Source organism: Lipophrys pholis (genome assembly GCF_963383615.2).
Source record: "Lipophrys pholis genome assembly, chromosome: 16".
NCBI classification, from domain to species: domain Eukaryota; kingdom Metazoa; phylum Chordata; class Actinopteri; order Blenniiformes; family Blenniidae; genus Lipophrys; species Lipophrys pholis.
Genome location: NC_137634.1, coordinates 3,103,427 through 3,175,515, shown reverse-complemented (window position 1 = coordinate 3,175,515; position 72,089 = coordinate 3,103,427). Strand labels below are relative to the sequence as shown.

General features: G+C 41.6%; 3 protein-coding genes across 4 annotated transcripts in view; 2 read left to right on the top strand and 1 right to left on the bottom strand.

Moving 5' to 3' along the window:
* Nucleotides 1-691: 691 nt before the first annotated feature.
* Nucleotides 692-12,817, top strand: igsf5a (immunoglobulin superfamily, member 5a). The gene is made up of 9 exons (XM_080482549.1): nt 692-750; nt 1,234-1,315; nt 4,582-4,899; nt 7,451-7,741; nt 9,042-9,152; nt 9,254-9,278; nt 9,365-9,459; nt 10,637-10,686; nt 12,046-12,817. Exons 2-9 carry the CDS (start codon nt 1,252-1,254, stop codon nt 12,139-12,141), a joined length of 1,050 nt encoding a protein of 349 aa, XP_080338675.1. The 5' UTR covers nt 692-750; nt 1,234-1,251; the 3' UTR covers nt 12,142-12,817.
* Nucleotides 12,818-23,872: 11,055 nt separating this feature from the next.
* On the top strand, nt 23,873-49,549 carry pcp4a (Purkinje cell protein 4a). Its single transcript, XM_080484021.1, has 3 exons — nt 23,873-23,959; nt 41,076-41,127; nt 48,867-49,549. The coding sequence occupies exons 1-3, from the start codon at nt 23,951-23,953 to the stop codon at nt 48,995-48,997; spliced, it is 192 nt and encodes a 63-aa protein (XP_080340147.1). The 5' UTR covers nt 23,873-23,950; the 3' UTR covers nt 48,998-49,549.
* Nucleotides 49,550-55,853: 6,304 nt separating this feature from the next.
* dscama (Down syndrome cell adhesion molecule a) overlaps nt 55,854-72,089 on the bottom strand; it is a gene marked incomplete at its 5' end in the record, with an annotated part of 118,122 nt that continues 101,886 nt past the window's right edge. The window contains 17 exons of one of the 2 annotated variants that reach the window (XM_080483986.1): nt 55,854-56,901; nt 57,356-57,658; nt 57,771-57,968; nt 58,704-58,862; nt 58,965-59,080; nt 59,192-59,222; nt 59,305-59,481; nt 61,659-61,949; nt 62,962-63,150; nt 63,243-63,341; nt 64,342-64,505; nt 64,588-64,705; nt 65,336-65,489; nt 66,247-66,380; nt 66,732-66,887; nt 69,102-69,248; nt 70,568-70,811. In XM_080483986.1, coding sequence (XP_080340112.1) covers nt 56,519-56,901; nt 57,356-57,658; nt 57,771-57,968; nt 58,704-58,862; nt 58,965-59,080; nt 59,192-59,222; nt 59,305-59,481; nt 61,659-61,949; nt 62,962-63,150; nt 63,243-63,341; nt 64,342-64,505; nt 64,588-64,705; nt 65,336-65,489; nt 66,247-66,380; nt 66,732-66,887; nt 69,102-69,248; nt 70,568-70,811 — 3,063 coding nt within the window. In that variant the 3' untranslated portion in view covers nt 55,854-56,518. The remainder of the gene's footprint in view (nt 56,902-57,355; nt 57,659-57,770; nt 57,969-58,703; nt 58,863-58,964; nt 59,081-59,191; nt 59,223-59,304; nt 59,482-61,658; nt 61,950-62,961; nt 63,151-63,242; nt 63,342-64,341; nt 64,506-64,587; nt 64,706-65,335; nt 65,490-66,246; nt 66,381-66,731; nt 66,888-69,101; nt 69,249-70,567; nt 70,812-72,089) is intronic. The other variant, XM_080483987.1, reaches the window with a different exon arrangement.

The following is a 72,089-nucleotide window of genomic DNA, read 5'->3' as shown; positions in this document are numbered from 1 at the left end:
GACATTTTTTCACAGTTTTTTGGGGATTTATTCCAAAGCAGTTCACTCTTAACATCCCAAAATCTCATTAATTGGTCCTTGGATGATGACAAATCATCCCTGAAGATTTCATACAATTCAGGTTAATACTTTTTGTGAAAGTCACTTCCAGATGCTGCTCTCCTCCATGAGGTGCCTCTCCCATCCACTTTGTGTGGGACTTTTTTTTGCGTTTTTTTGTGAAACTGTTCGCCGTTAACATCCCAAAATCTAATCTGTTGGCGCTTTGATGATGATAAATCATCCCTGGAGATTTCATGCAATTTGGGTGTATAGTTTTTTGGGGAAAAGCTGGTGATATACATACAAACTAATAAATAGATATACACGGCCAAATACATAACCTTCGCCCCGAACGTTTATTGGCGAAGGTGATTATACTAAAAGTCCTGGACTATGAGAGAATGCGACTGCTATTTCGCTTCTATATGAATCCTGTGATAAGACACCTCAGCCTCACCTGTGTGTGTGTGTGTGTGTGTGTGTGTGTGTGTGTGTGTGTGTGTGTGTGTGTGTGCAGGTGTGTGAGGAGTTATGACTCATCGCAGGCATGCTGAGCAGATAAGGGGGCTGTGTTTGTCTGAACGGTCTGAACCTTTGCTCCCTGTCGCAGTTTCGCAGCCACAGGTGGAGTCCTGGCGGCTCACCTGCTGTTTCAGGAAATGAAGCTTCAGTCCGGGTTTCACTGTCCTCAGCCGGAGCCTCCAAACGGTGAGTCCGCCGCCACTAAGATGCTGTTTGGTCGAAACAAACACACAGCCAGGAGATCAAAGATCATCTAAAATGAGTTTTAACTCTAGACACGGATAAAAGCACCGTATTGAAACTGTTTGGCGACGATGCAACAGTGTCATGCTTCAGAATAATCTTAATAATTAAAAATTTGCCAGGATTAATGTAATATATAATAATGTTGTGCCAAAAATGATATGTTACTTCCTTTTGTGTCCTTATGTTTTGAAGCATTTCTGTTGAAATTCCCTCAAAATGTGTAAACAAATTGAGCTTTAGTATCAAATTATATTTGTTTTATAACCAACAGGACATTAAAACTCTTCTTGTGAACTTGGAATAAAACACCTGCTTCTGTTTAACAGTTTCTAGGGACAAAAACAGTTTTTAAAACCATTATAACTCCAGCTGTGCTCAACAAAACCAGCTTAAATCTTCAATTGAAATCACCTGGTGTTTCAGATTCACAACCCATCCAGCATGACTGTTTCCTGGAAACTGTGGATGAGCCTCTGTCACGTCTACTCTGCACTGCTGACCGGAGGTAAATGTTCCGTTTCTGGTTATTCGACAGTTTTCTTCTGGGCTCCCGACGAGAGTGACAAGAAGCAACAAGAAGATCCACGAGATAGAAATACTGTGAGACCAGGGAGATTTACCTGGAGGTCAGATTTATCTACATTTGACCTTCCCGAGGGGATGAAGAGAGTAAGATTACATTAGTGAAGAAACACAGTCAAACGAAGAGGCTGATTCAGGGTCGTTGCCACATTTGTAAATGAAAACGAAAAACTTTTGCAAACACCCCAACTCCGTCTCCATGGAAACGGAGAAAAAGTTTTTTTCGAGATGCCGCTACTGTGCCTGCGCGTCGCGGCTGTAGTAAATAGTTCTGCACATGCTCAGTAGATGGACTCCATATTCTCCTGGGACTTGGGAGTTTTATTTTGACAGTCACCGTAATAACAATCTAAGTTGGTGGTCTGTCCCTAGAAAATGTCCGTTAGTACCATTGTTAATGTTTATAGCTGTTTATTATGTGTGTGGTTTTATTACTAAAACAAACAAAAGCTCCCTCTAGTGGCCTGGCATGCTAACTACGCCCTTTTTTTTTTACATTTCTGTCATCCTGTGTAAACCGACATTGTTTTCAAAACGTTGATGTGTAAAAAAAAAAGAAATTATGTATTTTTTTTGTGTATAAATAAGGTCTAAAAGAGGTAAATGTGAAGAAAGTCTTGTCGGCTCTTTGGTGCTTACACATCCAGGAAGAAGAAGAAAGGACTCAGGAGAGTTTTTCAACATTTGCACTGTCGAAGGATCATGTTGGATTTGCAGTTCTTTGGTTGAACTCACCATTTTAAAGGTGCTGCAGATGTTTCTTTAAGCAGGTTTGATCAACATGGATTTGAGGGAGACACTGAACTCCTCACGACTCCAGATGGTCCAGCATGTTGTCCAGTTTATATCTAATAGGCCGATCGCATCCCGGCCAGAAATGATTCGTTTGTCAGTTTTATTATTTCCAAAGAAATCGTCTGTTTCACAACAGGAGGGCTGATTGTGAAAATAAAGTAGATTTTTTTTTAGATATTTAAAAACTGCTCCATGTCACTCAAACATGGAAAAAAAAAAACATTAAAACAAAAACAAAATCTTAAAAATATTAGAAGAATTAAAGGATTTCTTTCAGAGAAACAGAGAAACAAAGTCTGGATTATTGTAACGGCGTGTTTACAGATTTTAGAGGAAAATCCTGCAGCTGATCCAGAGTCGAGGCTCGTTCTCATGCATTTCCTTTATTTCCTTGTAAAGCACTGAACGCTGCCAGGAGAAGAAATTTGCTTTACGTTGCCTAAAGAAGGTACTGAATCATTACGAATGACATGAATCAACAAGCGATACGATGACTGATTCCTCTAATGGCCTCTAATGACCGCCACGGCTTTAAGTACCTCGAGTACCTCGAGTACCTCGAGTACCTACAAGTCCGTACGTCAAACAACCTCTGTGTTTCCGGTTCGACTGGTTTTCATATGGGAAGTTATTTATTTTTAAACATTTGCTTGTCGTCAGGAGAGAAGAAAGTCTAAGTTCTTCTTACAAACAAGGGAAAATGTTGTATTTTCCTCATTCTGTGTTTTGAGTTTCAGTCTGGTTAAGACTGAACCGACGCGCTTTCTAATGTTTACGCACCTTTAGGTAAACTCGCGTGCTTCTAAAACACGCGGCGTGCTTCACCATTGTCCTTAGTGAGGTCAAAGTTCAGCCTCATCTGTTTTTTATTTTCTCCCTCCCATCATTCATTGTAATTACTTCACATCCAGTTTGACACTAACACTCAGTTTGTGCTTCCAACTGCAAACCACAATAATATCTTTATCATGTTTCAGAACTTCTGATTTAAAACTTGATTCATGACACATTTATTGAAGATTTTTTAAAGAAACTGGAACTTTTTAAGAATTCATCAGTCAGTCATGTCCTGCAGTGAACAAAACATCAGAGATCATTTAAAAGAGCAAACATCAGCTTTCTCAGTCAAATAATGTAAAATAGAAGGAGTCAGAGAGTCAGAACCAGTTCAATCCAGACTCATTGTTGAGCTTGTAAAGAACAAAAATGACCAAAATAAACAATTTTTGTTTGTCCGGCGGGGGTCATCGCATCGAACTGAAACCTCCAACTGAACACTAGAGGGCAGCACTGCAGCCTTGTTAGCATATCAGCATTAGCAACAAGTTCATGCTGTGAGGGTGAAATTGTGAATAAGTAATTTCAGGTCATTGATTAAAAAAAAAAGAAAAAGAAAACACATTTGAGAATATTTTAAGGATGAGCATGTATAACTTAATTTTAAAAAAAAAAAGCTCAAAAGAGGAAGTTTGTGTTTGGCAGTTCATTTTCTTCTCTCGCTATATTTTGGGAATGAAACAGATTTTTGTCAGGTTTCCTTTTTAAATGCTGTCGTATTTGTAAAGAAAACGCATTTGTGGGATGGACGGTAGGGTTGATTGTGTAGATCTATCCCATTAAAAATATACTAAAAGCACAACATCAGCAAACTGGAAGAAGATTCTAGCTCTATTTCAAAAAAAGGAAATCAAAAGTATTTAAGATTCCATAACATATAATGTTAATATGGTGTAAAAACAGGCTTTAAGATCAATCCAACAGCCTGGATTTTTTTATTTTCTAACTTTGTCTGTTCAGATGATTTAAATTCAAAATGTGGGAACTATACGGGCGCTATTAGATGTTTTTTTCTTTATATTTTTCAGTGTGTACCCTCTTTATAAACAGTTTCTTTTTAACTACTATCTTTTGCCTGCAATAATTCTCCTTGTTTAACATCACACAGTTTCATCTTTTTATGAGATTGATGCATTTTTAGTCTTTTGAGCCACAGTTACACACGTTTTGGTGCGTTCCTGTGTCAACACTGGAGGTAGTCTGGTCCTGTCATTTAATATTATTATACACATATATACTGTATATTAGTACCAGAGCGATAATCCTGCGTACAGGGGATCGGGGAGGTGGTGGTGGGGTAAATGCTGGGGAACTCGGTGGACCAGAACTGCTGGGATAATGTAATGAAATTAAAGAGGCTGGATTGTTATTCATCCTCCTGGTTAAAAAAACGTGAAATTTCTTGAGGACAAAACTGAACATGTGAATGTTTGTGACAGAAGTGGGTCTCAGGAATGTGAGGGGGGTCTGGATGAGGACCTTTGACCCCTGTACATTCAGTGGTATTTGAAGAAAACAGTCATATATTAATACTTAAGTCCTCTTTTTCATGTCCAGTGATGCTGCAGGAGGATTTCAACCTGGAGCCGTTGAACTCGACGGCGCTTCGAGGCTCGACCGTCCGATTCCAGGCCACCGTGCAGAGAAGCTGGGGTGCGATGTTCTGGAAGGTGGGAGATGCGACTGTCCTCACCATCGATTCTGACAACAAAACAACGTCGTTCTCGGAGCAGTATTCTGCCAGATTGTGCTCCAATGGCAGCATCGACTATGTGAAGTTCAACATCCATAACATGACCCGTGAGCAGACCGGGCCGGTCTCGTGCTCCCTGCTGGGGGTCGCCGGGGAGAAGACGGCACAGCTGGAGGTACAAGGTGGGAACATTCACACCAGCGAGGCCGTTTACCTTCCTGTAATCTGATTTGTTTCAAAAAATGCATCCAGAAAGTCATATTTTGCCATATTTTTTAAAGTGTAAACTTTCCCACTTCAAAAAGACATTTTCCATATCTAACACATAAAATGTATAATTTCATTAAATTTTCTATCAAAAAACAAATCCTATATAAATGATTTCTTTTTCAGTTTTCAAAAAGCTTTAGATTTTATACACTATCAAGCTTAAATGGACCATTTTCCAAGGATTTCCATAAGAACCCTGTGATGTAGTTACTCAAATGTACTCCAGAGGGCAGCAGTTAGCTCAATTTGCGGCTCCTGACTTTAAATCTACACAATGTCTTTGGAATATCGGCTCAAATGCCTGTTATCTTATCTAAAAGGACATCCACTTTTATTCACACACACATGTCTTGACATGAACAATAACAGTGGTAATGAGAAACACATAACTTCAAAACAAGAATGAATTATTTAAAGATTTAAACTAAAAGACAATATGAGCTGAAAGCTGAATTCAAAACGAGATTTAAAGTTGCAGTCGAGCGTAGAAAGAATAATTTCTCTACTGAAAAGCAGCAGCAAGCACAAGTATTCATCCTTCTTTCAGCCTTTCTGCTGTTTTACATCAAGCTGTTCCAAATATTATTTAATAAAAATGAAAAGCAGCTTCCAGAGGGCCATTAGGAGCTTTGCTCACCTATAATTCATAAGCAGGATGTGGCGAGAATTTTTTTAAATATACAAATCATCCTTAAAAAGGAAATAAGGAACAACTAGGAAGAAATGCATTGAAACTGCTCATAGAAAACCTTCAAAACAAACTAGAAGTAAGATGAATGAATAAATTAAATTTAAACTTATGGATTGTAGTTTAAATCAATATTATTTATGTGAATGATGAAGGAAATATTTGAGGCGCAGTGGTGCAGTGGTTCGCACCTTGAGTCTTGTCTGGATAAAGTGGGTTTTGGAAGATGGATGAATAAAGTCCCAAAATGTTCAGTGGTGGTGAGACCTCTGCTGAGTTCAAGCTTGTATCGAGGAGGGGATGATAAAACTTTTAGAGTTCGTACGGCAGAAGTACAACAGCCGCGACTTCAGTGAGAAAACAAAGGTAAAAATACAGAAATAATACAGGAAGTGTGTCAAACTTTAAAATCTTTTATTTAGACAACATGAGAGAGAGACAAAAAAAAATAAAGGAAATCATGACTTTGAAGAATTTGCTTTGCAAATCTAAAAATACTTGAGCGGTACATATTGACTCCGCCCACACTCGGCCCAGCAGGGCTTTGCTGTCAGTCAGAGGGTGAATTACAAACATGTAGAAGCACTTCAGCAAGCAAAGAGATGAGTCACGTCTAACGGTTCCCAACAGGGATAGCAGGAGCGATCTTTAATTCATGGATCTGCCTTGTAGACATTAAAGTCGTCTCACTGACGGGGTCAGCGGAAACACCAAATGTTCCATTCCTACGTTCTGATATAGTGTGTTTCCATCAGACACGGATTTTCCTCAGCCTCCTCTAGTACTGTTTAAGAGCTTTCGATTCGACTCGTTAGTCAAGCTTGTGTTTTTTTAAGGGTAATCCAGGTTCTGTCAAAGACACAAAGAGTCAATCCAACATATTAATCCGTTCATGTCTCATCTTCCTCTTCAAGCAGCACCTTCGTGTCGTCTGACGGTAATCTGGGGGTTCACCCTCTGGGCTCCAGGATATTGATTGTGGCTGTGCTGTGTTGTTTCCTGATCTGTGGATATTAAAAGAACTCGGTGGATTTCTGAATGTCAATAGACCGACTATCCCAATGAGCCACACGTTGTCTATATATATATATCTACGCAAACAGTCGTGTCAAGAACTAAGAAAACTTCTTGGAAGCTGTTGCCTCTTTTGACATATTGACTGAATGAAACTTCCTCCAGATGAAGCAATTTGACGACGCGTCAACCTTGAATATTATAAAGTATCGGCTCAGTATCGGCGAAATTGGCCTTTTATTTACTTGTTATCGGATCGATATCTAACCTTGCATTATCACACACCATTACTGTCTGTTGTTTTATATGCATGTGAAAAATAATGCTACTCAAAGTGAAGCCAATCTCCGAGAACACAACCACTTAAAACACAAAGCTTTGAGATAAACGGACAAAATTAGGATTTAAAAAAAAAATTGCAGGTATTATCAGGAGCTAGTAATGTTCTCTTTTGCAAAAATAACTTCAGTCAATAGTTTTTGTGTGTAGAAATAATAGTAAAATAATACTAATGAAGTCAAGTAGAGTTTATTTCCCCTGGACTCTTTCAACTCATGTCATTTGGGGTCAATAATAGTTTCCTTAATTTTGTTCCCGTTATCATTCAAGGTTAAAATGAAGAAACAGTAATATTAGCTTCTATCCAGAGTTCGTTTGCATTTAATAAATTAAAGTTATTTCCTAAGCAACTTGTCAATAATGTATTTAATGACTGAAAGATGTTAACCCATTAACACCATCCTTTGTCTTCCTCTTCCCAGAGAGTGGCACAGTCCTGATCGCCGGCGGGAACCGGACGGCGGTTCAGAACCAGCAGGTTGAGTTCCAGTGTCAAGCTGCTGCCTGGTTTCCTGCGCCGAGCCTCACCTGGACCCGGAACGGCCACGTGGTGGACTCCAGCCTGTTCAGCACCAACAGCACGCCGCAGGGGAACTCCATCAACTCCGTCAGCGTCCTGAAGTTCCAGGCAGACAGCAGCACCACGGTCCATTGTCTGGCTGCTCTTCCAACACTCCCAACGCCGATGTCCAGTTCTGTCTTCTTGGAAGTTGGTAAGGAAATCTATTAACCATGGATCTGCTAAGAAGAAAGAGTCGAGACATTAAACCAACTGAACACCAGGAAGTCAAGGTTTGTTCTTTGGGATCCTGATCGGAAAGAGATTGAGGCTGTTTGAAGAATTTTCAATCGGGAACGTAGAAATAAAAATCTGTAGTTTACAAAATAAATACATGGATTTTAAAACAATCAACAGGGCGGTTGTCATTAAGACCATCTAACCCAAGACCGGGTCAAGACCAAGACCAGAACATCTCAAGACCAAATGAGTCGAGACAAAGTCAAGATCAAGACCTCAATGGTCTAATACCTGGTCTAGACCAAGACCAGAACATCCAAAAACCACAGAAAACCCAGATTTTAAGGGGCCAAAAGGATGTTGACACCTTGAACACTTGACCCTGTCTGGAGTTCAACGCTGTGCAACGGCATCTTCTGAGCCCGTCTACCTCAACTACTGCTGGCCTGATCTGCTCAGATTTGACATAACATGACTGGATACGGAAAGAAAAAATAAAAGTACAGTCTATGAGATGATAGTACAACAGCTTGAGGTACAACACAGAAAATATGTTATTAAAAAAAAAAGAAGTCTGAGAACCTTTGTTTTACTATCTGCCCCCAGACATTGCTGGTGTTATTATTATTCAATCCACTAGAGGGCAGCGTTGACATTTGACCTTGCACAGTTGAGTTTCAGTTTGTCTTCAGGACTGACAAACACAATGTGATATCCGATAGTGACATGATTTGTCATCATCGCTTAAGTAAATTATATTTTTCTGCTTTGGAAATTCTTCTTCCAAATAACAGTGCTCTTTCTCTCGTCTCCAATGTCCACCAACACACTGCTTCGTCCTTTGTTGGTTGTGGAGTTACAATGCATGTGCTGTAGGAAGAAGAAACGTAATGGTTTGCTCTGATACCGCTCCGCTGCATCGCTGTTCATTTCTAATCCAATGTCTTATGAAGGACTGAGAATCTGCAAATAGACCTGCATACCTGACATGAGTGCACGGACTGAGCCATCAGACAGAGTCGGGTCATCAGGTTACAACAACAACAACAATGCTTTTAGCTGAGACGTGCACAGATATAGCACAGAAATGTTTAAGTAACTGCAGAGCGATGGGCTGCTGCTCTAATTCTAAAGAGTTTGGGTAGAAACTAGTCATTTGTCTCATAACTTTTAAATGAACATAAAGCCTCTTTTCCTCCTGTTGGGTTCATTCATACATCAGGACACTAATAGGCTTTGAGTTCCCGTCTTAACTCTGTCTTTTCTCCCTGCAGCCCCCGACTGGACGGTGCTGATCGCCGTGGTTACGTCCATCGGAGGTTTTGCTCTGCTGGTTCTGCTCATCATCATGATCATTTTCTGCCACAGATGGAGGAAAGAAAGAAGTGAGGCTCTTCTTATTACTGCTCCTCCCGGTGTTATTACAGGTTCTTTCTTTAACGAGATTAACCACAAACTCATTTCTTGTTTTTCTTTTTTACTCCAGAGCCCAACTACAATGATGAAATGATGTAAGACTCAAACAAAAATGAAAGTTAAATGTGTGATTATTAGACGGGTGTGTCTTCCAGTTTGTATTGACATGAGTGTGTGACAGGAGGGCGAGGACGCATAGCCAGCTCAGCGGCGTCGAACCTCCTGGACGGAGGCGAGGGACAGTCAACGAGGCGTATGTCTCAGACAAACACACGAGTAAGAAAACAACACACACATTTTAAATATATGAGCTTTTTAAGTTGATATGAACACATGGTTTGATTTTTTTTTTTTAAATGAATACTGGGAAGTTTTGTTGGTGTAAAATGAGACGGTGACGTTATATTACCTTGTTTAATATTTAATAGTAAATAAAAAATGAAAAAAGCTTCAACACAGGACTTTGCTTGTGCGCTGCAGCTTTTATTTAAACGTAAGTTAAAACTGTGAATTCCCCCTTGCAGCTCACTTTATGTTGCTCTGATTTCCATCTGCTCTCTATACTACTGCAACTATTTTCAAGCACACAGTCACAATTTCCACGGCAGTTTAATTTACTCCCATTCTACATAAAACAGCATTTTAGGAGAGAAAAGTCGTGTAGCAGGAGTAACACAACACCACACAAACACAGACGAGCAGGACGTTAATCTGGAGTAAATATGGAAGATAATTCTCATATCACTATTTTATATATTGTGAAATAAATTGTCAGAGAGAATCGATTGAACCTGGATTAAAAACAGGCTTCGTCTCAGGCAGGCCTCGCTGACTTTCACACTGAAGTTTTGAAAGTGCCGACTCATTTCTGGGTTTTAGGATTCAAACTACAAAAAAAGAAAAGAAAAGTGCAATATGGGAGATGATTAAACCTGACAAAGAAGAGCAACAGACCAGATTCAGAAAAGGTTAAAAGACCGAAGAAGCGACAGAGCCCATAAATATATCTTATTAAAAAGCTTGTAAATGCCTCTCACAACAATAACAGCACTGATTTGCAATTCCTATGTTGTGCAATATCACATCATATACGGCGGTTTTCAAAATGAGCAAACCTCCAATAAATCAGGACCTTTGGGTTGGACGGTGTTCGAGGCTATTCCAGCTGACTGTGGGGGAAAAGGCAGGCTACACTCTGTGCATCACACGACAAACACACACACCAAAATACAATTTAGAGTCAGTAGCTTATCTAAAATACATGATTTAGGACTGTGAGAGGGAACCAGAGTACCTGAATAAAAAAAATAAAATAAAAAGAGGTCTTACACCAAGTCGTATGGCAATATTCATTTATAAGCGGTTGTCAAATGAAGATTAAATGAATGATTATAAGACATTCTTGTAGTGTTGCAGTTGTGGTTTTCGGCTCATGTCTCTTCTTTGTCCACAGGTGAGACGCCGCCCGGTGACGTTACTTACAGCAGATATAACATTAAGGAGGTAGGGCTGCCAGGATGCCATGTAGTAATGGTGCAACATGTAATAATAGAATGAATTTTCAACTTATTATGTAACAACGCCACATTTTGTCGTAAAATTCTTAAAGCATTTTCTATTAAACTTTTCCGCATTTAGGAATAACTTCTTAAATATTGCAACATTAATTCAAAAAGCGGGTTAAATGATAAAATCAACTCACAATCTGGTTTCATTTACTCAAGAAAATAGAAATGGCTGGTGGAAATACTGTTTGAAAAACCATTGCTGTGCTGGCAGGACGTGAGCAAAATCAAAGAGTGACATGTAATTCTCGTCCAACTGAAACTTCATTTTTTTCTCATTATTAAACATAGAACCATGTATAAAAATGTATTACATAATTTATTACAAAATCCGTTCAAGAATTTTATTACAAAATGTGACGTTATTACATAATGAGGTGAAAATGTATAATATTATTACACAATGCGGCGCCACACACCTGCACTTTGTAATAACTGTTGCAATATGTAAGAAGTTATTACAAAAAGTGGCATTATTACATAATGAGGTGAAAATGTATAATATTATTACATAATGCGGCGCCACACACCTGCATTTTGTAATAACTGTTGCAATATGTAAGAAGTTATTACAAAATGTGGCGTTATTACATAATGCGGTGAAAATGTGTTACATTATTACATAATGAGGTGAAAATGTGTTACATTATTACATAATGCGGCGCCACACGATTACACAAAATGTTTGGGTGCAGTTTATGTGCTTCGTCCTCACCTTTTCCTCAGATAGAATTAATTTGTCTTTATGGTATTTAATAAGTACTCGTATCGGTACTCAGTATCAGCGAGTAGCTAAAGGTTAGTACTCGAACTAAAAAGTCTGATCTGTGCATCCCTAGTTTCCTGTCATTGGACATTATATTGCTTTTAATGCAAGTTTATTTTCTTTAAAAAAAATAAATGTACAGTCAGTCTGTAAGCGTACTGTGAGATTTATATAGCAATCAGTCGATAGTGATTCTTAAAGCTGATGCTGCTACATGCAGCCACATAGAATAATTGATCTAGATCACTTTTTTCTAACAAATCTATATTCATTATCTTTAGATATATGAACACTAATGATTCTGCGTGTAATTTACCAGCCGTGTCAGCGATGATTCAGCCTTCTGTTAATTTAAATCATGAGAGAGATACTCCATCAACTGATTTATCATTCAACTCCGCAATCACCGCCTGGTAATTTTAGACCGATTGGCTTCTCGGTGGAGAATTATTGTTTATATGCTTCCGGACAAAAAAACAAAACACTTCACCTGCAAATCGGACTTCATTTAATGTTCCGTGTGATTTTCAGATGCCTGACATAGTGAACAGCAGCCAGGTGGGAAGCAGCTGTCAGAATGTGGTCGACTTGGGCATCATCAAGCACCGACACATGACCATCGTGTGAGAAGAGCGACGCTTCAGCTCCCGGAAGGAAAAACCAACGACTGATGCTTCTCGGGGAGACCGTCCACTAATTCAGGCCCCGTTTACACCACAACGTTTTCAAGGGAAAACCCCAAAAGTTTTGTTGCATCGTAATCGGCTACCAAGGTGGAGACGCTCCAGTTCTGTCACCATGGAAACGGGAGGTAACGCAACTTTTCTGAAAAAGCTCCATCTCTGTCTCCATGGAAACGGGTTAAAAACGCATCTTTTTGAAAATGCCGCTACTGTCAAATATTCTCCGGGGACTTGGTAGTTTTATTTTGACAGTCACCGTAATAACAATCCAATGTTCGTTGACTGTCATTGTTATTGTTTATAGTGTTTTGTTCTCCGCACACTTGTATGTGGTTCATCACAACAAAACAACCAACAGCACCCACTAGTGGCCCAGCATGGAAAATACATCGTTTTCAGCATTTCCAAAACATTGCAGTGTAAATACGAAACTTTTCTGAAACTATAAAGCAAAAACTACATTTTCACTATGAAATGTCGCGTAAATGGGACCTTATACTCTCAAATGGTGAGAATTAATGTAAAAATGCATTTATATGGTTGTAAGGTGTTTTTATTGGAATTGCTTACTTTTCTTTACTGTAAATAATTTAAATAAATGCACAAAATTTAATGATCTTAAAAATCATTTTGGAATTTGAATAAGTGCATTATTAAGTACAATAACGATTGTTTCATCAGTGTTTCTAAACCATCTAAAGTGGGTTTATCAAGAATTCACAGCTCGATAGACGATAGACAGAATACACTCGTCATCAACGCCAACATCCAAGGTGAAGGAAGGATCGAAGGAGAGAAAGCAAAGAGCAAGAAGCTTGAGGAGCTTCACGAAGAGGAGACTAACAATTCAGAATTTAAAGTCTGGTCACACACGACTGGGAAACAGATTACAAATCCTGCATTTATAGGAGCTGATCTACTACCAGGAGTTACTGAGGAAAACATATGAAAGAAATAAGACTCAGAGGTGTCGGGAGAGAAAAGTGTGAGGGGATTCGAACCCTGGGTCCGGTATGAGGTAAGTAAATCTTCAAATAAAAGCCGTGGCGAGCTGAGGTCATACTGCTCACCACAAAAACTGCAGCTTCTCTTCTAAAGCCGAGACGACGGTAGTAAATCACAACAGCAATCCTCAGTCAGTCCCGTTAGCAGACCTGATTGCACAAGTATCTGTTTTTTTTTTGTTAGTTTTTTTTACATGGAAAGCTTCAGTACATCAGGCCCACCGTCTCAAACCACTCCAAACCCCAAAGTGACATGGACTCAGGAGAAGAAGAGCTGGACCGACGTCCTCTGTGCCACGAGACTGATTCTCAAATTAAAAGCTCTGAGAAAAGGACTTCGTTCCAGTTCTTGTTCTCCTGAGTCTATGTCACTTGAGTCTCCTCATCCAGACTGCTGGATTAAAATCCTCACAAAATCGATGTTTTCTTTTACATTTCTAACAATTTGCTCGATGGTTCGGAGGCTCTTGCTCTTGGTTTTGTCCCACGGGTCTTATGTTTGACACGCCTGCTCTATAGGGATTAGGAGACATACGATACATGTGAAAGAAGACGTTTTGGTCACTCTATTATATAGACCTACGAGTCTTTCTCGGGAAGTTTCTCATGATTATGTTAAACTTTCTTCATTTCCTGTTAGAAACTGAACTTTTTCTGCTCCTAAATTTCCAGATAAAGTGGAAAAGAAAAAGCAGTCAGGCCCGGTGGATTTATGCATCCCGAGCTGGAGGGCCTTGTGAGGACAAATTAAAGGGTCAGAGAATGACAGAGAGGATATCTCCCGTGAAAATGGATCCAATCCTCCACTCTTCAAAGTACCTCGGTAGTTTACATTCAGCTGGACCAGTCTGGATGTTTCTCTGCTGAACTTTAATAACCTTCGCTTGGCAAAGAAGCAGATGAAGCTGGGAGGTTTAATTTTCTTTCTTTTGTGGAGCTAAGATGGAGCGAAGCCGTCCAGGTGGAGCTTTTAGAGTCAGATTGAAGCCGGTGACGGCGTCGTGATATCATTATCAGGATATCAGGAGCTCCACTTAAATCCTAACTGGATGCTTGTTGAGAAAAGCCACAGAAAGTCCGACATGAGATTTGCAGAATTCCACGAGGGAACGTTTTCCCCCCACAGGCTTTACGTTTTGACCGATCAGCTGATTCACGACTTCTCGGTTTGTCCCGGACAAGTTTCCCCGCGTTGGAAGACCTACGTCACCCCCCGACTGCACATTTCCCCGCAGACGTATCTCCTCTCAGAGGCCGACAGTGAATCCTGAAAGCATCGATTAACTTAAAACCTGCATCAACGTTTCTTCTGGGGTCACTTGGGGACGGAGAAACAAGGTGTAACCCCCGATGCCAGCGTGTCGTTACCAGATATACTGCAGCTGAATTATTCATCCACATATAAATGATGCAATTTTAGCCTGAGAGAAAAAGCCCCTACAGCATATTGCTGTTTCTAATCACTGCATTCATTCAGTCGTAATCTTGAGGCTCGAACTGTTCTATGAAATTAATGCCGCTTTTAAACTCCTGACGGTGTTGCTGAGTCATTATGGCCGCCAGTCCACCTCTGGAAAGTTTGAGGGTTTACTGTTAGTTGTTAAGAACTTCATCTATTCACTCATTTCACGTCACACAAGGCAGATGACAGGAAGATGCTCCATAAATCTGGATGTTTGCGCAGCAGCAGCAGCCGAACGTCTGACGTGAAAACGCTGGCTCACGTTGTGCCGCTAAGGCGTCGCACAGTGTGGGCGGAGCTTCGTACCAACGCCACAAACCGCTGAACATCCATGAGCAACAACGCACCCCGTCCATCCAACTGCAGCCGAGAGAAAAAGTAACTTTTGATGGATGTTAATCTGTCCTGGTGGACAAGTTGGATTGGTATTACGGTGACTGTCAAAATAAAAGCACCAAGGAGAAAATGGATTGGGAGTCACGACACTGTTCTTATCGTCTCTGCTGAGCATGTGCAGGAGAACATGACCAGCGGCAGCGATTTGGGAGCCGTTTTCCAAAAAGTTCCATTTTCAGTGGCTCCGAGTGCCATTTCTGTGTAAACATACCCCAAAACGATCTGTAAAGAACAGAGAGCAAAACCTCTGAGAAAGAAAGGAAGTTCACCAACCTGCAGGATTAAATAGATTTACAACTTTGCCGTTCATTCTGACGAGCAGAAAAAAAAAACGTGGTTTCTCTCAAATACAGATAATTCCCAAAGCAGCAGCCTGGCAGAGGCTGAAAGGGTTAATGGGTAGAAGCACTATAATTAATGAACCAGCGATGGTAACGACTATTGATAAGCCATGCAGAGCGCGGCTTGTGGAGTCCCGCTGGCGTCCGGGGCCCTTCCATAAGCACTTTTACCATTACATAAGGAATGTTTAGCAAATTAATCTGCCCAAGCTGACTCCAATCATCAAATTGGCCGCATGCTGCGAGGCGCAGTGGCGTGCTCTCCTCCTGCTGGCGTCCAACACCGGCAGCAAGGGACAGGACCCGAGGGCGCCATGTCGGCCGGACGGGATTAGATCATGAGACGTCAGCGACTATTGAGAAGTTTCTGAAGGTTCAGAGCAACAGAACGAAAGAATCTGGTCATTTACAAAGAAAATAGTCGGTCAGGACTGGCGGAGGCTGCATGTTGGTCTCAGAGTGTTCATGTTTCAACGACGCAGCTTTACTTTACTTTAACAACACATATTTCCATCCTCTGCTTTGTAGACATTTCTCTTACTTCCCCCCCTGATTGATGCTTTTAAGGCCTGCACTCGATTAAAAAATAAACACACATAAACGGGCAAACATGCACTGCCAATACGTAGAACAGCTTTTCTCAAACGTTCCATCCTGCGTCTTCAACGACTGTGAATCTCCTCAATACGTCTGCGCATGAGGGATTCACACCGTCCAGCCGCCTCGTCTTATTTGAGATTCAAATGTGGCTGATTTCAGCTTCGACGTGATCAAAACCATCCCCGACACGTCCCACCTTTTCTTTTTCTTTTTTTCTTTTCTTTGAGAGCTGTTTTCTCCAGAGGCTAAAAATAGGAGATCTTGAGGTGGCGGTTACTTTGCTATAAAAGCCTGAGCAGCATTACAGGAGCAGGACTGCTGGGTGAGAGTCGGGGGGGGGGGGGGGGGGGGTAATGGATCACCCTGCGGACGGGGGAAGCTGGAGAGACCAGTCTGTCAGATTGTCAATACACTTCTCAGGAGCTGGAGACGGAGGCCGAGAGTGTAGAGAGAGTTTGCAGAGCAAGCTGCTACACCTGCCACAGTGTGTCGTCGATGAATATGCAGATCCACGCTTTGAAAAGTGCAGCGTTTCCTGCAGGATTTTGTCAAACGGCCTCTTTATGAGGTAATCACTGTTTCTCATATACTAACTGTGATGACGAGCGGAAGATTTACTGTATTTTATGAAAAGTGGAAAAAAGCATTTATTTTCCCATTTCAGGTGAAAGAAAAGGCATAACTTTTGTGTTTTCGTTTCAGAAAAGTTTGGTGTTTATACAGCTACATTTTGAAAACTTGTACGTTTACACAGAAACAGCAGAAACACTGACGACAACGTAGTTTGCATGTAGGCCCACGGGTTGTCGCCGAAAGTTTGGGCGGAAGGTTGTGTTTTTGTCTGGGCATATTTATTTATTTATTGGTTTATATGTATGTATTTTAACAACTTTTTTACAAAAACTATTAACGCGAATTGCATGAAATCTTCAGGGATGATTTGTCATCATCCACGGACCAATCCATTATATTTTGTGACGTGAATGGCTAACCTTTTGCAAATAAATCCCCAAAAAACTGTAAAAAAAATGTCCCATACAAAGCAGATGAGAGCAGCAGTTTTGGCGATTTTGAAGTACCCTGAACCTTTTCCATTTCCTCATGTTTCCAGAGAGGGAGCGTTTTGATTAAAGTTGCTTTTTCCCATTTCCCTGGAGATGGAGCGCTTTCAACAAGTACCGATTCCCTCCGTTTCCGCGTGTATGGACGCAGAGACGGAGATGAAGTCGGCATGTTTTTGAAAGATTACCCTACTTTTTTTTCCCACCAGTTCACACTGTCGGGTAAACGAGGCCTGGACATCAAGTCTCGTACCAGAAATAGAAGATTTCATCGCACATTTGAGATTCTTCTCAGGACGTTTCCTTCTCATCAGATCAATACGTGCATCTTTTGTTTGCATGTTTTTTTTTTAAGACAACTAAATCAGATCTTGTGTCTTCAGTTGCTGTTTCACTCCATGACTCTGACATTCATCATAAAAGTGGCGAGTAAATCTGCTTCTGCTTTATTTCTGTTGTTCTTAGTACCAGTCCCTTCGCCTAATGAGGCAGAATCAAGCTCAGTCTGTGCTTTACGTACCGACAAAGGGTTTAAATTGCCTGATGTGTTTTGAATTTTCTCCCCTGATTTGGCCTTTTGTCACTGATGTGTCAAATTTAATGCGATCATAAATCAAAAGTCAGATTGAAGAAGAAGAACTCATTAGTCTGTGGCCCTGCCGGCCTTGTCGCCGTCTTGTTTACGTTGTTATTTAATATTTTTATCTTTCAGGTTTTTTTTTTTAATGGCTGCTTTGATCGGTAAATAAAAAAGCATGCGGGCACGTCAAAGCGGTCCTGCGATTGTCTTTGATTCCAGCCGGCAGCTGTAATGACTCAACGTGTGGCTGGCCTATACTCTGTGTTTAACATAATTGTGTTCACGGGGCTGCGAAAACTGCCAACACCTCCCGGACGGCCTGATTAATTCTATAAGAGGAGGCAACATGTTGCCCTGAAACAACCTGCCGCTCAGGAAAACCTCCAGAAGAGATCGTCTTTGATCGGAGTGCAGCCGGAGAGTCAAATCACAACGTCACAACCTTTCAATGCAAAATAATGGAAACCTACTTTGTTTTTAGTGCAAAGAAGTAAAAGCACCAGAGTCAGATGGTCCATTAGGCAATGCAGGCACATGCTAAGTGTGTTGCAGCCTCAAGGGGGCGCCAAATAAGAATTCCCCTTCAATATAATTATATTAAAACTACTTATTACTATTAACTCTTGAAATGGAAATGTTCACATTGATTCAAATTTAAAGAGATTCCACATTAATATTACCAGAAATGAAAATATCAAAGAAGTCGAGGACGGACGAAAGTGTTAACATGAATATTTGATCAGATTCTTAATCAGTGAGGAAAAAATATTAAATCCCTATCAAATGTTACTATTACTTACTATTACTGTTTATATTACTGCGCCATAATAAGTAGGGCTGGTTCTAGTGTTTTTTTGTTTTTTTAAGTTTTTTGATATCCAGTGTACAAGTTAACCCTTTAAAATCCTGCTCAGCTGTTTGTTACAAAAAGACAATATTTATTTAAAAAAAAACATGTAAATAAAGGTTTATTGTCTGTTTTTCTTAATTTGTGAGAAACAGGAAAAAAAACTGTGAAGCATTTCCAAAATAAAGGACAATTCCTTATTTGTAATGTAATGTTATATCTTCACATTTTAAAGTAAAGGATAAAATACAAATTTTCTTATATTCTCATATTAGATATAAATCGTGTATCGATTGTATCGTGTAAAGAAAGGGTCACATGTACACAACCAGAGAGAAAAATAAAAGTGAAGTATAAACTGGGAACAAATCTGAGAGAAAATGTAAATACATGTGAAATTATCTCTATTATGAAGCAAAGGATTTAAAACTAAACAACGTTTTTAAAAGTTTTGTCTTTACAATTGTCACTCGACCTCAAACTATGTATTTACTTCGGGATTATTTTTTATCGTCGCCAACCAGAGTTGGGCTGAGAAGGTTATGTTTTCGTCTCCCGTGTATTTATTTATTAGTTTGTTTGTATGTATGTATTTGACCAACTTTTCACAAAAACTCGAAACCGCAATTGCATGAAATCTTCAGGGATGATTTGTCATCATCCACGGACCAATCGATTATATTTTGGGTATATTTAGTTTCCGAAAAAATCCCAAAAAACTGTGAAAACATTTCCCGTACAAAGTGGATGAGAGAAGCTCCTCGTGGAGATCAGCGTCTGTTGCCATGGAGACGCTCTCTGCTCAGTGTTTCATGCTGTGATGTAGCTACCTGACAGGCTAGTTAGCATCGATATGAGCTAACAGCTAACATGCTAACGATGCTAACTCGGTCTCGTAAACAAATGTGGCGTCAGTCTGCGCTCTACCGAGTGTAGCTCTAGTTTATCTATTAATAAAGTGGAGACCGAGGACATTTATAGTATCGTGTAACGTTTCCTATAACTCTAATCAGGAATATTGATAATATTTCCATAGTTAATCAGCCCATGGATGCTAGTTAATAGGCAGTCTGGTTTATTTGATTACTTAACTAGTTTGACTTAATTCAATTCGTTGACTTAACTAGTTTATGTAGACAAAATGTTGTTTTCCTCAGATATATCCAAATTTGACATCCTGTCTTTCTTTTTTTTAATCCATTCAAAATTTAAGATATTTATTGTCATATGTGCAGATAAATATAATATAAATATTTAAGAGTGATTCTCATGAAGCTTTGATAAACATGTCCCACTCATTTCTTTTCCTAAAACAACATTTAACATTTACGATGTATATTTTCTATTGAGGGAATGAGAATAAAAGCCCTTCTTTATGATTTTATTCTGATTATTTCAGTCAGACTTGAAAAGAAAGACCACACTGAGGCCTTGGAGATGTGAGGATGGATGAATTGCTTACTGCCGTTTCTATTCTCCTAGAATTTTCTTTCCTGCTGAATCACCTTTAAAAGTGTTCTTCTCCTTCGTCCTACACAACCCCGCCGAGGTCAGAACCCATTAAACACACCGAGAGTCACACTGTTGCTCACTCAGGTTGACATATTCTCTCATTATGATAAATATGTGCAGCTAGAATTTATTCTGAAACAGCTCAGCGCTTTTCCTCCCCGCGGAGCGGAGGCACCCCCGGAGAGCTCTTTTAATTGGATTCGGTGATGATAATAAAAAAATAAATTATGATTATAGCATCAACATCAGAACTTGTGATTATCTTCACATGTATTCACATGATGGGCACAGATTTAAAACATGGAGTCATTAATTACATAAACGTCTCCTCCATTCCAGACACATGAAGGCAGAATCCGCCTCGGACATTTCTTCCAGGTTTTAGGGTTTGTTATTGTAAGTTATGACGAAGCTGAATTGTAAGTTGGGTTAAATTCCAACATGTCTCATGGCAAGAAAGGGAAAGGTGCATTACAGGACAAGAAAAGAGAGAGGAGTGCCTCCCCGGTGGCCTAAACCTGTATTTGTCGAATTGGAGGATTTTTGGTGTATTTATGTGTTACAATGAGTTACAGTGCCACCTGTAGGCCTGCCATATGTATTACACGGGTTCAAGTAATTTCCGTGTGGACGGGAAACTTTTTAAAAAAGATCATTTTGGCTGGTGTGGACATGACCTGAGAATCAATGGAATTATTTCTATATTCAGGCGCCGCCCTCTTGAGGAACCACCACATACGTGCACAGAAGCAGCGTTTCACAAAAGTTGCATTTCCCACCGTTTACATGGAGCATGAAAGTTTTCAAAAAATTTCCACGTTGGGAGTTTTAAAAAAGTTGCATTTTCTGTATCTGTCATGTGAGCGGACAAAAAAGTTTTCCATTTTAACTTGAAAATGTTAAAGTGAGGCCCCGTTTGTCATTTTTCCTCAAAACCTTTTTTGTAAAATTAAACACGCTGTCCTTAAATTGAATGTAAGATTAAATGTAGGTTATTGATGATCGGCACACCGTCACATTTTACAGTATCCTCTGGTCTGGAATCACTCTTCTACTGGGATTATGTGAAAAGAAATACGACGGTTCTCGGCTATTTTCTCCGTCCTGTTGTTCATAACTCTTCTTGGTGAAGCTGATGTGGAATATGTATATGAGAGAAAAGCTTTTCAGACACGGCCAAGGGCAGAAAGGTAATTCCGTGTAATTGTTCCGAGGGTCAATAAGCAGAAGAATTTCTGAAGAGCAGTTTATTTTGGAGGGGTGGGGGGGGGTTTACAGATTACTTTTCTGGGGGAACAAATAACTTGTGGTCTGGTTTCTGCACCCAACGTTTCTGCCTTGAAGGCCTTGTCATGCAGCTCTGGTCTGGTATTTATTGTCACGGTAGGAGAAAATAAATCTGCTCCAACTTTGCAGTTCCCTGCAGCGGCGTCCTTTTAAAATATGTTGCATTAATGTCCCCTCTGCCTGTGTGAGCCTCCCACCGGCTGCTGGAGCATTAAAACCAGAGAAGAAACTTCCTCTGAGTCTGCTGAAATTCACTGTTGCACTTTTTTCCTGTTTTCTCGCCAGCTGCGGTTGTAGGTGAAGCCTTCGCACGCCCACACGGTTATTTCCAGAGAGTCAGTCCTCTCGGTCTAATTTGTAATGAGGAGAGTCTTAATTAGGCGGCAGGAGTGAAAACACCGGAGTGGGCGGCGCCGAAACAAAACAACACCTCTGCTCTGGGAGGATAATGACTTTTATCGATCGAACTAACGAACGCGGTAATAAACATGGGTGTTGTTTCTCAAAATGTGGAGTAAAGAGAAGAAGGAATCGTCTTTAATGGGCCAGTTCATGTTAAAACCAAGAGGACTGCACTTTACTTACCACTCGTGTTGCTGAAGAGCGGCTGAAAGAAAATGCAGAATGCAGAAAGCAAATCACTTTGAGGAATCTCACCGTGGGCCGAGATCCAAATGATTTACTGAAACTGTCCCGGAGTGCCGTGCGCCAAGCGTTTTCTTCATGGAGGAAACCGAAGCACACAAACTAAGGAAACCCATCCATGCACAGGGAGAACATGCAAACCCCTCTCAGAAAGTCTCCCAATCGTGACTCGAACCTGGGACCTTCTCGCTGTGAGGCGCAAGTGCTAACCACTACTGGGGCGACCATGTTTTCATTCCTAAAAAAAAAAAAAAAAAGAAGAAGAGGGAACTTGTCTCAGCCCTGTTAGAGCCCGAGAGATAACAACGACCCAGGTTGTTCTAAAATATAATGTCATGAAACCCAAAATGGAGAAGAGGAAAGAGGACAACTTCACAACATTTGCTCACCTGAACTCTGCTCATAGTTTGGTTTTCATGTAATAGCACATTTCTTTGACTGGGACAGGTCAATACAGTCTGGCGACACTGTACCGTGAGTCTAGAAAACATAAAAATGACATTAATATTATGTTTATGCTACTTGTCATAAAGCGAGTGGACTTATGTCTGTCTTCTTGGTGCTGTCTGTCTTCTTCTTTTCTCTCTTTCCATCCTACAATCCCAACAGGAACAACAGGACGTCTCCACCTCCGAGTCTGGTTCTGCAGGTTTCTGCCGGTTAAACTTTAAGGCTTCCGTTTCCACCGTCTCCTCTGCTTGCTCATGTGAAATTGTTGGTTTTTCTCTGTTAAAGTGACTTGAAATGGTTGAATTGTATTTGGTGCGAGAATTTAAATTAAATTAAATTAAATTAAATTAAATTAAATTAAATTAAATTAAATTAAATTAAATTAAATTAAATTGAATACCTCAAGCACCAACTCAGATCATATTCTGCAAAATCCTGGAAAATCTGATCTTTAAAAATGTTTCAGTATTTCTTTTTTCTCAGTTCATCGTTTTAGTCTCAAACTCATTGAGAAACACTTCTCTCTAAGTGTTGATGTGATTTTCTTTTGCTCTTTATGACCTCTAAAGTGGCGACTGGGATCAGGTTTCCGTCTCTATAACAGGATCATCACAAGCTGATTAATTTCCTAAAAAAAAAACCCAACTAGAGCCAACAAGACTTGCTTCGTTCCAATTTCTCCCCTGATTAATCGAATCCAGTTCTCCTGGGAGCAACATGTAGTGTTAGTCTGTTGGCACAGTGGATTATCAGGCTTTAAAACAACATTAGCGTCTCTTTCTAAGTGTCGCACGGTGGTTATTTATCTGATCTGTTTTTTTCTCTGCTTCTTCTCACTTTCTGTTCATACATTGGATGATTAAATGAAGCTGTAACATCCAGACCATAGAGCATCTTCCTGAACAATCTGAGTCGCTCCAAAAAGTCTGAGGAATCATCTCATCCACAGGTATAACATGCAAGTCGAGCAGAGAACGAACCATGAGGTGAATGTTCAATCCTCTCATTTAAACTGTGAAACAGTAATCGGTCGCTGGTAGAAACACTTTTCTTTATACAGAATCAGAAGGGAAAAGCAGAGATTTGGAAACATGTTTATAACCAGCTGCCTTTTGTTTTCGCTGAACAACAGAACGCAGCGCGCGTCCATCCAGTTTGCGGTTAAGATTTCTGCATGCAGGAGTCGGACCTTTGAGCAAAGTAGCAGCTGAGATGCTCCTTCACAAGTATTTCTGCTGGTTTGTTACTCAGTACCAGAGTGTTTCTACACTCCACACACATCCAGCGGAGGATTTACTCACATGAACTTCATCGTTACTCGTTTCATTCTTTTCGCTGGAGTTTTCATCACCACGGTCGAACACACGAGGGCCGGTCCACACGTCGGAGCTTGGGCACCAGGAGACCCGTGCCCATTGGCTTGGAGGAAGCGTGTTGGCGATGAGAGCGCGCGCCTATAAAAGCCGCGCGTCAGTGCGCGCCGCGGCGCCTTTTGGAGAGGACGCAGCTTCAGCCGGAGCGCATCGCAGACTGACAGCCGGGATCCACACACGCAGACGCACGCAGCCATGAGCGAGGTAGGTGCCTAATTAACGTCGAATTTAATGCCTCCTTTTGTTGGAAAATGAAGATATTTGACGCGTTAAAGTGACAATGGACCGCGTTGGACGCGCGGATCCTCCCGACACGACGCGCTTTGTCCAAAAACATGAATTCTTTCAATGACAAATACTGAGTGCATCTGAAAAGTAGTGAAGTGTATAATTTATATGATTACACATGAATAAGACATTATCATTATGAATGATTACATGTTTAAAGAAAGAAGCGTGTTTATGTGCCTGAATCCACGCAGATTATAAAATATACATGTGACACTGATTATAAATAGCTACTTTACCAAAACTACTACAAAGGAAACTTCTATATATTTATTTTCCTATCATCATTTTGGATAATAAGCATGTATTCGCATTCTTTTGTGGGGCCACTACTGCACTTCATCCTTATAGTTTTACACACGGTTTCATTTCAGCCTATATCAGTAGCCAAAGTGGTTTTATTTACATGACTTATTCTAAATGTATTCATCCATCCATATTCAATGTGGCTTTTTTCCAACGGAGCTGGAGCCCCCCAGGGGGACTGGAGTCAATCCCAGCTGACTGTGGGTAAAGGCAGGATTCCCTTCTGGATTAGTCAAACACAAGGCTTTTAAATATCATATTTCGAAGATTATATATGTAAATTATCTTTAAAGTAAGAAGGGGAGTTGACAGTTGTCATTGGGAGGGACGTCTAGATCAATCCGCTGTGGAAATAACCATTAGTATTGATAATAAGGATAATAGTAATCATAATGTACAGTATTTAATGGTAATTTAATAGACCAGATAATCTAAGTGGACCGATGTCGACTGTGATGAACGCACTGACTTCTTTTGGGAGCTCGGCTGAAACCCCGCCGAAGCTCTAAATGACGACAGTCAATCCCGCAAGTTGACTTGAGATCCACCGTTTCCCACCACGAGACCGCTAAACACATCCTCGCTGAAAGAAAACAACCACTTTGACCTTTCAGTCTGAAGCTCATTGCAGCATGAAGTCATGCCGGCTGAAGCAGAGGCAGTATTGACCTACTCTGTGCTTCGCTCCCTCGGTCTCAGCTTTCGCCAACTCGCACTGTCGGACTTGACAGAGGCGACGAGCCTCTGATAATGTCAGAGTGGAGATTAGGAGCAGGAAGCAAAAAGAGCACATCCTACAGTCGCTGAATTATTCAAAGGCTATAGCTGCTAGAAGAAGAAACGTTCTCGCGGCGGGATTGCAGGCTCCAGTAAGACCTCAGTTGGTTCACCCAAAGGAACCGGACTGACTAAAAGCATGAGATGCAGCGCAGCCAGGCTGCTTTTAATCTATCCGCCTCCTCTGGAGTCCAACGCTCAGCCTCTTTATGAGCCGCCACAGTGGGTGAAACTCCCACAACATGCATCCGACCGCCGCCACGAACACCAACTGTCACTTCTCCCCTCATGAATCTTTCACTTGTCAACGCGGCGTCGACTTCGCCCGTGCGAACGGCTCTTATAAATAAGACATTAAGTGGCGGAGTAAGTCGGGGAATTCTGGTGTCAGTGATGGATTCCCATGTCTTGTCGGAGCTCAGGTCTTGGACAGGAGTTTGTTGCCCTGAATGAATAATGAAACAGGAATCAATGGCCGCCTCAATCTGCCGCCGCTCTCCTCTGTTCCTCCCTTTGTTCGGCTCAGACTTCCTAAAGGTTTTTCGTCAGGAATGATTGATCGGGGAGACACTTCACGTCTCTCTGGAGCCGCCGGGGTCCGACCGCTCGAGGTTTTAGGCTCCGTTTTCACGACAGCGAATGCGAGTGTATCCGCAAAACTTTCTTCACTTTTGGGGTCCGTTTACACGACACCAGTGTGTGGATCCACTGTATCCGTGAAGTTTTTATCTCCCAAGGTGGAAAGATTCTTTCACGGTCGCTGTTCCCTCCTGCAGAGTCTGCCAGAGGCTATGATCGCTCTTACTGTGCATGCGCCTCTCTCCCCCTCCCTCCCCTTCCTTCTGCTCATCCACTTGTAAACAAACATGGCAAACATGGCGGACCGGTGGTGGTTTGACTCGCGATCCATATTCTAGTTTTATCGTCCATATCAGTAGTTTAATAGTTGAGACTCACCCCTGATAGCATCAGATGCGTCATCAGTCCATACGGATGTCGGGTTCTCTCCATTTCCTTCACGTTTTGTTCTCTGCACATTTGTCTGTGTTGTTTCATTACAAAATCAAGCAACAGCACCCCCCCGTGGCCCGGCAGATTAACTACATCGTTGTCAGTGTGTCCGCTGCTGCAGTGGAAACACACTCCCTTTTTCTAACGTTGTCGTGTAAACGGGGCCTTAGACTGTCGCCAGGGCGAGTAAAGCAAAGATCTGTAATAATTGTGGCGCGTTTAACTGCCTGCTGTAAAACCTTATTGGCGTATGAATAAACAGAAGCTATTCCTGGGGGGGTGGGGGGGGGGGGGGGGGGGGGGGGGTGGACGATAACTGCCTGTGGTTCTCAAACAAGAACAAACAGTAAACATGTCTATAAACAAGTACATTACAGCAATCCAGTAAATCTGAACTGCTCAGCACAATTCACTCTCTGTCTCTCTCTCATACACACACACACACACACACACACACACACACACACACACACACACGCACACACACACACGCACACATTCTCAGACACTGGGCATCATCTTAGTAGCTGGTAGTATTTCAGGAATCGATGTCACTGTCAAATGAACTGCGACTCTGCTGCTGCGATTAATGTGAAGAAACGAGAGCGTCAGAGGAGCCTCTCCGGTATCTTTCATGCTTGGACTGACTCCTCTTTGGCAGTTTCCACAAACATCAGGCTCCTGTAGTCAAAGTGGCCTCGATGTGCAGCCTGTCACCATAGTGACGAACCAGCCTGCGTTTTCCAGCCAATCGTCTGCTTTCAACTTTTTTTTTTTTTTTTTTTTCCAACGTTCCAGACCTGCGCAGGTCTCCTGTCATTATTATCCAACGATGTGAATTCATATCATGTAATTAATCACTTGAGACCTCAGTTATAGTTACACTGCTGTGAATGATTGTGTGTCGCCTGGTGTCATTACTGCCTGCTGCTGCTGCTGTTTGTTTCCCATCGTGACTTTAAGACAAAGGTAGCCAGCGGCGCCAGTGGGCAGCCTGCGGGGCTTCTTCTGCAAATAGTGGTCCATTCGAACGCCTTGACAATTATTCAGGAACTTTGAAACAAGAGTTCATATTCAGTACGCAGAAAAGTTGAGGTTGCTTTTAAAAAAAAACACCTTGATGAAACCCAATTTACAGATTAATTTATGCGCTTTGCTCTAAGTTTTAATCTCAAACAAATTTACTTCTCTTTGGTGCCACCTGTGGTGGTAAACACTCACTGCAGCTCTTTTAACTCTTCTCATTTAAAGACACCCACTACCTTGAGATTGCGAGTCTCATGCTCTAAGACAAACTTCAAAGTCTAATTTAAAGGTCATTAAGGGACTATTTTACCGGTCCGAACCACTCAAGGTGAAATCGTACGGCAACGACAATGTGTTTGACTCTGCTGATCTAGAGATTCATCATTTCCTACGATCACATTGTTTGATTCTCAGATTTTCTAGGATCCTTTATAAAATGTGCTCGCGCTGATTGACTGTGCTTTCATTTTGTGTGTCTTGCAGGGTGATCTGCTAAAAATAACACCATGAATGAGGCTAAATCAGGAGGATTGAGACTTTTCTGTCCATTTGAACGATCTGCTGGAAGTGTTTCCATGTTGATTTGCTTGCGTTCACCATGAAGCGGTGGAATGGACACTCAATCCACCGCATCATTGACGCGGTTGGGATCCGTCAGTCTTTGAACGACTTTGCGTTGAAGATGACGATGCAGCATTTCTTCATCTGGCGCCTCATTTTAGATCCGATGTAACTGCGCGTCCGCAAAATAGAAGAATCACAGCTGCTTTGGTCAAACACTTTGCATTGCAACACTTTTGCGTCAGATATTGTTTATGTCCTGTTTATTTCTGGCACAGTTCATTGAATTTTTTTTCCAATACAGATAATTCCTCTCTTGCGATGGAATATAAAGACAATCATTCCAATTAAAAAAATTAAATGTTGCTGTAACAAATCTATGGTGTTAAGCTTAAATGATCCTCATATCCTCTAAAATACTTTAAAATGACACGTTTGTTGCCATTGGGGGATATTTTTAGACATATACTCACATGGTTTTTATAATTTATTGCTTAAATCTTCTAGAAACGGCATATGTTCCTACTGGATTATTTGAAAATGTTAACCGATCTTCATGCTATATGCATCTTATATATTATTTAGTGCGTATATCCTATGATGCCAAGAGTTATTTGCAAATAATATACCTTAAATATGACTCACTAGGTGCATTGGATATTTGTAAATGGACATTTTGTCTTTTTTTTAACCTTTATTGTGAGTATTATTCATTATGTAATGAAGTTTCCCTAGTTTCTGCTAATGCAAGTGCTTTCGTCACCTCACTCGGCAATAGATAGAGACTCAACAGGCATTTATTTAGATGAAAATCTTTGCGATTTCTTCGCCTTAAGCCTCAGGCTGTTCAAAGAAACTTTAATTAGATGGCACTCGGTGGAAAAGGCTTCAGCCAGCTGTGTGCAGTCGCCAAGAATCGTCGGTTCCACTTTTCAGATTTCCAGCGGGAGATAATGATTCCCTGCGTCGCAGAAGAAGAATCCACCCACGGCACTTTGTGCCTTGGTGAAACAGAGGCCACAAGCACCAAACATGCACACGTCTGATGTCCGCAAAGTAATCATTTCCTATTTATTGAATTTTAACACGAAAAAAAGTGAGAAGGCTTGAAATTCAAAACCGGCGAGCTCGTCGTCCTCAACTGCCTCACATCTCAAGGCTGACGGTTCAAAACATCCCCAAACAGCTGGTGATCTCGAATTCAAGCTTTTTTTTTTTTTTTACATCTTTCAGCAGCAGAACAGACTGTAGGGCAAACAGCTTCGATACTGCGTCTGGGACAAAATCTAAATGATCACTGACAAATACAACTTTAATTTAAGCACAGAAACCTGAAGCTGGTGCGGAATTAACCCTACATATTGCAGTGTTACAGCGAATGAATCAAGAGTTTGGCAAATATATCAAATGCAATACGGGACATGATTGTTCTACCCAGAAAATATCTTCTGGTAAAATCTGTTGATAAAAGTTGCGGCAATCTAGCTGAAGAAATGACTCAACTCACAGTAAACGTCTTTTCTGACTTGCAGCAGCTTTCAAAAGACACGTGCAACAATGAACAAGTCACATTGCGCTTTGCACGTTCATCTTTTATCTCAAACTCCTGCCGGCGTCTGGCTCGATACTCCACACTCATTAACGTCCAATCAGCCTCCACATATCGTGTTCGTGTGCAGAGATCTTTAGTAGATCATGAGACACAGCGAGAAACAACAGGAGCATTTAAAACCTCCAAAAAAAGGACCGAGACCTTTGTTTTGTCTTTTTGGTAGTTTTTTTTTTCCCATGAGAGACACCGGAGCTTTTTCAGTCCATTAGTATAACTGACACAGAACTCGATGTCAAATTCTGCAGCGCACGAGAGCTTTTAGCGGATAACTGCGACTCCTGAAAGCTAATGCAAATTACACCATAGCCCGCGATGGGAACATGATTTTCTTTTAATGCCCGTGTAATTTGTGTGTCGGGTTGATTGCGGCACGCGGCTCTTAAGTGCTGCTTGACATTCGAGTTTTTTTCGCGACTGGCCTGCGCGAGAGCCGCCTTCGTTTTTATGGCGAGGAATCACTCTGGGTACGTGTGCGAGTCATTAAATGACATTTCCTCAGTCAATCTGTTTTAAAAAAAAATAAAAAATCCGTCCCACAATGCCACCGCTGAAACGCGGCGGGCCCATATCAGAGCGGACATCCCGTTTTACCTCCTCCAATCAGTGCGTGAAGTGGTCCCCCGCTGCGTTTGCTTTTAATTATGCTGAGAGTCGCGGCGGCGACTTGGCAGAGCTGTTTGTTTCATCAACCAAAGTGGACCGGGAGTCCTTTTTATCAAATTAATGAGATAAGAGTGTTAAAAGTTGCTGATCAATGTGAAAAGACTGCAAAGCTTGAGTGGGGGGGGGGGAAAGTGGCCATGGATTTCTTTAAAAGTCCTTTATGCTGACTTAAGACCGATAAAGTGATTGAGATCCAGAGCAAAGTGGTGATTAGGAGGGAAAAAAAAAGAAACGTAGGAGGAAATGTTCAAAGAGCCTTTAAGACTTGTTGATTTAATGGGATTTTCTTTTTTTCCCCCTCCTTCACTGTAAATATGAAGATTTTTAAACCTCTGGAGTTTCTGTGATTGCCTGTGAGGCACTGACCCTAATCCCGCTTTAAACAATGAATGGAGATTACAGCCAAATAATCTGTAATCCATATAAACTGTCAGGGTACCATAACCGGGGACCGTCGAGGAAGGGATGAATCCTGGATCCTGGCTTCTACTGGGACCTGCGGATTGAAAATGACGGAACATTGAGGAAGACTAAGATCTCACCTACTGCTGCATTGTGTGTGTGTGTGTGTGTGTGTGTGTGTGTGTGTGTGTGTGTGTGTGTGTGTGTGTGTGTGTGTGTGTGTGTGTGTGTGTGTGTGTGTGTGTGTGTGTGTGTGTGTGTGTGTGTGTGTGTGTGTGTGTGTGTAGTATACAGATTTACCCTGCAGCTCTTTGAACTTCACACATAATTTCTCAGAGGATTTGTGTAGAATCTCACAGGGACTCGTAACGTACACTTGTAAAATCGCTTATTCAGTCTGCAAAGTAAAATACAATCTCTTTAAATAACGTAGATCAGATCAAATCATCTTCCAAGTAATAAATCCATCATTGTCGCGGCGCAGTTCGACCTCATCTGTTGGAAATTGGCACGAGGCCTTTAAATCGTCAGTAAAGTATTAATGAAAACCAAAATGAAGCAATTTTTATTAAAGTGCAAATTTTCCAGTGATTAACTGTATTTTTGTCACATTGCTTGAGGTGAAAGTACAAAAGATGCAAGCCAAACAAATTTGAGTGGAAGTTCATTAACTGATCGAGAAAAAGTTAAATAAATAAGTATACCGTATAGTTCCATATAGAGGAGCACTCCTCCTTTTTTCAAAGATGTGGCGCACGAAGAAAGAACAAACCTCACTACTTAAATAGGATATTTTGCAGTGGGTGCAGAAATTCAGAAAGTCAATTACATTTTTTTATTCTTCACTCTGCTCTGCTCGCGGCTGGAGGAAAATCCAAATTCATCCCTCCAGTATGTTTATTAACAATATATTGGACAAGCGACTACATTCAATAACCTCTGCATTCCTTCCTGATTATTTCAAACTAATAATTATGCATTTCTAACAAATTTTAGTTGGTTTTCTTTCTGATTGATTCATTTGACATGGAAATGGATCCACTAAGCAGAACTGCTTCTCAAACACAAGCACAATTCTTTCTTTAAGTCATATTTAAGGTAGATAATATATAGTAAAGGATTAGTGTTCAATAGAATGTAAGCAGTGTTTTCCAGAAATACAGTGAGAAATGTAATCAATTCCACACTTTTGAATGTCAAACTAATCAAATACGTATGATTTTTTTGCGCTTCTTCGTTTTTGTGAGTCAATATTGGATCATAGGAGCTGCATTCAGAATCTGCTGTGTCTGTGTGAGCTGGACTGGCTCCGCCCACACATGCCCATCTTGGGAAGAGGAGGAAGTACTTCCTCTCGTGGTGCCATGTGCCAGAGCAGAGCTGCCTAATTGTGGGAGGAGTCAAAGGGTGGGCCTACCTTGATTGGGATTGGCTAAACCCCCGATGACACTATAGAGGGTTTGATTCCTGATTGGCTGGTTGGAGCAACACACTTTCTAGAACCTGAAACAAGCCAGGGAGAGAGAGGACAGACTGTCTTCACTTCTGGGACGTCAGTCCAGGTATGGGGACGATTAGTACTGCTGGAAAACCTTTAAGAAGTGAATTTTGCATAATATGACCCCTTCAAAATCAAATAATTTTAAAAGCTGGTGATTTGTATAGTTTGTTTCTCCACTTATTTAAATCAAAGACGTGACAAAATGCTTGTTGAAACAATGTGCAGTTTTTCATTTCTGCTTTGGAATTTTCTACTAATTGACTTCTTCTGGTTTTCTTCGGCAAATATAATTTTGACAACCCACGTTGTGATTTCTCGAGTCCTGGTGACACAGCGAGCGTTACCAGGACTGTGTGATGCACGGTGAGGAGAGGACATGGCTTCATTGATTATCTGTGGTTACTGATATTGTCTTCTGGTACCATTGTCACCAATACATATATATCAGTAGAGTGAGTACTTTGTGTATGCCATAATTTCTATGCATATTTTCTGACTTGACACTGTATAAATGATGAGTGCCGATTGGATTTGAGCAAATCAGTTGACGTGTATTTGTGTCACAAGGGAGGTTGTTTCCGAAGGAGATCGACACACTATGTCGAGGCCGAAAAAGAGATTTGGTGGACTGAAACTAAAATAAAAATAAATAAAATCTTTCAGAGGAATACCGCATGCTTGACATTCCAAAGACTTTTCGGGAAAAACCAAGCATGAAGCTGCAAAGAACTTTTTTGTCCTCCAGCGCCGGAGTGTTCCAGAAAACCCAGTAACCTGCCTGCAGGAGCCCGAAGCACAAGGTGTTCAGTTCTCAGGGACAAAGCCAAGCTGAACAAGGCTGAAATCCTGAGACCGATCCAACAAACACTTGAAAACAGAATTTTCTTTAAAGTTTTTTTGCCCACAGATGAGTACATTCATATTTATTTATTACTCGTGGTTTTTATTCAGTTTCAGCCAAATAATACGGCATGTAGAGGAGCCACCGGTTATCCAGGTCTATATTTAATCCAGCGACCTTCATGGTCTTTCATTATAATCAATTTTATATTCTTGATTTGTCTGCAAATTACAGTTATGATTTTTACTGTTTTAAAGTTGAGATTCTTTCTGCTGTGTGATTGAAGCTGTAAAAGTGTCCTGATTTAACTCAACACGACTAAGAAGTCTTGTTTATAATATAACAATATAAATCAGGGCGCTCTAAAACTGCTCTGAAAGAAGTATTACTCCACTCCCACATACAGTATTTATCACCGCTCGTCATCTACTGTAGCCACATGATGAGTTTTTTTTTTTAAATGCCGTAGAGAATATTACCTGAATTTATTGGAAGAATAAACTAATCCTCAAAACTAGATTTTACAGCACTTAACTTTTTCTCTTTGTTCAATTTTATTTGATTTCCATCCAAGTTGGCAGGCGGAGGATCGCAAAGGAAACTCGATTTCCACGCAATTGTCCTTCCGAGTCACGTCGTTATTGTTTATGAGGGAAAACACGGCGCTGAGGTTTTATGAGCACATATGGCCACTGAGCGGCCGGGCGAACTTCTGTACAATTAATGCCTCCCGCGGTGCAACTGCATGAATAGTACACCGCTGTACTTCTACTGACTCTCCATCCATCTGGAGAACAGGAAGAGTCTTCACACACTAACTTCCAAAGCGAAGATGGCAGGGAAGAGAAAATAACTCCAGTCAGTCGGTTTATTTTCTTAAAGGTCCCATATTATGCAAAACTCAAGCGTTTCCCCGAAGTGACACTGATTGATTAGAGTTTCTCATCACTGTTATTTATAGTTTTATGCTTTGAGAGCGGCAGATGAAAGATGCTTTGTTGTGTTGGCGAGTCGGAGCTGAAGGACGAGAACAAAATGAAAGAAGGTGCAGATTGTTTCTGTCGTTTTGTATTTATTTATTTATTTATTTATTTATTTATTTATTCTAGTGTGAACAACCATCAACAAATATATCTGAACATTTTTTTAATGTATTCTCCCCAACTGAGTCATTTAAGTGCATTAATCAGGTTTTTAAGTTTCAAAAATCTTTTTGTAATCGAAACTCAACTAATATGTCATTGAAGATAACGACATCTGATTTTATTGTAATATTGCTAGTAAAACTATTAGATACTCCCCTTTATGAGAAAATGTATTCGTAACACAATCAATTACAAACTATGTGTTTTTAAAAGTACATGTTTTCTTGCTCAGCTTAAATGAAAAGTATCATCAAATGGAAACTAAAACCACCTAGAGGTCATTAAGAGTACTGCAGAATATACCTGAAACAAAATTTACATTTTATTAACCAAAGAGAATTACTCTTAAATTGTCTAAAAACATAGCGAATACAACTACAAAATCATGGTAGTTTTACCTTCGAGTTTTACCTAAAAGTCTTACCTTTAGATAAAAGATCTTCTTTTTTTAAACTTTTCTAATGTAGTTAATTGATATTACAAATTCACCGTAATGTAATGATAGTTATTAACGAGTCTCTGACAATAGCAGCATGACAATTTTGTCCATTTTAAATGAATGATAAGGACAAATACTGTAATAACTTACCAATAATGTAATGCATGTATCTTCACTAAGTACATATTCAAAAAAAAAAAAAAAATTACAGAAAAACAGCGAAAATCTCTCAGTTCCAAGAAATGCAGTCGTTGTTGATGCATTATTAATTTGCCTTCTGCATTTTAAACGGATTGTTTTAATGCTTCTTTAATAATCTAACGGCTGCTTAAACCATCAGCAGAATGTTATTACAGTAGTAGCTGAAATATTTATCACTTGATTGATAAGTTGTAACTGGAGTGGCTGTACTTCACTCCATCATCGGACAGAACGATGAAGTTCTTGACCTTTGTCACATTATCTGTGGTTGGACTCACTGATAAGCGTGAAGTAGATGAAGATCCAGTTTAATTTGTGCTGCACAGACGTAAACATGTGATGCGTTGAAAGGACTGTTATTGTTTGTACAGTCGTACGTTTAGTCACAGCAGCTCGGACTGAGCAAACATTCTTCACGTTCTTTTATAGATTCAGAGTTAAGCAACATTTAGCTCTAAAACGTCGCTCATTTTTGAAACTTGGTCGTGATTCATGGATCCTCGAGGTCGAAATGTAATTTATTATGATTTCATTCTGTGCCGTCCTTCCATCCGTCTGGTTTATAGTGAAAAAGCTGCACTAATAACTTTAACTTTACCATAAATTGAGCTCGTTTGTCAGCTGCTCAGCTCTGCTGAGGCGGCGACGCTCGCTGATCAGCATCAGTTCGGTTTGTTGGACGTGTAAAAGTGCTGACTTCAGCATCTTTGAGCGACTCATGAGGTTTCATGACTTTCTTTTTTTGGGTTGGCTTTTGAAGTGCCGATGCTTTAGATCATCAAACAACTTCTATTTTTAACTGAGCTTTGAATATGTCCGCCTCCACATTAAGGAAAGCTGCAGTTTAGTTGGTTATAACGGCTTTAATTTATATCAATGTGGTGCTATTGCATCGGTCATTTAGTATTATCCCCCTGCTGCTCGGATCTTTTTATTAATTTTTTTATTTTCTGGTCATGAGGAAGCAGCCTCACAGTGGAGACGCTGCTGGGATGAGCTGTCTGTGACCTACTTCTGCCGTCTCCTCCTTAAATTCTTAATAGATCCTGAGTGCAGCATGGAGTCTCTCTGGGGAGCCTGAGCTGCCATGAGAACCAAAAATAGCCCCCCCCACCACCAACACACACACGCACTGGCAAGGTAATTTATTCATTTTACCGAATCCCTCCATTTCCACGCCAAAGCAAATGAGTGAATCATCGTGGGGAAGAAACAAGTTTAATACAAAATACTGAAAAACCACTTCCTGCAGACGAGCATCTTTATAATTCATCAGTGTGAAACTCTCCTTTACCTGGAGAAGCTCAGGTCTGGGAAAAAAAAAAAATATATATATATCTTCTCCATATCGGAGGTTTCAAAATGTGGTTGGATGAGAACCTGAAGCAAAACCTCAAACCTCCTCGGACGCTTTTGTAAGGAAACGTAGGCAGGATCGGTTTTCAGGCACAGACAGTAAACGTTTTTGTCTGATTGTTTTCAAAAACTTTGCGTTTTCCCCGGTTTCCATGGAGACGGAGTTGGAGCATTTTCAAAAAGTGGCTTCTCCCTCTTTTACCATGGCGATGCCGTCAAGAGTTTTCAGAAAGTTCCATCTTGGGAACTGTTTTTGAAAAGTTGTGTTGCGTAGACAGCCTCGCAAAGCGTAATGAGCGTTTTACGTTTTGAAGTCGTGAAGCCTGTGTTGTACTTTTCGTACCATTACAGGACTAAAGAATTATTTTCACATCATAATATAATGAATCATTAACAACAACAAGCGTTAGTCTTTACCTGCTGGATGCTTTTTGTTCAACCTGCAGTCCTTGAATTCTACTGTTTGGCCATTGGAGGCTGTAAATAATGAAAAAAAAACCCAATAGATTGTTAATTATTTCCACTATTTTTGTGAATCAATCAAAATTCATTCCATTAAGATCCTGTCAGTTTACATAAAAACATAATTCATCACAGTTGTGCCACTTCCATTGTGAATATTATGACAATGAGAAACCTGCAAAAAACTATTGTGTAGATATATTTTACACACACACACACACACACACACACACACACACACACACACACACACACACACACACACACACACACACACACACACACACACACACACACACACAGATCAAGGGCAAACCAGCTAATGAATCCTGGTGTTCAACACATTGTTAGTGGAGCGGGCAGACGGTACAGTACGCCGTACAGAAGGAGATCATCGTTAGTGACATAATTATCATCGCCGCCATCCTTGTGTGGCGCCGGCTCGTCCTGCAGCGTATGGCGAGCTCCACGGCTCCTCTTCGGGGAGTGGAACACAACGCCATCTCTGTGTGAGTCGCTCAAACACCAGGCAGCGAACACGCCGTCGGGTTCAGTTTAGCTCAGCGTGGCGTTGGCACAGGCGCCGCACGAGACTCGTGATCCGCCGCCGTCCAGCTCCCTAATGAGGAGTTGTGTCGTTTGGCGGGCTGGAAATGAGGCCTGTCGGTTTGTTTTGATGTCTGTGCTGCAGTCTGCGCCATGAAAGGACTTTAACAGTATGTCTGGAGGAGGCGGCGGCGCAGATATTCAACTGTAAATTTGATCCGTTCAGTCTGATTGTCGAGGTTTCTTTGTTTCTGTCTTTTGTTTCCAATCAAAGGGAAAAACAGTCATTATTTTTTTTACATCAGTGTCCATGGGAACTGGCTACTTCTCCTCACTATCCACATCTATTATTGAAAATAATCAGCAGTGGTGTAGTCCAGGGATATACAGTTACTTTTCAGGGAGCATTGCGTTCACTCACTTCCAAATCCCCATGATGCACCGCTCTGCGAGGTTGCAGGTACGTTGCGTTGATGTCGTACCTAGGTTGCAGGTACGACATCAAACACAAACATACAGAAATTCTTATAAATTGCATGACTTCGGAGGAAAAAGAGAAAAAATAAAATCCGCCAAGACACAAAGAGAACATGTAAAGTATATTCTACTCACAAAATAAAAAACACTGTGGAGTCGGCGTCTTGCTCGAGGACCCATATAGACAGATGGGGGATTGAACCTGCAACCCTTCCAGTTGAGATATTCTGGTTCTTGCTCAGCGCAATGAAAAACCTTGATTCTACCTGTTCCGTTTCCAGACACACAGTCATTCATGGTACCACCCTAAAGTTGTACAATATCATCGATCCTTCAGAACAACCAACTGAAAAGATTCAAACGACCCACTGGGTTTCCTTTCTAATTCAACACGTCTGCCTCACACGGGGGATTTCACGCTCTCAGAACTTCATTTGTGAGAATCACCAAGGTCACATGTCGATGGGATTCTGGTGTCGGCCGTGGTCACGATCTGGGTACGACGGCGAGTTTTCCATTAAGCCCCTAAACTGCGGCTTTGCGGCGTGGATATGGTGCCGGCGTTTGCCACGCCTGCGTCACGCGTCCTTTAACCCCCCGCTCCATCTTCCCTGGGACTTTCTGACTGCTCCCAGATTAAAAATATTCCGGTCCCAGTTGGCGGCTCCCAAATGCTGATTAAAAAGAGTCTTCTGTCGTCGGAGCGCTGAGAGTCCAGAGCGACCTGAGAGGCTTAGCGCCGCCAAATCTCATCTTTCCAATCACCCTTTAAAACTCTTTTCAGGGACTTGGTTTTATGTAATCATGAAGGTTCAGGCTCCTTTCATGATACATTAAATCTTACTACTGTTTAAAGACGTTTCTAACCAGAAGGTACCGTGAACCTTCCTGTTTCTTGGGTCTAATTATACACAGCGGATTCCTCAGCTTGGTGTCTCCTGCCAGAGTATTATGCGGATTGTAAATAAACATTTCATCTTAAGTTTATTCCTTTTTTTGACGCACGGACATAGACGATGAAAATATGAGCTTAAAACAGCCTCAGTCGTAGATCTGCATGAGATGTTTTCACAGTTTACTCCGCCAGACGACATATGAATACTGAGATCTTCAGTATCGCATGTCGCAAAACAACTGCTTGGCCTCCTTTCTCTTCGTTTACATGCAAGTTTTCAGCCGTTTGTTTGAAAGATGCTGCTGGCAGTCGGTCTGACGACACGCCGTCGACTGCCAGAGGTTTGCATGCCATGGAGATGGAGCGGCGCCGGGCTCCAGGGATGGACCATGACAAGCAGCTCGTTTGGAATTCAGTTGACAATCCTCTCAGGAATTTGGAATGCAAATGCTGTTTCCCTTCTTCTTCTTCTTCATCTTCCTCCTCCTCCGTGTTTATTAGGCAGAACAAAGCAAATGACGCGCTGAAAGTCAGGAGAGGGAACTTCTGCTGCAGAGGCAGAACGGAGACGGGTGCAGAGGAAGTGCTGATGATATGTGGAGAGTTATTAACCGGGATGTATCCAGACAGAAACGGAGGAAAAAGCAACAATCATATGTCAAAATCGGTATAAATGTAGTTTAACAGGTAGATTTGTTTCACATCTCGTGTGATAATGCATTTCAACAACAATCATGTCAATTATATTTACATTGAGATATCTTCATCTCACGTTTTGCCACAGTTAAAGACAACAATATCTTATAAAACATTACATTATGAAGCGACACATCCTTGTGACATAAATGGATAAAAATTTAAATCAAGAAATGACTTGTTGCCTTGTCAAACATGAAAACAGTTCCAGAGCTGTTGTCTCTCTGACCTGACTTATTCAGTTTGAGCTTTCTCATTAGCCGCAGCTAATCCGCTTCACAGTTACTATTTCATTAAACTCCTGTTTATGAAGATTCCCGTTGACAGCGACATACTGTACAATATGCGTGTTTAACGTTGTAACTACAGCTCATGTTAAATAAATGTTAGCTGTACTTCGTACGAGCTGCTGTCTGCATGAAGGAGCTTTATTTATTTTGACTACGAATAAAAATTCGGCTCCAGTTTCATTATACATAAACATAAAAGTATATTTGCATGTTGCATTTAAGTTGTTTATTTCAGCTGTTTTGTATTGACATCCTGACTTTAGAGCATCTTCCTCCACCCACTGATGTAACTTAAGCTGAATTGTCATTATTCCGACACAAATCGTTCCTCCAGCTCACCTGATGCATCAGAGCAACACTAGAACAATATATTCATCTGCTTTGCAGTAACTTTTGAAGTAATTCCCCTAAAAGAAAGAAGTAACTGCAATCGAGTACAATTCTTAAAATACATTTTCTTTTTACCTTTTTCCCCCAATTATTCAATAAAAAGCCATTATTGTTTATCGTGACGTTCTGCTGTTTTATTGTTAAATATTGGGGAAAGTTTTCACCAAGTTGCTCCAAATATTTTCACCTGACTTTGGAAGTTTGTTGATGTCGAAGTTTCACCGCCTGAACTTCCTCTCTTGTCCATCTTTGGGCGCCGATCTGTCGCCTCAGCGCCGTTTGAGGGCCGATGAAGACGATTGAACATGAGAGGAGTGACGATGAGATGCAGGAAAGAACGAAGTGAGATGATTAAAATTCGCACGGAGAATTTCTGCTGCTTCTGGATTCCTGCTCCCCGCAATCCGTCTTGATTCCCCCTCAAAATTGCGCCGCGTTCCCGCAGCCGCCGAGCCGAGGCGATCCCTCAAAAGTCATCGTCGCTCTGCTGCCGCCCGCCGGGACCCCCGATGATCGCCGGTGTGTGGGCGGAGGCGTGATGTATGGCCCCGCCGCTGCCGCCGCGTCGCAGCGCCATCAGACAGATGAGAGTCAGCGTGGCTCCGCGAGTCCCGGCGGCTTCCGCTCACTTTCTGCATGCAAACAGGAAAAAACAGATGGCGACGCTGCCCGGCAAGTTTCTCCTCCTCCGGCTCTCGTGGCGACACGCCGACTGACTCGCACACATTCCTCCTGCTCCGGCCTTCAAGATGGAGGGAAATACAATGTGCTCTGAACGGAGTCATGAGGGGAAAACAAAACGGGTTGAATTACGGGGGAAAGCCTCTATGTGCATAAATCTAAAGATAATTAATCAACATCTGCTGGAGGCCAAAAATGGACGAGCCAAAGTAACCCGAGATATTTTAAAGTTACTCGACCAGAAAAAAGAAAAATCATTAAAATATACGTCGTATAAAAGGTCTCACTAAACCAACAGACCAAAACAAGACCGTCGCCACTCATTTCCAACCCGACGTTCCTCTAATCGAAGTCAATGTCTTTACTAATAAACTGGAATTTGTTCCCGTCAAACTTTCACTAACTGTCGTCAGAAAACATCTTATCTCTGGTGAGATGTCAACAAACTGGAATGCTGGAAATACGTGTTTTCGTAAGTGTACTGGTGGATTTCCTTCAGAAAAGTATTTTTAAATAAACTAATACTAATTAGAAACTAAAACTGGCTCCTACATTTTTCATTTTTCCCGTCTGGATTCAGGTAGAGTAACTTTAATTTCTACTTCCACGCGGTCCTGCATAAAGTTTAGACACCCCTGTTCCATCCTGTCAAAGTGCCCTTGAGCCAAACACTGAAGCCCACAGTGTGTGAGCACTGACACTAAACTCTGCTCTATATATAAACTCTGCTTCCCTTTTTCCATTTTTCTTCCAGAGACAAGCATCCGGAGCGATGAGCGGAAACAGCAAACCAACTGCTGCCAAAGGTACATTTCTCTTCACCACATTCTGTCCACCTTTCAATCGGAAGGTTGTAGGTTCGATTCCCCGTCTCTGGATAGAGCGCCCTGCGGCCACATCCATTGGTTTAAAGGATTTTCCTCTGGGATGATTAAAGTGTTTCTACTCAACAATTCACTTTCACATCAGAAAGAAAACCTAACAATCCATCACTGACGAATGAAAAATAATTTGAATTATTATTATTATTTTTTTTACTGCAATAAAAATGAAACTCCAGATCCAGACTCAGAGGAAGCCGCGTCTTTCTTCAACTGATTTGTATTCGGATGCAAATCTCAAGGTTTTTGGCTCCGCAGTTAGAGAAGGAGAAGCGAAAGCAACGACTGGTTTGTTTTGTAAAATGAATCTAAATGAAGGGCGGTGAGGAGAAGAGAAACGGTTCGTTTTCTCCCTCAAGATAATCCGTCTGCAGCCGACAATTATATTAAATCTCCAAGAAAAACACAACGGAGGCTATGAACCTGTACGCAAAGTTTAACTTCACAGACCAAAACATGAATATTTAATATATTTATAACATAAAAGAACTGCAATGATATTTTATTCCTTGTTTATTTCCATGCAGATGATATAGCATTATAAATATTTGATCGAATACTGAAAAAGACTTGACCGATTGAGGAAAAACACACAAAAACAGTTTTTATACATTTAATAATTGTAAAAGAGAAGTTAAAGAGGTTTGAGTCTAAACAGTCTAAACCTACAGCAGGATGACTCATCTTAACACTCAATATTCATTTATGGTCGCAGAAAACTTATTTCAAGATTCAAGAGATAACTGGGGCCGAAATATAAGATGTGAGGAAGTTAAGAACGGAGCTCTCAGGGGAAACACAAGTCGACACGTTAATTAAAAGTAGAGTTTTCATTCTGTTCAGCTTTTGTGCTTCATCACAGTCAGTTAGAAATAAAGGAATGGATTCCGCATTACAGCGCCAAGTCTCAGGTTTAATTTAAGAATCTTCATTTCAATACGTGGATAACTGTGTGGGAGATACAACACACTGAACGCTCGAGGCGCTGGGCTTCAAAAGTAGGTGATAAGTGGCTTTTGTCAAACAAAAACCTTTGTGTTCGATTTTAAATGGACCTTGTTTAACATTCATAGTGACGTTCCTCAGTTCCTCAATAAAGTCTCTTCTGACCCCATGATGGAACAAACGTGTTCTCTGACTTTAGTTAGAATCGACTCGAAAAGGAGCGGAACCAACCAGGATGCTACAGAAAATGTTGTTTAGAGTATTTAGTACACATTAAGAGTAGATGAAACATCTGATTGGTACAAAAACAAACAATGTTGACATGACGACCTGAACTCTGGATTTTTTTTTTTTTTCTTAAAGCAAATGAAAGGAAAGAGATTTAAACAAGGCGTATACATACAGAGGTCATTCAGCATAATTCACATTATTGCAGGAACTTCAGAAACTTTTTTTTTTTTTCTTTTCCCTAAATTACACTTGCAGGTTAAGGGAAACAAGTGACCCACCCACTAAAATCAAAACTTAAGGATACATTAATTAATAAATTAATTAAAATAGGAATAGAATGGAAAAAAAAATTAGGATCATAGTAAATAAATAAATAGAGAAATAATAAAAAAGTAGAAAACAAATAAAATAGAATTGTATCAATAGAGAGAGGGATTAGCCTGATTTCTGTCGCCTTTAAATCGCCAATAAAAAGCGAATGTGAAGACGTCCAAACCGAAGATTACTCCAGAGCTCTGAGTTTCTCGTTTCCCCCCTTTAAGCTGCCGGGTTTAGTGTCATCCCTTCACAGACCATCACTCACTTCTTCAGTACATTTAAGTGACAAATAGCGACTCAAGACGCATCATGTACTCGGTTATCTTTGCACTTTGAGAGACGTGTGGTATCAGCGCCACATAGCCGAGGCACTTCCTCCATTATTCATACAAACCTAATGGAATTAAAGCTGTGGTTTGGCACCACATTGTAACGTCAAGCGTTTTACTTTATACTGAATGTGCTGAAGCAGGGAGGAAGTGAAATATGTAGTGATTCTAATGGGAGGTGACACCGGACTGTGGGAGTAGCAGCTAATAAAACTTGATGATTCAGCATTTTACTGTTTCATCCAACTTGGTGATGGAGCCAAAAGATACACACACACACACACACACACACACACACACACACACACACACACACACACACACACACACACACACACACACACACACACACACACACACACACACACACACACACACACACACACTCATATCCAAAGCTGGATAGGAGTTAAAAAGGTGAACCCATGTTTTTGGGCTATGCCATGAAACCAGTGCATCATGGGAAAATCAATGCAGGCAAAAGGGGAATGTGCAAACTGAAGCCCAATCAGGAGTCGGATGAGACAAGAATCACTTCACCTGTTGTGATTGACTGGAGACGCTCCAAGGTGTGATGGATGGATGGATGGACGGATGGATGGATGGATGGCCGCTGTACATTTCCACATTGTTAACAGTGTTCGCTATGTGAGCAATTAAAAAAAAAACTTTTTTTTTTCTTTTGATTTCTTAAATTTTTTTCCTTCTTTCTATTTTTTCCTTTTATTTCTTCCCCCTTTTTTAATTTTTCCCTTTTTTCCCCTTTTTTTCCTTTCATCAAAGCGATGGTTGACTAATGTAATAAAATAGTCAAATGTTTTTACAACTATAATTGAGAGAGAAAAATACTCTTCCTGTATTTTACAATATTGTCTACAGTTATTACTGTTGAATGGAATTTTTTTCAATGTTACTCCGTAAAGTAATAACTTATTAGATTATTAGCAAAATATTATTACTACAATGGTTCAAATATCCTATTACAATATTGGAAAGTTGCTACATTACTGACTTTAATACAATGAAAATGGTCAAAATTATGACATTATTGGTTGTTATGGACCCAAAATCCTTAATATCACACATCATCTCATGGTATCAGAGTTTTACCACTGAGAGTGAAACAAGATGTTGTAATACCAGTAGGAACATTTCACCACAGAGATCACAAACTGCCCGTCTTTTCTCTCCCTTTCTGGTTTAAGAAACAACATTTTTTACCTCGCCAGCGATTCACAGGAAGACCTACTTTGTAAACTGGGCCAATGTATTGTTGGGATAATAATGTAATTCAAATCCCCGGAGTTAACAAACGGTAAAAAAAAAGAGAAGTGGGCTTGCAGTACTTGGCAGAATCCTTTGAAATACATAAACGGTGTTAAGCGCAGAATTGTCGTCCTGGCAAAATGAGTGTTGAGGCAACAAAAGGCCGTTTGTAATGAGAGCGGCTGCTTTCATGACCCCGGCTCAGGTGAGACGCCACAGAACTGAGCTGTCAGCGTGAACACACCAACAAATCACTGTTGTATTTGGTGTTATATAAATAAAGTTGAAGTGAATTGAATGTAAAGTTTTAATCCTGTTCCGCTTCATGTCTTTGTTAACGTCTGATGCATTTCCCATAAAAGCAGTGCAGCGCCGCATTCTGTAATAATGGTGCAATATGTTATAATGTAATACATTTTCAACTGAATATGTAATAAACTTTGCCACATTTTATAATAACTTGTTACATTTCGTAACAGTTATTCCAAAATGCAGGTGTGTATAGCCGCATTTTGTAACTGTTGCAATATGTAACAAGTTATTACTAAATGCAACAGTGTTTATTAAAAATGCAGCAGATTATTTCAAAATGAATTGAACATGTACTACATTATGACATATTGCACCGTTATTATATAATGCAGCACTACACACCCGCATTTTGTAATAACTGATGCAATATGTAACAAGTTATTACAAAATGTGTTCCAAGAATTTTATTGCAAAATGCAACGTTATTACATATTGAGTTAAAAATGTATTACATTATTACATATTGCACCGTTATTACATAATGCAGCACAACAAGGAGTTCTAAACAAAAGACTTTAGTAAGCATGTATGAGACTCTTCAGTCTGTTATTGGCGTCAGTAACATTAAGTGTCTTGCTCAAGGACACTTTGGCATGAGGACAGACGGGGAATCGAACTTGCAACCCTCCGATTGAGAGACAAGCTGTCCAAATACTATTACTGAAGGATTCTGATTCAGATACCTGGAAAATAAGTAATTGTTACCAATGCTGGAATCTGATCATTTTTATATGAATCTCGACAACAAAATATAAATTTTCAGTCACGGAAAGAGCCAGCAGCTCTGTAATTCAAAAATATAAGTATTAGATGTGCTTTGTAGTGTACAGGACACACACACACACACACACACACACACACACACACACACACACACACACACACACACACACACACACACACACACACACACACACACACACACACACACCAGAGTTAAGTCATTGATCTTTTTTAATCTTTTTATACATTTCTCTATATAACAAATCATCCTTCCACTAACACAGTAGTTATGTGTTTTTGACTGTTTTCCCAATATTTTCCCCAAAATATTGTTTGTATTTATAATTTCAACTATAAAATAGATGAATTCTCTTTGATTTGGTCGTGTTTTACTGTCACTCTTTGACACTCTAAATGTTCTAAATGTTCCCGGTGTTGCAGGGTTTAACTCAGTACTCTGTATTACTGAGCGTACAGGCCACAGTCTGAACTCCTCCTTCTGCCCTCGCCGCGGCGGCGGCGGCGGGTTAATGGCGGACCGTGAGCGCTGGTGATGCTGATAACACTGTAAAGAGCAGCTGCACAAATGGATTTCTGTCCGAACTGATGAATCGTGTTGCAGCTCGCGTTCGGTCCGCGGGGGGAACTGATCGGCGGGGATTTCAGGAGGCTTAATTGAATTTGATAGAGGCGTGAGACGCATTCGTTCGACTTTCGCCGGAAATAAAGCCGACGTCTAATAAAGGCAAGTTGAGCTTAGTAGTCACTTACCGACGATGCATCCATGAAGTCCTCGCAATCTTCATCTGCCGTGTGCATTTCTTCCTCGGAACTGAAAGGTCATCATGAGTGCAAAGCAAATCAATGACTGCTTTCCCTGCAGACCTCTCATCCTCCTTCCTGCTGCAACTTTAATATTGAAAGTTTTTTTTTTTTGGACAGCCATTTTTTAACAGGTCACCTCTCAGTGCTCTCATTGCTCAGCATTTGTCCGGTAACGCCTTCATCCATCAGTGTCGTTATACTCTGAGGGAGCTCTTAAATCTCCGGGGAACCAATTTGAACGTGACCTTTCTCAACACACCCCCCCCCCCTATAGAAATAACCCCACCATAGCGATTTGATTCATTCGTGCTTCCAAGTGTGATGTGCCAGGTTTACAAAGTCCCTGGGCAGAATGAAAGGCCCGGACCCGGTGGAGCAGGTGTGGCTTTAGGGGGGTGGGGGGGATTCTCCAATCATGAAATATGAATTTGTTTCCACTTGTCGTTCCAAGGGCTTCAAGGTCAACAGAAGGCTCCATCCAAACGTAAGTAGGCCAGTCGGAAAATCCACAGTTTGTGCAGGTCTACGCACTCGTGTACGGGGGGTGGGGGGGGGGGGGGGGGGGGGGGGGGGGGCACCGCATGACCACTGTGATGCTCGAATAAACAAGTGACCTTATTTTGCTATGAACAAGCGTTTTTTTTTTGTTTGTTTTTTTCAATTGCAGTGAGATATGAATCCACCCATAAAAAAGCGAATCCTTTCACTTGTGATAATCACATCGTCCGCCTGCAGCCCACTTCACCGCCCCTCCATGTTCAAACTGTTGGATGTTGGATGATTGCAATGTGGACATGAGAATTCAGGGAGTTGTCTCCTCTCATGAATAACTGCATGACAGTTGGACTGCGAGGACTCTGGTAGCCTTGGCCGCTGATTTGTGAGCTTTTTATTGAATGTCAGGCGTCTGCGCTGACATTTTCATCCGACTTGAATGAGGTCACTCCTCTTCTGCTGCCGACTTTATTCTCTCTGGGTCTTTCACAGCTCCATTTATCATGTTTTTATATGTAGAATACAGTATATAGTTCTATTTCAACACTGTATTCATTAGGATTTCTATTGTTTTTATTATTACTTCTGCTGTTAGTTTATTGTTGTTGTTTGTTTTGCCCAAATTCTTTATTTCGGGCCTCAAAAAATATATATTTTAAATGACCAAAAAAGGTTATGATTTTTCTTCTCCCTTCAAAATTATAATAATAATAATAATAATAATAATAATAATAATAATAATAATAATAATAATTATTATTATTATTATTAATATATTATAAATGTATTATTATTATTTTCAATTATTATTATATTTAAAAATGTATTATTATTTATTTTAAATGTATTATTATTATAATTTTTTTAAATATATTATTATTATAATTTTTTTTATTATTATTAATTTATTTGTTAAACTGCAAAGCATCTCAAAGGTACAGTTTTGTTTAACTTGTGGATGTGAAATGATGATGCTGTGTTGCTCTGCCTTATCTCCTATTTTGAAAAAAGAATACGTTCCCATTTATGTAAAGTATAACGACCATCTCTTTTAGTAGGTGAATTATCTGCAGAGTTTAGGTTTAATTAACTAAGATTCTGTTTAAAACTTCCTAAATCGCATGTTCATGCTAATATATTAGGTTTGAGGTTGTTTTGATAGAGTTTAACTATAAAACAATGTGAATAATAATGATAATAACAGGCTAGTTTCTTCATTTCATTGGTTCGAGCGCTGAGCCCCAACAAGCACAGAATTAAAAGGGAGTTTGATGAAACTATCAAACAAATCAGAGCCTCACAGCCAAAAAGTCTGGATTTAAAAGTGAAAAGTAAATTGCAATATTGCAGACGATCGTTTGCAAAGTCATAGCCAGTGGCGGGTTTTGCTGTGGGCGAAGTGGGCAGCTGCCCAGGGCGCAAACTCAACAGGGGCACACCGGCTGAGAGAAGGTGTTGTGACTCCGCCCCCTTTATGCCCAGACAGCCGTCAGCTCCTGCAGTTAAAACCAGACCAACATGGCGGCTCGGACACAAACGTTCTCTTATATTTTTGAAGCAGTTCAGAGAAATGTATTTCTGAAAACTAATAAGCTGTGCAGTTGAAAAGTTACATTTTTGAGCTTCGCTGCTTCGTTTTGAACTTTATTTACTCTCAGAATTAGACGAGTCAAAACTTCTGGTACCCGAGAGTTGGTTATCCCAACCCTAGCTTTTAAAGAATCAGATGTTTTCTCTTAAAAATATTTTTATTAGGGATTCACCATATCACTTTTTAAAAACGAGTATTAGTACTGACCTTTAGTTACTTGCCGATTTGAGTATTTAAATGTCATGAAGTCCAATTTATAGATTTAATGCAGAAGATATGTGAGGCAATGTCTCTGGTCGTTAAGTTGCTTAAATCTTTCACCTCCTCTGGATATTTTGGCAGAACATAATTTACAGTCTTGTCATGTAAACAGGACTTTGGATTGAGGATTAATTCCTGTGGAATTGAACAAAAAAGATGTTTCAAGTGGGATTAAAAACGCAGGACAGTAAATCAGTGATCAGTCCAACAGAAGACGCCATCAGTTCAGTAACTTCAGAGAAATCTTCCAGGCAGGTTGAACCTGAACAAGATCTTTCTGAAAAACCTCCCTCTGGGACTCTGTGACACTCACCTCACCTTGTTGTTGTGTCCCCTCCCCCCGCCTCCCGTCCCCCCCCCCTCCCCAGATGACAAGAAGAACAACCTCCCCCAGGACTTCGACATCGACATGGAGGACCCCGAGACGGAGAAGGCCGCTGTGGCCATCCAGTCGCAGTTCAGGAAATTCCAGAAAAAGAAGCAGGATGTGAAGTCGTAGAGCGAAGTCTCCTGGGGGGTTGGGGGGGGGGCGGCACACACACACACACACACACACACACACACACACACACACACACACACACACACACGGGCGTGGTCTTTGCATGAACATGAAAGGGGGGGGCTATAGTGGGGTAACTTTACAATATTCTGAATAATTCTCTAATTCTTGGTGTATTTAATCGGATCTTTCCTCTTATTTAACTGTTATTGTTCACACTTCACTTGGTAGTGGTCTTCTTATGTCACCTTCACTGTACGATGATAGAAACTGAGGGGTCCAAAGCCCCCCCCCCCCCCCCCCCCCCCATCATGTCTCCCCACCTTTACCTTCCTCGGTTGTTCAGGAACTCTCGATGTTGTGCTCGTGGTTTCACCCAATCTGTTGTTTGTTTCCTGTTTATTGTGAATTGAATTTGTTGATTTGGAACACACACACGTACTGTAAACACACACACGCACACGAACACGCACACGCACACACACACCTCTGCATGCAAGCCGTCACACACACGATACACACACACGTAGACAGAAATAAAGATGACTGAAAGAACCAGATTGATTATTGCGGAGTGATTTTCACGATATATTTTGGTGTGTGTGTTGGTATGTTTGAACACGCTGGTGCATATGTGTGCAGTCACCTTGCAGTTGGGGGATTTTTTTTTTATATCTAAACCCTGACGCAATGGTTTTTAAAAGTGTGGGGCAGGTCTGCCTTTGGAGGGCGCCAGAGAGCTGAACTATAAGATTTAAAACTATTACCGTATGTTCTAAACTATGAGTCACACTTTTGTTGTTGGGTTGTTCATGTGACTCATATTAAGAAACTATTCAAGCATACTGGTAAATACCAGGTTGGACCACCAGGTGTCACTGTATGACAACTGAAAGCAGCGACACGAATACAAACAAATTAAAACATTAGTAGGATTGGTCATGACTTCTTCATCCTAGGGAACAAAATACTGCTGAGTGGTATATTGGGTAGCTTTGGAGGTGGTTGTACACAACGCTGGGTGGAGAATAAGTAGGTATACACCATTTAGTTACCCGGGTATACCCTGAGATATTTTGTTTAACTCTCAGGTCAAACGCTGTCAAGTGAATTTCAAAATATGAAGCTTTTCCTTCATTTAGCTTCATGAAACGTTGACGATCAGTAATGATGACAGTGATTTATTTATATCAATATAACTAGATATCTGCCTGACTAATTTATCCAGAATCCTGTGTGAATTAAATCAGGTTATAAATCCAAATAAACTCATCTGGAAAAATCTAATCATCACAATGACATTTCAGTGGAAATGCCATCATGAATAAATGAAGAATGTAAAATCTCAGCAGTGCAGAGCTGCAGCAGGTTGCAGCTTCTCACTGTGGCTTAATTATGTGTTTTGTTTTTCTTTTCTCACCAACTCATCAGTCAAACAAGCACATCAGCCACACTGCTGTCAAAAACTCACTATTCTCTTCATAAGGTAGAAAATATAAACCACTGTTTTATTTTTTACCTCAATAATCAGCTGCTGCCTATAATGAGATCTGACTCATTCGTTCTAAAAAAAAATCTACATTTCTAATCTGACTTTAAGCGGAAGTAGGTCGTTTTTAAGCATAAAATAATGTGTTTCACCATCTGGGAGTGAAATGAAGGCGAAACTGAGACGACGGCACGCAGTGCGCTGCCTCTTTAAGACCAGCAGCCGAGATATCCTCTTTTAATCTCAATAAGTCAATAAGATGCTGCCTGCTGGAAGTTGAGGACAACAATCTCCAGGCTCTCACGGCAGAGGGGGCAGGCAAGGTAAATGCTTGAAATAACATGTGAGTGGATGTGATTTTATGTCTTGTGTGTTTATCAGACGCCATCGGGGTGAAAGAAGAGAAGCAGATGCTTTCGTTTGTTTTGTTTGTGGCCATTTGTTGTTGGAGAATTATCATAAAAAAAAAGCTGAGATTTAAAACTTGCTGACAAAATTAGAATCATGCATAAAGCCATATTTCAAGACTTTAAGTATAGGAGGTGTGACGGTTACAGGCTCTACATAGAGACCCAACTGTAGGTTTTACTTTCAGGAAACGATATTCATTGTTAATGGATCAATATTTCAATACAAGGAGTCAAACATTCAACCACAAATATGCAACTATGAGGTGATGATCTGACATGTGGAATGATTCAAGTTTATTACAGTAAATATCGTATTTTCCGGACTATAAGAGGTACCATTTTTTTAGTTGTTCGGTCATGTGTCTTTTATTAAGAAGTGGCTTACTAAATTCACATTTGGTTCGGTAAAATCAGCTACTGGACAAAATTTACCAACAGCGTAGTTACATTTGGACATGGAAAATAAATGCCTTATATATCAGTGGGACTTATATATATATATTTATTTATTTTTTTTTTTTTTTGACAGATGCCACTCTGGTGCAGCAACCCATGAAAAATATGGGCTTTAAAAAAAATTCTTATTCAATATATCGGTGACCAGGATGTTACTTCTTCCTTGAATAAATAAATAAATAAATAAATAATCATCTACAAATCTTCGTCTGCATCTTGTGTGATCTTGTCCTGTTTTTGGCTCCTATAACTTCTCCAGATTAACACCAGAGTCCGGAGGTCCGAGCTTCAATCGATCCATGAAAACAGTTTAATCAGTAGATAAAGAAAAACAACTCCAAATTAGAAATTGATCCCTCCTGCAATCAAATTACTGCAATCAGAAACAATCGTTAAGGCAGATCTATTTCGTGAAACATCATGCTTCATCCAAAACATGGTGATAGGGTGATTAAAAAAAAAAAGAAGAAGTAAAGTGTAACAGCACAGGTAGAAAAATACAAACAGATCCACAATCTTCTCATTGTAAAGTGAGAGAGATAAACATTTTCAAATGTTATGATGTTATGAAAGAAATGCTTCTTGTGTTACTGTTCGGAGGATTGATTGTTCAGGGAAGCTGATAATCCATCATTTTCCATCCTGGTCGACTTCTTGCTTCACAGTTCAGTGCCGATCGTCTCCGCTGAGGATGAAATCTGATTTGATGAAAGAGGAGCCAACGAGCACCGACACAAACGCTGCCCGTCGTGTCCTGCCGGCACGACGCTCCAGTTCTGCGTTGACCACTTTACACTTTGAGAATGAGTTCCTGAGCGCGGCCCGGAACGGCGCCGAACAGCTCGGGCTGATCAGAGACAAATCCAGCTCGGCCTCGTTCTTTATTTATGACAGCTGTTATTAAAGCGCCCGGTGTGGTAGCGAGTAAATCTCTGTCGCCACGCTTAATTTGTTGTGGACTTCAGAAGTGCGTGGCAGATATAGTTGTCATGCTGAGTAATGTGCCTCCCCACCCCACCCCACCCCACCTCACCCCCACCCTGCACCACCAATGTGATATAACACCATGGAAGCAATTTAGCTGGCGAGACACTCGAGGTTCCCGGAGAAGCTTCCGGACGACGGCTGGGACACTTTTCAATTAATAAACACCGTCTTAAAATTCACAGAGGGGAGGGGAGATTTAAGATGAGCCGCTTGTGGAAGCAGTGACATTTTTAAAAAGTACGCTGACTTCATTAAAAGGCAGATTCAAACTGATTGAGTTCCTCCGTTTACAATGTTCAGAACACTTTGGAATGAACAGCAGCGAGTGGAGGAGCGGCGGTGCCTCCATCTTGGTTACTGATCACTCTTAAACAACTCTGGAGATGTTTCACTTGAGCCTCCATGTGTCTGTTCTTCTTTTAAACTGCATGTTTAATAACGTCTGCGAGCAACACTTGTTCTCCATCCATCTTCTTTCCTACTAACTCTGTCTGGGCTTCTTCTTCTTCTTCTTCTTCTTCTTCTTCTTCTTCACTTGGGAAGATGGTGGAAGTTACACTACCACCATCTGCTGGTTCCAGCCAGTCCATACCGACGTGGGAAGGCTACGCGTAGCCCACCGTTTTATGAAGTGCAAGAATGTTTTTTTTTTTTTTTTCTTTAAGTCGAGATTTTTTTTTTCGGAAGTTAAAAAAAATTTAATTAAAAAATTAAACCTTTGTGCACTTCAGAAAAGTCGAAAATCAAAGTTGAAATTTTTTTTTTCAGACATTAAAAAAAAAAATTCTAAATTAAACCTTCGTGCCCTTCAGAAAAAGTCGAAAATTAAATAATAATAATAATAAAACCTTCGTGCACTTCAGAAAAAGTCAAAAATCAAAGTCAAGATTTTTTTTTTCAGAGGTTCAAATCACTTATTTGTGACTATATAGTGTTGCTTACTGCTTATGGACATTTAGCAGGATTTCCTTGATAATAAGAAGACATTTAAAAAAGCACCCCGGGATCCGTGTCTTTGTCCTTCGTACTCGACGAACTTCTGGAACAACAGAACAACGCTGCTCTGTCTCTTCTAGTCCTGATACTGATGAAAACTGAAGCATCTTTTCATCACTTCATTAAACCGCCTGTGATGCATTTTGTAGAAGCAGTCACACACGCTGGCATGTGGATGGACGGACTTTGTAAAAAAAAAAAGTTTTTCCACTGTGAAAAAAGAAAATCGCGACTTTGATTTTCGACTTTTTCTGAAGTGCACAAAGGTTCTTTCTTTTTTTTAAAGTATCCGATTTTTTTTTTCTTCAGTGGCCCTAATACTCTTCCGTACTGGTGGGCCGTCGCTTTAATGCACTCCAGGGAGCACGCCAATACCAAATCAGACTTTTTCACGTCTAGGCCGCCGCTTCACTAAATGCTCAATGTTCTTATCTTTCATCTTAGAAGTCTTGAACCTAAAACATAGAGTCACCTTTAATAATAATTTGGGAGGACTCAGGTCCTTGACTTCTCATTAAGACCTTCGTTAAGAATCAAAGCAAAAAGGAACAGACATCTTGAAGGCTTCAACAGTCCCAGTCAAACAAATCTACTACTGTCAATATTCTGGATGATTTATATATTATCTATGATTGATTTGTCTCTTTTACCATTTGATTCCACCTTCATTCATTTCATTTTGTAATCTTTGTAGACATTTACATTATGAAGAAGAAAGTCTTTTAACCCCTTTGTTGAAAAGATTTCTCTGTATTAAAACCATCCTTTTTATAGTTTATATTTAACCGTGTAAGGAGCACTGGGCTGCCAGTGTGGTGCCATTGCTCAGGGGAACCCGGTGCAGAGGGATTTGAACCTGTGAGGCCCCTGGAGGCCAAAAAGCCCCAGTGTATTGGATGATTTATTGTGTATTTTATTATATCTCGTATTTAGCATAAAGTCATCATTATCTGGTGTTTCCTGAAGCGAGTCGTCCTTTATTCAATGTTCACGCCTCCTGTCGCCATGAGGTTCATGGAATATGAGTGAGGCGTGTTATTTACCTGCATAGTGGAGAAAAGGGAGATTAGAAATTATTCTTCTCTTCACTTTAAACCATTTGTGTCATTTAAAAACCCCAGAGGTTCTCCTGATGTTCACCTCATTGGTCAGGCTAAAAAAAGGAGGGAAATATTAACAACACACTACTGCCCCCTGCTGGTGTGGAGTGTAACTGCTCAGAAAACCATCATGATGGCGGGGTCTCCATGGCTGCTCCTCTTCCTCCTCCTCCTCTTCCTCCTCTCCACCAGCACCCACCAGCCACTCATGTGAAAAACGTTTTGGGGAACAGCCATTTTTTATTAATCAAGTTTGGAACCTTTGTGTTAGTTTCTCTTTATTCCAGTGCCACCATGGTGAACACTCATGTTAAAAATAAAAAGTGACATTTATTCTTGTTAAAACGTAGAATCATAATGAAGACAGTTAATCATAGAAACTAATCATAGAAACTGACATTATGACCTCACAGCATTTTGGATCAAACTCTCTTCTCCCTTCAGGCTAAAGAAACAGAACAGAAAACGGGCCAGGGCAGACAGGAAGTAAAGAAAAGAACGAAAATTAAACAGCTTCTTACGTATATCCACACTTTTTTTTTTCCTTTCAGATATTTCCTATAGACATTATAGGTTTGGTTTGATGGGGGAACTCTGCTGGATTGTCTCAAGTTTTTTTTTTTTGTGTTTTTTTTTCTTCCTCCTTTATCTTTTCCCTGTAGAGGAGCGTCGCTGCAAAGCAGCAACAGTAAATCTACTGAGGAGAACGAGAGCCCTGAAGACTCTACCTAGTGCACTGAGAGTTCGGAGGTGGTGGTGGTGGTGGTGGAGGGGTGGGGGTTTGGGGTGGGTTGGGGTTGGGGTTGGGGGGGTTGGGGGGGAGAAAATCTATCTGGACACACTTGAGTTGGGCGCTGTTGTGAAGTGCAAAAACCGTTAGTTGTCTAAACTCTCCCTGTTCTAGCTAACGTCATTTACCACCCCGGCAAACAAGCAAGTGGTAAACTACACCTGAATACACAAGCTGGAGTGCGTCCGGCCCTGTAGGTATACTCACAACATAGTTATTTTTCATCATTACAGTACAGTATAGAGCAATAGTTTTCATATACTTTTTCATATCTTTTTTTTTTTTTTCTTTTTTTTGTTTTTTCCATATTGCACCATCAGAGAATGGGACACAGAGAAAAAGATCAACAGAGACTCCATTTCCTAATTAAAACGAGATATGTGCAAACATGACTAAGGACTTTATTAACCAAATCAATTCTTCCCTGTAATATCCACAAATAAAAGTGATTTCTCTTTTTTATATATATATTTATAGTAATAAGAATAATAAATCTTCACATTGGATCATTTCATAGTGTGACAAAATGCTCGCCTGGGCCGTCCAGCCACGTAATCCTCATCGTCTTTTTAATTGGTCAGTCCCCATGCATCCATAGGAAATAGATATTTTTTTTTTTTTTCTTCAAAAAAAGTAACAATTTTGAGAGCAGCTGAAAAGTTTGGACTGGTGTCAATTGCTTTTCGTTCCAAGATTTCTCCCAAGTTTCATTCAGTGTTTTCAGAAGGATATTCCATAGGAAAAAAATGACTCCAAATCGTCATCTTCCACTCCAGAAAAACAAAACAAAAACAAAAACAACTGAAAAGAAACTGAAAGAAAAGAAAAGTCCAGATTCATATGAAAAAAAAAAAAACAACAACATTGTAGTCATGGTGATAAGAGATCATTTGGTAATCAATAATTAATGATCATTAATAGCTGACAACTAACAATTAATAATCACCGATTAATTAGAAAGAATGAACAAGAATAAATAAATGCTCCCTCGTTACTCAATTAGTTTGGCAAAGCTCCGGCTGGAGTCGTTTCCCATGAGTGAATTTCTCTTTTTTTTTTCCTCAAGTGAAACAAATAAAAAAGAAAAAATTAAAATAAACAGAATACAAACAAGAAGTCAAAGAAAAAAAAAAGTCTAAAATAAATAAAAGGAGATTAGTAAAAGTGACCCCCGTCCATGGAGGGAGGGGACGTATATACAGAACTGCGTGGTGAAAGTCAGTTTACTGCACTTGAGTGTTAAGTCCAGTGTTAGAGTGAGTTCTAGTCCCGCCCCAGGCGCCCCTGCTGTTATACCAGCGTGTAGGACTTTGCGTAGGGGTTGCTGCTCTGTTTCAGGTGTCCTCTGGAGTCCAGCAGGGACTCCTGCGAGGTGCTGAGCTTGGCGGCCTGGGCCAGCTCCGAGCCCTCTCTGTGTGGGAGCGTGGCGGCCGAGCCGGGCTGCCACTGGGCCACTGGGTCCCTGCCGGCCTGAGGGGCCTCCGTGGGCGTGGGCGGCGCCATGCGGGACGGCCGCTTCAGCGAGCGGCTCTTCTGGGGCTCCAGGCACGCCTGGCCCATGGCCGCCCTCTCCCCGCTGCTGGCCGTCCCCCTGGACGACCCCGAGCAGGACATGCCTCGGTTCAGCAGGAAGTCCATGCGCAGGTACGGAGGAAGGTGGACCAGCTCGCCCCCTGCAGGAAAAAAAACACACAACGATGAAAAAACATCACCTTTTAGAATGTGAGGCGCCTCGATGCTCCCAAAGATGAGAATTGATAAGAATTTTACGATTCCATTTTCAATTCTGCTTAACGATTTGGTTCTTTATCGATTCTCTTATTTATCCTCATTTGGAAATGTTAACTGTATTTTACTGTTACCAGTGAAACTGCTTCCAATAAAGAGAGTTGTGAATTTGTTTTTTTATCATTTCTTGATTTTTTCTTTTTAAACAGCCAAACTGTACTGATAAACACGAACCGAGCAGATTCTGAGACGTGGTCGGTGTTAGACGTAGACATTAGACGTAGACATGAGACATAGACATTAGACAGACGGGTCAGGTTTAAGTGGTCAGAGGTTAGCGTGCAGCGGGGTTTTCCCGGCGGCGGTACGAGCGAAGCTGCGGACGCGGCGACGCCTCACCCGGTCTGTGAGCCTTGGGCACGGCCATGTTCATGACCCGGCTGACGTCCTGAGGCTTGGGCGGGGAAGCGGTGAAGCGGCAGATGCCCGACTCGGACGGCGTGCTGGAGGTCAGGCTGTCGGTGTAGTCGTTGGTGCCCGCTGTCATCTGCTCGGAGGAAGTGTCGGAGATGAAGCACTCGGTGATGGTGAACTTGGCGTGCCGCAGCTGCTCCTCCATCTTGGCGTGCTCGTAGGCCCTGGCGAGCTCCTCGTAGGTGGAGGAGGCGCTCTCCGTCGACACCATGCTGCTCCGCGCGCGGTCTGCACACGGGCCGGGGTTAGTGGAGGGATTAGTTAGAATAAGCGGCGTTAGCATTTAGCGGGATGTGGCCGGGTGGACAGACGGCGAGCGGAGCGGCGGTGTCCTGCTTACCTGTGTCCTGAGATGGGCTGACGCTGTAGCTGTCGCTCTCCTTGTCGACGGAGCCGGCGACTCTGGGCGTGGGCAGCCTCCAGTCGGTGCTGAGGGTGTGGGAGGAGACGGGCGGGTGGGGCCGGTTCAGGGTCCACTGACTGGCGTAGCGGTTGCGAGCAGCCGGGCCGGCTTTGGCCGTCCGGCGGGCAGTGGGGTCTGAGGATTGGAGAGGAGGGAGAGCGAGTGGTTAGTCAGCTCTGAGGAGGAACTGAACTTTATGAAATGACGATGAGGACAATTTCAGGAACCAATTTCAGGAACTGGAGATTTTAAACCTCCAGGAGGCGATGGAGAGCATGCTCAGTCAGGAGAGGACGATAATGTTGAGTACTGTTATTTAGGCTGGCCTAAGGAGTTAAACCTCACTCGTATCTGGTAATGACTCGTACCTGCTTGTTCCTTGATGGAAAAAACCTCAACAGTGACAATTTCCAACCATCAATAGTGACTTGAATAGTGACATTAATTGTGGAGAAAATGAAAACTGGCCCAGAAACCAGCACAGATCTGCTCCATCATCATGTAGGAACTGCGTTCAAATGGCTTCATCTGCAGCCAGCAGGTACATTCCTGCAGGTTTACTGGTAATTAAATACTGTACAGCCAACAACAATCCCTTCCAGGAGCTAAAGGTGAACACACAATAGAGCAATAAAACCTGCGGAATGGGTTTTATGTAAATGTTGAGTCGGTTCAGTGTTGATAATTGGCTCACTGGGGAACGGCTTGCCAATTCCGAATAGCAAGGAGAGGTGAATGACGGTACTAAGTGCTCCCACGGCAGAGCAGCAGTAACGAAGGAGTCAAGTCGTCCATCTGAAGGAGGGTGTGTTGGAGTCGCTCCAAAGGGAAGGACATAAAACAACAAAAAAAAAGAAAAAGTGCCCGTACTGGACTTACTGGTTCCTGGTCTGGCGTCGGATACGTCCACCAGGGGGCCGGTGGCCTGGGAGAGGGACTGGTAGTGGACAGTGTGTGTGACCGTGGACGACTTCTGCTTCTGCGTCTCGCCGAAGTCGTTGTCGGTGAGCAGCACAGTGGATCTGTCGTCTGCGGGGCAAAGGTCGGGGGGGGGGGGGGGGGCGACACAATCAGTGACATTCATCTGCTTGGTGCGTGATTTCAGTGTAACGCCGGCGGCGCCGTGCTTACCGACGGTCTCCATGGTGTCTCTCTCCTCGATGAGGAGCTGGGCTCGGGGGATGTCGATGTGCATGCGGAGGGTCTGCTGCTGCTTGTTAATTGGCTCTGCTGGACGTGTGTTTTTACTGCAACAAGGAGAAGACTCAACTGTCAGTGAAATTCTGGCGCAATTAATTGTGCTGGGAGAGTGCCGTGTGCATACGGAGAAACTCGAGAACGTCTCGGTGAAGACTCACCTCATCAGCATCTCTGCCAAGCTTTTTGCATCTGGAAAACAAAACCGGGAGAAATCCGTCATTTCCTGTGTGGAAATGTCTCCTGGACGTATTTTCAAGTTTCGTGGCCTCACCTCGTAGCCTCTTGAGCCGCTGCTCCCTCCTCCTCCTCCTCAGCACCAGCAGCCCGATGAAGATCACCACGATGCCCACCAGCACGCAGGAGATGGTCACCATCATCTTCAGGCCTTCTCCGCCCTCGGGGTTGTCACCGCGAACGTTTGGGGCCTTCACCAGCGGAGCGATGGTACCTGCGCAGAGACAGGGCGTTAGCAAAGATGCTATCTAGGCCATGCCCTGATACCGATGCCAGTATCGGGTCCGATACTGCACCGAGTACTCAGACTCAGCGAGTACTACGTGATGTCACGCGTCAGCAACGTACACGAGAGCATGAATGACGTCCGCGGTTTGGAGATTCTTCAGTGTTAATGGGAAATACAAAATTCAAACTGTAAAAGAAGATTTACCAAAATATCAGGAGGTGAAAGACAGAGTACCAGAGTACTGCTTAGCACGCAACTCTGTGCTACGTGCTACATGCTAAAGAGTTTCAGGCTCACACGCCAGCAATGCTACGTGCTAAACATGAGTAAAGTATGACTGGTAGGCTCATTAACAGTGGGCCTCAGTCTATAGTATGCAGAGAGCAGTGTGTAAGAAGTATGAATGATGTATGAAGGACTCGTATCGGTACTTGGTATTGGCGGGTAGCTAAATCTGAATTACTTTGGTGCATCCCTAATGGTAAATATAAAAGTTTCTCCTGAATGTTATTACCAGGATGTACTGTGTGAAAGTCAAAACCATCAGCAGCTCCAAGACCTTCTCCTCCAGGTAATCAGCAGCGTCCCGCAACCTGCCGTCCTCGTATTAATTTCACCGCGTGACCTTTTTGCCGATTGGCAGTGATGCCCGTTTCTCATTTTGCAGAGCTGCACTTAAGTGCATGAACTCATCGCTCAGAGCTAAACGCTCAGCCCGACTCGCTCGTCCAGGATGTGAACCGAGAGGCTTCGCCACCGCTGAAGGCAGCGTTTGCGTCCGGTACCTCAGAGGAGAAGGTAAACTTATTTCAGCCGCTGCGTGGGCAGCAGGTAGGCTCCGAATGGCGCCGCGGCGCCCAGCTACACTGCATTCAGCATGAAATGTCTTTTTTATTGCCCCATTCATCACAGGAGCTTCAATCTCTTTGCCATTAACAGGAGAGGTGATTGATTCCTCCACACCTCAAACTGCTGCCGTTAGTCACACTTTGTTTGTTAAAGTTTCTGGCAATTACAGTCCTTGAGGTTTTTTTTTTTGTTTTTCCCACGTGTATCAGAACTGTAACGGAAAAGCTCTCTACCTCTCTCTTTCCTCTTGGATCACACTTAGAAAAGCTCTCATGGAGAAACAGTGACACCTGGAGTAGCGATAGAGCATCACAGATTTAATCACACTCATTTAATACCCAGACGACCTCAGAAATACAGAAATCCACTCATTTAGTGGGTCTGTTAATTAGGAAAGATGCAGCTGCACTTTATTCCCAGTACATACATGTTGTTAAGTACAACTTTTACAAGAACATTGCTGCAGTATTTGCAAAAAAAGTAGGTCGAATTAAGTTTATCCCTCCATGTAAGTGTTTTTTTTTTTTTTTTTTACAGCATTTAGTAATAAATGAATGATACTTTAGCAGCAGAATCAGACATGAGCTCTCACAGCAGAGCAGACGAAAACAACAGTGTCAGATTCTTGTGTGCAAACAATTAATTTACTGTCGTTGTTTTTAATATAATCCACCATATGTATTCTTCTTTTTATTATTACATTTTTGTTGATTGTTTTCCACTATCATGGCTACTTTATTGATACTTTTTAACTTTTTCTGGTACTTTATTGATACTTTTCCTCTACAACTTGTACTTTATTGAGACATTTTCACTATTACGGCTACATTATTCATACTTTTTCACAATTACTGGTACTTCATTGATACATTTGAACTAACTGGTACTGTATTGATGCTTTTTCACTATTACAGCTACTCTATTTCTACTTTTTCACAGTTACTGAAACCTATTGATACATTTTAACTATAATCGGTATTGTATTAATGCTTTTTCACTAACCCTGACATTTATTGGTACTTTTTAACTATTACGTTTATTATTACACATACATATTATCCCCTCTCTGTCTCAGGCATACGATGATAGAACTATTGCTATTTGAAATTATACTTATATTTGAAGTTATGCAGTATGAAGGCTGGGAGAGGTGTGAGCAGACACAAAATTCTGAGTTTGAAATTGTCGGCTTATATTAACTAACTGGAATCAGGAACAACACGGGTAAACGTCTTCCATTTGAGATAGACTTGGTCTAATGCATATATAATATGTGAGCCTGTCCCTGCTTCACGTCTCTCGTGTCAACTCACTTCCGTCGTAGCTGAGCGTGGCGAACTTGACCCTCTTCTCGGCGTAGCCGGCGCTGTTGTAGACCTTCATCTGCAGCTCGTACCAGGTGGCCTCCTGCAGGTCGTACAGGATGTAGCTCTTGGTGAGGGAGGTGCGCTGCGCCGTGGTCCAGGTGGGCGAGTCCACGGGCCGGTACTCCAGGGTGAAGGAGGTGATGGGGCAGCCTCCATTGTTCCAGCCGTTTAGGTTGAGTTTGACCCGCGTGGCGTTGATGCTGGTGAAGAGCTCCTGCTCTTTCGAGTACTGAGGTTCTGTGGGGAGATCGGCGATACAGCCATTAATAAGACGACACGGATAACATTCTATGCACCAATTCTGCTTTTCCACATAGTCTGAAATTTTAGACCAATTATCTTCCCTGTGGGCTTTTTTCTAAAACCTTTCAGAAGCATGTAACCTTCCTCCTCCTCCTCCTCCTCCTCCTCCTCCTCCTCCTCCTCCTCCTCCTCATTCCAGCCTGGTCAGAGACTCTCCAACATCCACTTCTCAGCTCGTTCACCAGCATCTTCAGTTCAAGACTTCCATCTTTCAAACCCACATCCAGGTTTTTGCTCTACGACGATACTCCTCCTTGCTGGAGTTGAACTGCCAAAACTTCATCCTTCATTTTGCTTCATTTTGTTTCATCTATTGATGGTAATGCGTTCTAAAAAGTCTAGAAGTGGTTTATCACCTGCAATCAGTGGAGCATCACAAATTAAAGTGCCTGAAGTTTTATCTGCTCTGCAATTGTTCACACACCAGGTGTGTGTTTAAACTTGAGAGAATTTCCTCTGTTTGTGTTGAAGGTGTGTGTGAATGTGTATGTCCATGTGTGCATTTTGTGCCTTTAAGGGGCCGTGGTTCTAGTTTTAATTTCCGGGATTATTATTGTAATTTTTTTTAAGCACTTTTGTTGCAGTCTTGCATGAAAAATCTTATACCAATAAAGTTTCCTTGAATGATTGATGATGTTTTGGTAGATCAGCGGGAGGGTTCACAGCTTTTCTTGTGGATCCATGTGAAAAGAGTATGAAGCTACTATTTGAAGTGATCTTTTCAATTTGTATTCACCAAAATGTTTAATTTCTTTAACTCTTGCAGTCTTAGGATTTCAGTTAAATGATGTCAGTCAGTTCATGTATTGTCCTTTAAGTTTCCAGCAGTAGTGTACCACCAAAAACCTTTCAAATAATAAACAATACGCTCCACCTAATAACTTCTGTACATACAGTACGTAAAATAAACTTGTATCTGCCTCTCATACGTTGCCCCTGTTAGTACCTTTCCCATGAGTCTTTGCTTCAATGATCTCGCTGATGCGTCCGGGACCGACCGCGTTCTGCGCCGTGAGGGTGAACTTGTACCAGGTCCCACACTTGAGGTTCTCCAGCCGGTAGGAGCGCTCGCTGGGACTGATGGGGAAGTTCCCCCACTGCTCGCTGTTGTCCTCCGAGTACTGCAGGATGTAGCCTGGTGACAGCACAGGCGGGAGTCACAGCATGAGGGGGCGGGGCATACGATAAAGCTTAATGATGTGGAGGACACGGCGGAGTCCGTCTGACCTCGTATGGAGCTGCCGCCGTTGTCTCCGGGGATCCAGGAGAGGGTGATGGAGGTGGTGGTGGTCTTGGTCACGGTGAGGCGAGGCTGGTCGGGGGGAACTGGTGGGAAGAAGGCAGACAAAGCTCCCCAATGAGTCACACAGCAGAGATTTATATCAGACAAAATGGAAGTAAGAAGTTGAACATCTGTGTTTGCAAATGGGAATGGAAGTTCTCCTTAAGATCACATTAAAACAAAAGACACCACCTTTTTGATGAAAGTTGAAAACTACACCCATAAATAATTGCTGTGCCAAAGTTTCAAGCCAGCTACTTGATCATCAACAGAGAGAATATATTTAGAAGTATTTAGAACAAGGATTAGAACCAGACTACGTTCACTAAAGATCTGGGGTTAATTCTACAAAATGGTTTAAAACAACCTGATGTGGATTTGCAGGCAAAGTCTGCTCACTCCAAACACTTACTTAACTCTTAATTAAATTAAATCCAATTCCCAGTCATTTCTAAATGCTTTTAACAGAGAGAAACCCAACAAATCCACATGAGCATAACATAAGCGACGAGGGAAAGGAGTTTGGGTGAGAGGATAGAGGAGAGAAAAGTAGAGGGTGGACAGATGGATTGAGGTCGTGATACATTCACTTTGCAATGGCATGGGTGAAAAAATCGACCAATGATACCTGAAAGCACTCTTGAAACCTCCACCACACATTTTCACCTCAACAGTGCCACTGGTGGCCTGGAGAGGAAGTGCTCGCTCTTATGTTTGACGCCCCAGATATATACCGACCTCATCACATCCAAATGTTACACACAAACTGCAGGTCAGATGATGTATGTGTATTGACTCGTACAAATGAATTTCCGTTCAAGTTTACTGGCTCCTAAGATGAAAACATTCACGTGTTGGTGGTCATAATGTTTTGGACTAAGGCTGTATAACGTCCCATAAATATCCTCATGTGGTTTCAGAGCTCTTATAAATAAAACCTTCATTAACCTGAGTGTGACGGTCCGACGATGTTTAAGTAAGTAACTTCTAGTTATGAACACATTATCGATGAACACATGATGTTCTCCGTCCTTCAGGTCTCACCTTGAACCTGCAGGTTGAGAACGATCTTGTCCGACCCAAAGCTGTTACTGGCCACACAAGTGTAATTCCCAGAATCTTCTGCTTTCACCGTGCGGATGACCAGGCTGCCGTTGCCATGGACACTGCGTCGGCTGTCCATCACGACCGGCGCCGGCGTCCCGTTACTGAAACACAGATGCGAATGATATGAAAGAGAGTCTCCTGCATCCATCACCAACAGCGACTCAGCGTTTCTGCTTCACCCACATCTCCTTCAGCCACTTGACGGTCGGGGATGGATCGCCCACGGCTTTACACGGCAGCACGATGTCCCTCATCCACGGCGTCGTTACCGTCCGGTTGAAGGTCAGGATCCGAGCCGGAGCTGCGAGGACACACATGCAGTAAAACTCAATCAGGCACAATCCCTTCCTTCAGCCGCGGCGTTATGAGGTTTATCTGGATCTGTGGAGCGCGGCGGAGAGGACATTCTTCACCCGGACCTCAGACAGGACGGTCCTGATAGGAGCCGTGGGTCCTGACTCCAGACGCCACGGCCGCTATCAGCGTGTGCAATCAGCTTATCAGCGCTCAGCCGGCGTGTAAAGCCTTGACAAGGTCACACGCAGAATTCTTTACATTCATCTGAGGCCTTTACGCTTGTCTGTTTGTGAGAAGATACGGGAATGAGGGATCGAGAGAGGCCCCGTTTACACGACGGTGAAAACACATCGTTTTTCAGTTTTCGATTCGGCAAAATTTCACATTTATACGGCAACGTTCTGAAAATTACGTAGTTTTCATGTCAGTCCACTAGTTGGTGCTGTCGTTACCTTCGCCACCAAAAGATTGTGGGAGGAAAGCAGGGCCATTTCCAAAACGTCTTTAGTGGCTCAGAGCAAAGTTGTCGTGGAAACGGACTCCAAAAACGAAAGATTTGCGTTTTCACTTGGAATGGTTGCCATGGTAACGGGCCCTCCCCACCCCAGTCTGACGTCCTGGAGGCTGCACCTACCCTCCGCCATGGGTTTGACCGTGATGATTTCACTGGAGTTTCCTCGCCCGGCGGCGGTGACGGCCACCACCCAGATGCTGTACTGCCGGTTCCTGCTCAGGTTGGGGATCCGGTAGAAGAAGACGTCCGGCGCCGCCTCGAACTCGCTGCTCACCTGCAGGAGGAAACACATCGAAGGACCGCATCAGTCTCAACTCTTAGCTTATCTCATGTTGATCTCAAAACCTAGGAAAAACCTGAAACCAGCAATGATTCAGGTTTCAAATTCTAATAAGGTGGATACGTGTTGCTTCAAACCTTAATAGTACTTTCTCAGTATTTTAACGTTTGAGTAATTATTACAGATGGAAAATGTATTACAGATTAATGAAGGCAGCAGAAGCAACTAGTATGGGGCAAAATTTGCACTTTTAAAAATCAATACACCCAATATAAAGTGTCAGAAAACAGCAAACTCGTAACAGTAAACCTGCTTACTTTCCAAAAGATCATAGCTGCTAAAGAGTTATACGAAATAAATAGTGAATAAATGAAAAGTTCCTGTCTTTATATGTTTTGGACTATTGTTGACTTCATATTGTTATGATATCACCTAATTACACTCTGATACTGTGATTTATTCTTGTATTAGACACTGATCTAGAGAAAGTGGATTTTAATTCTTTACTATCTGACTGCATACTGTCCATAAGTTCTTCAAGTTGTAAGTATATTGTGATTTTTGTATTTTTACCGGCTCATAGTACTGTTGGGAAGGGAAACATGTGGAGCATCCATTGCTTATCATTGGATATTCAAACCATATTAGATTTCAACTGACTTAAATGGGTTTTTAACCTAAAACCTGCCGTCCCCCTGCTGGCCAAACGTTTTCCTGCGCTTCCAGTGGAGGTGTGTCTGTGACGTCTTACCGTGGGGTGAGGGTTGGAGCAGAAGACGGTGTACTTCCTGATGATGCCGTTCACTTTGAGAGGAGGGAGCCAGGACACAAACACCACCGAGTTGGACGCCGCCGCTGCCTTCACGCCCGCCGGAGGCCCGGGAACTGGAAGCCAAAGATATATTTCCCACATTAAGCTAATATTATCAGGCGGAGGATCTATGATGGCTCTTCATTATGCTGATTCCACAGAGAGACAGATGGCGGCGTGACGTCTTCTGCAGGCGATTCTGCTACTCAGGAGTTACAGCTCTCCCCCTAATTAGCATATTCACAGTCATTTCTACCTCCAATATATTCCTGCTTAAAAAAAAAACCCTGACAGGTAATATGAAGTGTGAGTCCTTGAGGACCCGCGGGTCGAATGAAACAAGTGGCGTGACAGACGCTGGCCTTGGCAGCTGCGATCTGACGCCTGCCCTTGTGCCTTCTCCGAGGCGACTTAATCTTCCTCACCGTCCTCTTTGGTGCGCGTGTAAATCTGCTCGCTGCGGACGCCGTCGCCCGCTCGGGTGAAGGCCAGCACCTGGATGCTGTAGTTGGTGTATTTCTCCAGGCCGTCCAGCTCCAGCGAGGGTTTGGACGTGGTCACGTTCCGGATCTCTCCGAGCTCTGAGGGGCGCAGGACGAGTAAAGTTCAGTGTGTGTGTGTGTGTGTGTGTGTGTCTGTGTGTGTGTGTGTGTGTGTGTGTGATAGCTTTGTATTTCATATTAACCACAGTTTCAACTTCAGATCACGTCTAATCAGATTCGTGAGGTAATCAATATGTCTTCACAGTATTTTCAAGAGAACAAGATAGTTTACACCCAGTAAAGAAGCACACTTAAAAAAAAAAACAACATTCAACAAATTTCTCTATACAATCACTTCATATTTTAATTCCTTTTTGACCAACAGCAGAAAACTGCTGGAAAGTTAGAAGCAATAATGAGATGCAACAGATTTACAACTAATTGGTGTTAAAGGTGAATTCGCACAGATTCCTCAACTGGATAATTAAACCACGACTGCGTCAGAATCAGTGTGGGATCAAGTCTTCAACCTTGAATAAACATTCAAGTCTGACTGTTCAGATCATCGGCCTTATCCACAGCATTCATGATGTTAAGTTACTTAATGATCGTTCACGTCAGACGTTTTTTTTCCCCCAGCAATTAAAACTGCATTTATGCATCTTTCTCTAGTTTAACCTAGGAATTTTAATTCCTTTTTTTTTTCACACAGAAATTTCAACAAGCAACAAGTCATTTTTTGGGGTGGATCTCTGAATAAATTGCTTATTGTTTGACGCAGGCGGCATCATTTTAGTCAAACAGGGTTTTGTCGCCCTCTGGTGGTCTATTAGTTTCATACATTCAGAAAAAAAGCCCATTTCTTGAATTGAGTGCATCAAAAACTCATAAAATATGCACGATATATATATAAAGAGTTAGATTATACTGGTAGAAATTACAACACTGAGCATTGGTGACACTGTGTTAACTTTCCGGATTCCCGCTCGGGTGTGACTGTTACCATGCAGACTGGGTCCGGCTGTCACGTCCGGGCCGACCGTGTTTTTTATACGAAGGCCAACGTGATGTGACAGAGCAGAGCGGGGACGGGGGGGCAAAGGTAATGACGCTGTCACAAGCAATCCCGCTCACGCCAAGACGGCATGTGACAATTTCATGCCGAGCTGAGCGGAGGGGAGGGGGGGGTCCACACAACAAAACACAACTAAATATTCAAAATCTCACCGACTGATGAGTAAAAAGTCAAAAAATCTTCAGCCAGGATGTCACAATAACACTTTCAGCTTGGAAAAATAGTTTGTTTTGACGCAGTCTGAAGTGTTTCGTGTGCGTCTGCCTCGACATGTGAACTTGTTTTGAATTTCTGATGTCACATTTTAATTATCATTAAATAATGCCTTAATTGAGCATGCATCACGAAAAATGATTTCCAGTTTTTTTTTTATGATTATGGATCATTTAGGTGCTGCTGTAAAAAGTGCCAAATATGAATATATAAACAGAAGAAAATGACTTAAAACAAGATTAGACTGTAAAATCGAGGACTAAAAACAAGTTGCTATATTTGATCATGTCTAAAAATAAGATTTTAAATCTTGGCAAGTGCCAAGAAAAGAGATCAGTCAAACTGAATATTTAATATATAATATATTTCTGTCTACAAAGTAACAGAAAACAGGTTGTTGGGGTTTTATTCACAAAATACTTGGATTGCACGTTGTTTTGTAGTCATATAAACGACTTCAAGAGCTCAGGATTTAATATCTTTAGACTCTTGCAGACTCGGTGGTCCATTACTTTGCATCTATTCCGTTTCCCACAAACTAATAAAAGGAAATGAAAGTGCACTATTTATACTTCTACTTTGGCAAAACGTCTCTTCGTAGGTACTTGACTGGTGCAATATTAGAAGAAAGTACTTTTAACTAATAGTAGTGAAATACACAAGTACTTTTGTTAAATGCTGCTTGTTTGTCAAATTTCAGGAAGTTTTTGCACCAAATCATGAAAAATAGTCGGATTGAGCTCATCAAATATGTTTATAATTGCGTTTTTCTTTCATAGAAATCCACTGATTGTTATTTTTTCCAAACTTATTTAGTTTTTAAAGAAGAAATTATGAGTTTAATGCTGTTTCGACAGACTTTATCTGATAAAAATGGCATTTAAAAGTCTAGAAATGTCCTTCAATCACACAAGCACTGATGTGCACATTAGATCCTTGGATTAATTTAATCTGGTTGCATGATTTAAATCCCAGTTGTGACTGAGTTCTGCAGCAGCCGCAGACGTCTGAGGGTGGACTCGTACCTCCGTCGGGCAGGTTGGCCCAGTAGATGACCCTGAAGCCCAGCAGGTTCCCGTTCAGAGCGTCTTTGGGGGGTGTCAGCCAGGACAGGGAGATGACCTCCGGGGACGTGGCCGTGGCCTGGACGTTCTCCGGAGGCCGACTGGGCACTGGAGGAGGCAACAAGAGGGGAGGGGTGATGAGAACGGTTCTCGCAGTACCCTGTCATTACCACTAGGTTGTGATATCTGCTCACAAATGCCTCTGAAGTGAAGTCACGCAGGGTGCATCCTAACAGTCCCTCCTATCTCCTAACAGTCCCTCCTATCTCCTTTTCTATCACCTTCTCCTTAACCCCAGAAGTGTTTAAGTGATAAGGAGCGTTGGAATTCTCACTAAGCTAAGGAAAGGAGGCTCAATGCTTCCTTTAGAACCTCCTTTAGCCCCAGAAACACTGATGCTTCCTTTAGAACCTCCTTTAGCCTAGGAACCACTGATGCTTCCTTTAGAACCTCCTTCAGCCTAGGAAACACTGACACTTCCTTTAGAACCTCCTTTAGCCTAGGAACCACTGATGCTTCCTTTAGAACCTCCTTTAGCCTAGGAACCACTGATGCTTCCTTTAGAATTTCCTTTAGCCTAGAAACCACTGATGCTTCCTTTAGAACCTCCTTTAGCCTAGGAACCACTGATGCTTCCTTTAGAATTTCCTTTAGCCTAGGAACCACTGATGCTTCCTTTAGAACCTCCTTTAGCGTAGGAACCACTGATGCTTCCTTTAGAACCTCCTTCAGCCTAGGAAACACTGACACTTCCTTTAGAACCTCCTTTAGCCTAGGAACCACTGATGCTTCCTTTAGAACCTCCTTTAGCCTAGGAACCACTGATGCTTCCTTTAGAACCTCCTTCAGCCTAGGAAACACTGACACTTCCTTTAGAACCTCCTTTAGCCTAGGAACCACTGATGCTTCCTTTAGAACCTCCTTTAGCCTAGGAACCACTGATGCTTCCTTCAGAACCTCCTTTAGCCTAGGAACCACTGATGCTTCCTTTACCACTGATGTTCCCCCACAATTCCTTGCGGCAACAACATTTAAAGGAACCCGCTCATCGGAGCGTTCAGGGAAACTCAGGATGACTGAATAAGGAGCCGATCATGTAAATTACCGAAGCAATAATCTGCCTAGAACAACTTGAAATCCTCTAGAACCCAGATCCCAACTCAGAATGTTCTGGATGTTGTAGAACCAACACAGTAAAGTCCAGTTTGTGTGCAGCCTATTCTCACTCTGATTGGTTCTTTATTCACCTGGCAGCCGTTTCCCTTCAGTTCCTCTTTTCCTTAACCCCGTGGACGACGTCATGGGATTAAGGAAAAGTGGATAGGAAAGGAGATAGGAGGGACTATGAGGAAGCACCCGCAGTCTGCTGATGCTTGTCATGTGCACACATGGAATCTGTCCATCACCCTGGCCCCGCCCCCTCTTACCGTCCTCCAGCGTGGTCGCAGCCACCTCGGTGGAGGACGGCCCGGTCCCGGCGCTGTTGCTGGCCTGCACCACCACGCCGTACTGCGTGAACTTCTTGAGGTTGTCCAGCACCAGGCTCTCGGCGTTGTCCCCGGTGGTCTCCACACTAATGACACTGAACTGGTAGTTCCCCCCGGAGCTGTACTCCCTGTAGCCCACCTGGTAGCCCCGGATCGCCCCGTTCTGAAGGTGCTTCTTAGGAGCCTGGATGAGCAACAAACAACAGGTCTGAAACTCAAGACGAACCATCATCATCACTCACTGCTTATATTCGCTCTACGACTGCGGGGGAGTATCTTAAAGCATCGTTGAGAGAATTCAGAGTCACAAAAAACACAAAAATAAAAAGAGAAAGTCGCTGAGAAGTTCACAGAATTATTATTGAAATAAAATGAGGTAAAAAATGTCAAATTAAAACATTAAAATCTAAATGCGGATAATCATTACTCAAAATGATTCAAGGTTTGATATAATAACAAAAAATAAATGTGGGTAACTTTTATTAAACAGAAAATGAGTGACAGGTATCTGAAAATCTAAAAATCTATATTTGATCTGAATTTTGAGTTATTTAAAGTGGCGTTTCCACTTTTTGTATAAATTAAATGTAGATTCCTCACCATGATGATCATGATACTTTCTGCAGTAATTCAAACACCTGAGAGTTTTTCATTACAATCTCTTCACAACAATTATGAAGACCGAAAAAATGGTTTTCCTGGCAAGATCGACAACAACTGCAGCAGAAAAGCTGCAGATTATTTAGAAATAATTCGAAATGTAACATTATTTGTTCACTACCGCTTCATCTTTCACACTTTTTTCACATATAAGGATCATTTTAGAGTCACAAAATAACCTTAAATCTCAGTTTTTGGACTGTGAAAGGAATTTCCTGGAAGTAATATACCCGTACAAAACCCCCAAAAGAACATGCAAACTACACAAAGTGTGAACCACGACTGCACCATGCAGCCGTTTGCTAATTTGGTTTTCAGAACTTCAAATTTACCCTCACTTTTCACATTTTATTGAGCTAAAGTGTGAATTCTATTTAGTCTGTGGCTGTTTTATTGATGAAGTCTTTTAACGGCCTGAAATTGTTACGTAGTTATACGATTGTGCCACTGGGAGTTTCTTGTGTTTTCAGGTAAACAATTGCATATAAATGTGTTTGCATTGGTTTGTACGTATACTAATTGGATATACTTTCTAAGTTGTAAACATTTTTCATTACATATGTTTGTGGCTCTCAATATAAAAAAATTCCCAATCGAATTTTGTATTTCTTTTGTTTTTAGTTTTAGGTTCAGTGTTTTCAGCCAGTATTTCAGAATGAGTAAATAATTGTAGAGTCACATAGGTGAGGTTGTGCTGGAAAGAAAAGACACCAAGCACTCAAGTTAAACCGTCATTAATGTTGAAATATATAGAGAGAAAAGCTAAATTAGTAAAAAACTGCAAATTGACAAAGTGTTCATT

Bases quoted from the DNA above. Each gene is read 5' to 3' on its own strand.
- igsf5a (XM_080482549.1), top strand. From the start codon at position 1,252: ATGACTGTTTCCTGGAAACTGTGGATGAGCCTCTGTCACGTCTACTCT. The intron at 1,316-4,581 runs GTAAATGTTCCG...TTTCATGTCCAG, and splicing joins CTCTGCACTGCTGACCGGAG to TGATGCTGCAGGAGGATTTC. The intron at 9,153-9,253 runs GTGAGGCTCTTC...TTTTTACTCCAG, and splicing joins CAGATGGAGGAAAGAAAGAA to AGCCCAACTACAATGATGAA.
- pcp4a (XM_080484021.1), top strand. The intron at 41,128-48,866 runs GTACATTTCTCT...CCCCCTCCCCAG, and splicing joins CAAACCAACTGCTGCCAAAG to ATGACAAGAAGAACAACCTC.